The sequence below is a fragment of the Schistocerca piceifrons genome, chromosome 3 (genome assembly GCF_021461385.2).
Source record: "Schistocerca piceifrons isolate TAMUIC-IGC-003096 chromosome 3, iqSchPice1.1, whole genome shotgun sequence".
NCBI classification, from domain to species: domain Eukaryota; kingdom Metazoa; phylum Arthropoda; class Insecta; order Orthoptera; family Acrididae; genus Schistocerca; species Schistocerca piceifrons.
The window spans coordinates 570,350,280-570,422,368 of record NC_060140.1 but is presented as its reverse complement, the minus strand read 5'-3'; the positions used below and the strand labels follow the sequence as shown (position 1 = coordinate 570,422,368).

The following is a 72,089-nucleotide window of genomic DNA, read 5'->3' as shown; positions in this document are numbered from 1 at the left end:
TCACGGCATGCCTCATTCCACCAAGGAACTGGGGGGCACCGGAGCAATTCGGAGGTGTGTGGTATCGAACGTTCTGCAGCTGTAAGAATAATGACCTCATTGTCGACGCTAGGAAAGTGACTGTCATCAAATGTCGCTAGAGACGAAAAAAGTGTCCAATTGGCTTGTGCAAACTTCCAGCGTCGCTGGCGCATATAGGGCAGTTGAGGCTGCAGTCTAAGGACACATGGAAAGTGATCACTCGAGTGTGTATCATCAAGGGCGAACCATTCGAAGCGCCGAGCTAGCGGAACAGTACTGACCGAAAGGTCCAAATGAGAGAAATTTGTCGTAGAGGCAGACAAAAATGTAGGGACCCCAGTGTTGAGGCAAACTAGATCTGCTTGGTGGAAGACGTCTAGCAATAGCGAGCCACGTGGACAAGGATATGGAGATCCCCAAAGCAGGTGGTGGGCATTGAAGTCCCCAACCAGCAAATAGGGGGGGTTGGAAGCTGACCAAGAAGATGAAGGAGATCAGCTCGTGCCATTGGTGTGGATGATGGAATGTATACAGTACAAAGAGAAAAGGTATATCCAGAAAGGGAAAGACGGACAGCGACAGCTTGGAAGGAAGTGTTTAAGTGGATTGGGTGATAATGGAGAGTATCATGGAGAAGAATCATGAGTCCTCCATGGGCTGGAGTGCCTTCAACAGAGGGGAGATCAAATCGGATGGACTGAAAATGGGGGAGAACAAAGCGGTCATGGGGACGCAGCTTTGTTTGCTGAAGACAGAAGATGACCGGCGAGTAGGATCGTAAGAGGATCGACAATTCATCTCAATTGGCTCGAATGCCGTGGATATTCCAGTGGATAATGGACATAGGGTGAACAGAAAAATGGAGGAATGTGACCAAGGTTGCTGTCAACTCAACGACTGCTCAGAGCTTGTGACCGACAGCATGGAATGGCATTCAGCTGAAGGCAGAAGATCCTGATCCATAGGTTGTTCAGGAGCAGCCCCTGCCACCAGCGATCGGCCAGTTGATCGGCCGCCAGCAGTGCGCCTCGGCGACACAGAAGACTGCCGAGGGCGATTTCCGCCAGGTGGTGCTGTAGATGAGACACGCCTTGGCGGAGAAGGAGATGAACTGGGTTTCTTATTAGCCTTCTTGGAAATATGTTGTTTAGATGAAGGAGGAACCGATGGTTGTGAAGTTGGGGTACGTAAAAAATCTTCACGAGTATGCTCTTTTTTCGAAGTCTTGGTGTCTCACTTTTGGGCTCGAGATTTAGCAGAACTCTATGAAGGGTGAGCCGTAGAGTGGGCAGGCGAAAGTGGTGAGGTTGAACGGGTGATCTTTGCGCTGGCCGCTCTGACAACCGTGGCACTAAAGGTGAGGTCGCAAGTCTGCGTGGCCGCCTCCTTTGTTGGCCGAGGAGAAGCAAGGACAGTGCTGTATTTTCCTGTCTGAGGCACGGTGGGCTGTCGACTGGCGAATAATTTTCGAGCAGCAAAGGTAGACACCTTTTCCTTCACTCTGATTTCCTGTATGAGCTTTTAGTCTTTAAAAATGGGGCAATCTTGAGAGGAAGCAGCGTGGTCACCCATACAGTTGATGCAGCGAGGGGATGGAGGTGGACAAGCACCCTCATGGGCATCCTTGCTGCACGTAACACATTTGGCCGGATTGGAGCAGGACTGGCTGGTGTGATTGAACCGCTGACACCGATAGCAACGCTTAGGGTTTGGGACGTAAGGGCGAATGGAAATTATCTCATAGCCTGCTTTGATTTTGGATGGTAGTTGAACTTTGTCAAATGTCAAGAAGACAGTGCGGGTTGGAATGATGTTCGTGTCAACCCTTTTCATAACTATGAACAGCCGTTACGCCCTGGTCAGACAGGTAGTGCTGAATTTCGTCGTCAGACAATCCATCGAGGGAGCGTGTATAAATGACTCCACACGAGGAATTTAAAGCACGGTGCGGTTCTACCTGGACAGGGAAGGTGTGGAGAAGTGAAGTACACAGCAATTTTTGTGCCTGGAGGGCACTGACTGTTTCTAACAACAAGGTGCCATTCCGTAATCTGGAACAAGACTTTACAGGACTTGCAATTGCGTCGACACCTTTCTGAATAATGAAAGGGTTGACCGTGAAGAAGGCATGACCTTCATCATACCGAGAAACAACAAGGAACTGTGGCAACGATGGAAGAACTGTCTGTGGCTGAGACTCAGTGAACTTACGCTTGTGAGCAGACATAGTGGAAGGTGAGGAAACCTATCTCCGATGGCGCGCTCCTCCCTTGTGGGGGACCTCTCTGAGGGCACTCCTGCCTTAGGTGATTGTTCACACCTCCCGACAGACAGACAGAGGGACCAATCGGCACTTTCGGAAGGTATCAGCTCGGGTAATCACCCCTCCCTGGGCCTGGCTGTTACCAGGGGGTACGTACGTGTCCTACCTGTCTACCCGGAGCGGGGAATTACGCGTTACCCCGTCACTGGCTACGCACGAAAATGCGTGGGTCGGCCTTCAGACACGCACAGGGAGGAAGAAAGAGAAAGGGAAAAACAAAGAAGAGAGGTCTCAAACGCTGCAGCGAAGAAAAGGGTAAAGAGAAGAGGTAAGGAAAAGAGAAGGACAAAGGAAAGATGAAGACATACAAGCAGAGAAGCCGAAGAATGCGTTACATTTACGATCGTCCGTCTCCAGATGTAGGCACAAACCATACTCCCAGAGGGGGAGAAAGGGAAGGAAATAGCCAGAGGTGAGGGGAGGGGGGGGGGGGGGGGGGGCGAAGACGGGGGATAGGGAAGGATGCGGAAAAGGAAGGTGGGCCACATTAGCTTGGGGTCCCATGCTCGCTACGCACGTATCCACAAAAGAGGTGTGGACCCCCGGAGGGGGGGGGGGGGGGGGGGGTAATAAGGCTTACATTTACTACACTAGAACAGTGCATACATTGAAGATTGAAGTCTAAACAAATTCTGGCACTTTCTCATAATAGCATGTTCTTCAATAAGCAGCATTTATTGCTCAACTTGCAATTAACACAAGAGAAAATTGTATTTGATGCAATGAAGAAAAGATATCTACTCCCGATACAGTGGAGGCAAGACCAATGGACAGGCATACGAATGAATAATAAAATAGCTGTGTCGAATCAGAACATTCTCACGAGTTAAATGTGTGTTTCTTCATCTACTTAGGACGAAACATAACACCGACAGTCTTTAAAGGAATTTTGTTTACTTGTCTGGCATTTTATTTTTTATAGTGAAAACATTTAGCTTTCTTGATATGGTTTCATATGTGGTGTGTTTGGAGTTAAAGAGCATGGATTTATCCAAGATCTGTGTTAACAATGTGCAACTCTTAATACATATCTAAAAAAAATAGTAATGCACAAAATTAATCAGGTTTTTCATGTGTACTACATTAATGCCTTTTTTAAAAAAAGAAACAGACAAAGAAAAAGAAGAAAAACATGTCCATTGCGGTCAGAATTCAAAAATACAACCTGTGAATCAGGTTATGCTACTGAAAGCATGCCCCCACTCCTTCAATATTAGCAACACTTGGTTAAATAATAATCTGTTGGCAAGATAGATCTTTCATTTAGCAGTTTGCCATTACTAATTTTTGACCACTAGAAAGAACTTCAGCAGTGCTGGTTTTGGTACTGGAAGCATGCATTAGTCAAAGTATCATGAGAGATTTGTTCTCTGTGCAGATGATTGAGCAGCTTTAACCACTGGTCTACAAATTTGCAAATTTCATGTCATTGCTTCTGAAATTGTATATAGGGTTTTACAAAAAGGTATGGCCAAACTTTCAGGAAACATTCCTCACACACAAATAAAGAAAAGATGTTATGTGCACATGTGTCCGTAAACACTTAATTTCCATGTTAGAGCTCATTTTAGTTTCGTCCACCTGCGCTCAATGGAGCACGTTATCATGATTTCATACGGGATACTCTACCTGTGCTGCTAGAACATGTGCCTTTACAACTACGACACAACATGTGGTTCATGCGCGATGGAGCTCCTGCACATTTCAGTCTAAGTGTTCGTACGCTTCTCAACAACATATTCGGTGACCGATGGATTGGTAGAGGCGGACCAATTCCATGGCCTCCAAGCTCTCCTGACCTCAACCTTCTTGACTTTCATTTATGGGAGCATTTGAAAGTTCTTGTCTACGCAACCCCAGTACCAAATGTAGAGACTCTTCGTGCTCGTATTGTGGACAGCTGTGAGACAATACGCCATTCCCCAGGGCTGCATCAGGGATTCCCTGCGACGGAGGATGGATGCATGTATCCTCGCTAACGGAGGACATTTTGAACATTTCCTGTAACAAAGTGTTTGAAGTCACACAGGTACATTCTGTTGCTGTGTATTTCCATTCCATGATTAATGTGATTTGAAGAAAAGTAATAAAATGAGCTCTAACATGGAAAGTAAGCGTTTCCGGACACAAGTCCACATAACATATTTTCTTTCTTTGTGTGTGAGGAATGTTTCCTGAAAGTTTGGCCATACCTTTTTGTAACACCCTGTATAAAAACTTATATTGTTACAGTGGAGTACTGAAAAACCCAATTTTAATTTAATTCCGTATTTCACAAATGCATGTGAGGTCACTGACATTGACTTACCAGCCCATCACTTTGAATTAACATATTTTTAAAATTTTTATAATATGACAACAATCTTAATATAGTCTCACATTTTTCCTCTGGGCACAGTTTGGTTTCGTAAGTTTATTATAATGAATATAAATTTGAGGTCTGCAGTACGCATCAGAATCCATCCTCAGTTTCAGATGTGAAGGACAAATGCTATTTTAAAACACAAAGATGTAAAGTTCCAAACTTGCATTAGTTTCCTTTGACAGCAGTATCTTCACGATTTTATCTGGAAAAATGATACAACAGCCTAATTTTACCTGCTTGGAACCATCAGTGCCTTGCTATTTTCAATATTTGATTTTTTGTATTGCAGTAATTTAAAAAAATATATATTGGTGCTACTGATCAATGAAGGCGCATGCTTGTTCCAACTCTGCAGCAGTACCTTGAAGTCTATTCCATTGTGATACATATCATGAGCTGGTGCGGTATTTATTTACTAAAGATAGAAGCCGTACACAACTCTACACCACATGACTGTACAATATTAATGAAAACCAATAAAATAACAATTCACATGTTCTACCTAATGGACTAAACGATTTTCACCCAGACTTTAGCAACAGCAACTACTCTGCCTTCAGCCTTCATCAATGCACGACTCTAGGCAGTGTGGACAGTGGCACAGATTATCCATTGTTTGCCTCCTCCTCCTCCTCCTCCTCCACATTCATATTCTGACAGTCTTTTAGAACATCCTCATTTTACAAGGTTGTCCTTTGATTTATTACCACCTGAACTTAGCTTGTTCAGTGATCTCCAATTCGACCAATCTCAAGTACCTCCGGGTGGAAGACACACAGCGGGCTTCATCTACATTCCAATTTGGTCATATCTAGCTGTCCACAGCTGTTCTGTGGTAGCATGTGGAGACATAATTAGTGATGATGTTGAACTAAGGAAACTTCTGGCTTTCAACCAATATCTTGGTGGCTGATAACCGAAGAGAGCATGCAAATAATTTAGTTCAACCTCTTTCCTTCCACTGTCTGCAGCTACTTTACAATGTAAATCAGGTGTTACAATATCTGCTGTGCAGTAAACCTCATCTGTATATGTCAGTTTCAAAGTTGACAGTTGTGAAGTTTTATTCAGCGTGACATCCACTTGCTTCACATGGGCCTCAGCTGTATCATACAGGGCAGACATACTCTCTTGCAGAGAAACAGAGTGCCATGGCAGTGGTTCTGACAACTTGAGGTTGAGCTCCTCAGTTACTGCTAGTGAGTTTCGAAATATTTCAGGCTGACACTTTTAGCTAGGTGCTGAGACAGTGCTTGCAGCATGTTAATGACCTGTCAAAAGTGATGCAGAAGTATTCAGGTGTAAAGCAGTGGCCTAAATTAACATTTAGCTTCCTGTTTGCATGTCTGTTTCAGAGGTGAAAGGCACAGACCTCCATTTGCTGACCATTAGGTTTCAGGTGGTTCTTATTGTAATATCAGTGAAGTTCTCAGTGCTATTATAAGAATGTGTTCAATCTCCTCAAAACTTCTTTGCCTGTGTTGCTAAAGCAAGATTTTCTGTGTATGTTTTGCATGTGTTAGGCCTTGGTTGATCACTGATGTGTACATTACAGAACGCAAAGAACAAAGCCATTCTTTTGGTTCCTCCAATGACTTCCATCTTTCCTAAACTCCAACAAAGAAGCACTGATTGTTCAATAAAGTATCAATTATTTCCACAAAGCTGTAACCATGTCTCATGCTGTAGATTTTCTAGAGAACTATATTTCACATTGTGGTGTGTAGTCACTTCTGGAGGGTGAGCCACATGTTGAAAGCAGGAAACTGTGGCCAACTTGGCTGTAGAAGTACATTGTATACTTAACAGTTATTAATGAATTGACTGAAGTGCATCAGTGGATTAGGAACATATGTTGGGAGTTAGTTCTGTAACCAGGGCAGAAAAGAAAACCTCAATTTAACACTTTTGAAGAGAGGCTGATGGTAGTTTTTAATTTAACACTGTTAATTGTAGAAGGTGAACAGAGTTAAAGGTCAATAGCAATCAGCATCTGTTTGACAACATTTTTCAGTACAAGCGACTTATTCGTTGCACCCTAAAAGCACTAGGGTGGAGGACGCAGAGGGATCAAGAACATGCGCTGAAACTTAGATCAAGTGATAAAACCTACCCTCACGAATAAAATGTAAAACTAAATCAGCAAATGAGGCATTGTCAGATAAAATGATTGCCAACGAGTCCGGTAATCCAAGATTTCATCACTGGACACTCAAAGTGGGACAGTGCACCAGAATATGGGCCACTGTCAACCGGGCGCCACACCGACACTGAGGCGGGTCATCACAGCGCAGTAGGTAACCATGGGTCGCCCACGCGTGGCCAATGCGGAGCCAGCAGAGGACAACTGATTCCCTGTGAGAGGCCCACATGGAAGACTTCCACACATTCAGAGTCTCCTTAATGACACGCAGTTTGTTGTGTGTAGTTATGCCTTTCCGTCTCCCGAAGCCGAAAAACCATGCGGCGTAAGTCAGAATGCAGGTCAGGTTCAGAGATGACCATCTCCAGAAGTGGTTTCTGCATAGCCTGTTTGGCCAGCCTGCAGGCAACTTCATTGCCTGAGATGCCAAAATGTCCTGGGGTCCACACAAACACCACTGAATGACGGGGCTAGTCCAGGGCATAGAGGGACTCCTGGATGGATGCCACCAAAGGATGGCGAGGGTAGCAATGGTAGACAGCTTGTAGGCTGCTCAAGGAGTCAGTACACAGAAGAAATGATTCCTCGGGGCATGAAGGGATATACTGAAGTGCTCGAGATATGGCCACCAGCTCTGCAGTGAATATGCTGCAGCCATCCATCAAAGAATGCTGTTCAATATGGCCTCTGTGGACAAAGGCGAAGCAAACATACTACCAGCCATCAGTGTAAACCGCTTCAGAGCCCTGGAACACTTTCATGAATTGAGACAAAGTGACAGCAGAGAGCTGCAGGGTTAACGGAGTCCTAGGGCCACGCGAAAGGTCCAGGTGAAGCTTCGGCCTACAGCTACACCATGAAGGTGTACGTGAACGGTTCTCGAGGAGAGGTGGTAAAGGGAAGGACTCCAGTTCAGACAGAAGCAATCGCATGCGAACCACAATCGTTAGCCCTGACCTGGAACGCCTATGCGGGAGGTGAACTGCCATGGTTGGGAAAAGGTGACGGTAACTAGGATATTCAGGAGAGCTATGAATGTGTGCAACTTAACTGGTGAGCAGTTGTGCATGTCTGATCGTCAATGGAGGGATTCCAGCCCATAATGGTTGCGTCCACCAGTATGCTTGTCACCAGACTCGACCTAAAAGCTCCTGTTGCTAGTCAAACTCTGCAATGGTGCAATGGGTTGAGCAAACACAATGCTGAGGGTGCCGCCGAACTATAGATTACACTGCCATAGTCAAGGCAGGATTGAACAAGGGCTCTGTACAGCTGCACAGCAGTGTGGAGCGATCTGCACTCCAGTTGGTGTTGCTCAAGCAGCAGAGGATGTTGAGGTGCTGCCAATACTTCCATTTAAGCTGACGAAAATGAGGAAGTCAAATGAGCATAGAAAACCAGACCTAAGAATCAATGTCTCCACTACAGTGAGTGGATTGTCATTAAGGTAAAGTGCTGGTTCCCGATGAACAGTACGATGCCGACAGAAATACATGACACACTCCTTCATGGCGGAAAACTGGAAGCCATGGGCTAGAGCCCATGACTGCGCCTTGTGGATGGCTCCCTGGAGGTGACAATCAGCAACACCAGTACTGGTGGAGCAGTAGAAAATGCAGAAGTTGTCTGCATACAGAGAGGGTGAGACGGACAGCCCTACAGCTGCTGGTAGACCATTAATGGCCACAAAAAATAGAGAGACACTAAATACAGAGCCCTGCAGGACCCCATTCTTCTGGATATTGGGGAACTATGGGAGGCACCAACTTGGACACGGAAAGTATGGAGTGATAGGAAGTTTAGGATAAAAATGGGAGGTGGGCCCCGGAGACCCCACTCATACAATGTGGCAAGGATATGATGTTGCCAGGTCGTGCCGTATGCTTTACGTAAGTCAAAAATGGCAACCAGGTGTTGGCATCTGGGAAAGGCTGTTTGGGTGGCACACTCGAGGGACACAAGATTATCAGTGGTAGAGCGACCTTGACAGAAGCAGCCCTGGCATGGAGCCAGTAGGCCACATGACTCCAGGACCCAACCCAACTGCTGACACACCATACATTCCAGCAGCTTACAAAGAACCTTCGTGAGGCTGATAGCCATCCACATCAAGCAGGTTTTTACCGGGTTTAAGCACTGGAATGATGGTGCTCTCCCACCACAGTGATGGAAAGATGCCATTGCACCAGATCCAGTTGAAAATGACGAGGAAATGTCGCTTGTAGTCAGATGAGGGATATTTAATGATCTGGCTGTGGATCCAATCTGGCCCAGGAGCTGTGTCAGGGCAATGTGCAAGGGCACTGAGGAGCTCCCACTCTAAATGGAGAATTACAGAATTCACTGTGGTGTGTAGTGAATGAGAGGACTTTCACTTCCAGCCGCCAAATTAGTGTGTGGAAGGCTGGGGGCTAATTCTCCGATGCAGAGGCTTGAGCGAAGTGCTCAGCAATCCCATTTGAGTCGGTAGATAACACGCCATTTATGGTTGTTGGGGTCTGGTACTCCAAAACACATTTGATCTTTGCCCACACTTGGGAAGGTGACATATGGCACCCAATGGCCGAGACATATCTCTGCCAACATTCCTGTTTTTGTCTTTTGATAAGCTGGCTGACGCGGGCATGGATCTGTTTAAATGCTATGAGGTAATCCAGGGAAGAGTGCCACTTATGACGCTGTAAAGCTCACCGACACTCCATAATTGCTTCAGCGACTTCCGGTGACCACTAAGGCATTGCCCTACGCCTCTGGCACCCTAAAGAGCAAGGGATCACATTTTCTGCCGCAAAAACAATTGTTGTAGTCACCTGCTCAACCATCACATCGATGTTACCATGTGGGGGGGGGGGGGGGGGGGGGAGATTCAGCGGTGACAACAGAGGTGAAAGTTTCACAGTCCGCCTTGTTTAAAGCCCATCAGGGCAAGCGTCTGTGGGCCTGATGCCGGGGCAGTGACAGGAAGATGGGGAAGTGGTCACTACCATACAGGTCATCATGCGCTCTCCAGTGGATAGTTTGGAGAAGTCCTGCACTGCAAATTGATAAATCAATGGATGAGTAACTACCATGAGCCACACTGAAATGTGTGGCGGCCCCAGTTTTTTTAAGAGGCAGAGGTCGAATTACGACAGTAAAATTTCGACACCTCTGCCTCGGCCAGTAAGCATGGTGGCACCCCACAAGGGATTATGGGCGTTAAAATCTCCCAAAAGTAGGAAAGGTTTAGAGAGTTGATCAATCAGTGCAGCTAATACAATCAGGGGTACTGTACTGTCTGGACGAACATATACATTGCAGACAGTTATTTCCTGCATTCTTGTTCTGACAGCCACAGCTACAGCTTCAGCTTCAAGAGGGGTTTGAAGGGGCACAGTGACACTTCAGACTGAGTTTAGGACATAAACGAAAACTCCACCTGACACTCGATTATAGTCGCTACAGTTTCTGAAATATCACTTATAGCCGTGGAGGGTAGGGGTCTGCATTGCCAGGAACCAGGTTTCCTGAAGGCAATGCATATATAAGGTGTAAAGATTAAAAGCTGCAGTAGCTCAGCCAGGCGGTGGAAAAAACTGCTGCAATTCCACTGGGAGATTATGTGATCGTGAGACTGGGAAGGCATGTAACATTTGATGAGGCAGTTTACATCTCAGGGCCACCTGCTGCCACCGACTTATTGCGTCAGCAGTATATAGCCATTGTGTCTGAGGGTCTGGCGAGATCTAGGTCCTCGGTGGACACTAGAATTTTCACCTCATCCTCAGACGCAGACGCAGAGCTTGTTGGTAGCAGTGGTGTGGGTGCCACTGTAATTTCCTTGGTCTTAGGGATCTTCTTTTTGGATTTCTCTTGCTGCTCCTTGGGTTTCCTTGGCTGGGAGGACTTCACTGATTTAGTCTCCAGGACTGAGGATGAGCGTGAAGCCCTATGACCAGCTGCTTTTGAGCTCTTCAGCCACTGGCAGGTGTCATCTTTCCCACTAGCAGAAATCTGGGAAAGGAGTCACCCAAGGGAGCACTTCTAGCGAGAGAAGCCAAAGATGACTTATGCTTCTCCATCTTAGAAGTGGGGACAGACATCCCCGATCGTTGGGAAGGGGGGGGGGGGAGGGGGTGTTGCTCCCGAAGTAGGTGGTGCAGGAGCAATGGGGAGGAAATGCCCCCACCATCAAGGGGGCAGGTGTAGTCTTCCAGCTCAGGTTACTGGGGCTAGCGGAGCTAATGGGGCCAGAACTGCTGTAGCAGCAGCGTAAGACTATGTCATATGTACAACATGCAAGTGTTCAAATTTTCTCTTAGCCTCAGTGTAGGTCAGTCGGTCCAGGGTCTTTTACTAAATGATTTTCCTTTCTTTTTGGAGAATCCTGCAGTCTGGCGAGCAAGGCGAATGGCGCTCTCCGCAGCTGACACAGATGGGAGGCGGGGCACATGAAGTATTGGGATGTGATGGGCATCCGCAATCTGAACATGTGGGGCTTGAAGTGCAGCAAGGAGACATATGGCTGAAATTGCAGCACTTAAAGCACCACATCAGGTGAGGGATATAGGGCTTTACATCACAGCTGTAGACCATCACCTTGATCTTCTCGGGCAATGTATCACCATCGAAGGCCAAGATGAAGGCACTGGTGGCAACCTGATTATCCCTCAGACCCTGGTGGACATGCTGGACAAAATGTACACCTCACTGCTCTAAACTGGTGCGCAGCTCATCGTCAGACTGCAAAAGTAGGTCCCTGTGAAATACGATACCCTGGACCATATTTAAGCTCTAATGGGGAATGATGGTTACAGAAACATTCCCCAGCCGGGAAAGGGAACGATTTGGGGTTGTTCTGTGCATTGAGTTGAGCTTGTGAACGCTTAGAGCAGTGATAGATGATGGACTACATTTCATCGCACGTCATCCGCCCTGATACCACGCGCTCTGACCAGGGGGACTCCCCATGAGCGCCACCCAGCGGCAGCAAAGGCGACTTGTCAGGATGGCCATTGCCAAGAGTCCCGATATGCCCCAAGGGGATGGGCATCTGCCCCTTGGCATACGTGGGGAGTTAACGGCACTGCCATCATCAGAGCGATCCCTGTGTGGCCAGGGGGCTACAACCCACAGGGTTAATGGTGGCCCCACCACAACGGACTGGTTACCATGCTGGATATCAAATGCAAAGAGGTCCATGGTCATCGTTGATGCAGGAAGTGACACTGCATAGTGCATGGTGGAAAACTCACTCGGGAAGGTTTACTCGCCCAAGAGATTGAGAATCAACGGGACTGAAATGCGACAACAAGAAAGTGGACTAAAGATCTCAATGCGCAATGGACATGATGCACCATGTAAGGTGCCCTTCCCCAATTGGCTCGCTCTTTGGGAAAATTTTGAAGAATGGAGGTCAAACCCTACAGGGGACCATCACAAAAGCAGAAACGTTTGAGACTCCTTTTAGTCGCCTCTTATTACAGGCAGGAATATCTCTGGCCTATTCTAAGCCCCGGACCCACAGGCAAAGAGGGGGAGGGGGAGGAAGATGCACACATTCTCAAGGAGTTAGTGCTCCTAGCATTCCTTGAATTTAATGACAATATTATGAAAAGGATAGATTGCTACTCACCACATAGTGGAGATGTTGAGTTGCCAACAGTCCGAATAAAAGGACTCCTAAACAAGTGGACTTTTGGCCAAAGGACCTTCTAAAATAGACAATATATAAACACACCCAAGGTATCATAACTTACAGACACATGACCAAACAGTGCACTGCTATTACTTCCAATGTGGTGTGGAGGATGATGTATGCATGAACCTAAGTACAGACCCCTCCAGATGCCCTTTCAGATTCAGTATGATTCTGACAGAATGGTAACCTCACAGACTGTTGTATGGAGAGAAAAACAGATTACAGAACAACAGGAAATCAGATGCTGTAGTTGTAGCAAGTGACATATCCACAGCAATTACATTGGCTCATGGCGTTGAGGGTTCCTGGTTTGGTGTTAAGTGACCAGGCTGAATTGCCCTAGAACCACATTCTGTCACCAATGGGAGGTGAACAACATCAATAAACAACAGTTCAGAGACTAAAAGGTGTCGTGGAATCTGGCACTCAAGATTGCTCCTTTTTCTCTTTCATAACTTCTGGCACTCAATCCTATGAGGGCTTATTAACTGAGGGCACAGGAACCAAAGGGGAGAGGGCAGTCCTGAGACCGACAGTGTGCAATGACTGGTGTGTTGCTGATTTGTAGATTTCTGCCTTGTCATTGGTAAACACTGGAGGAGAACACAGATTCTCCATCTGGGCACAGGAAATAGTTCCAGAAGATTGTGTTGCACGGACCATGAGAAAGCAGGTTTTGGTTTTTATTGGGGGCAACCAATGCAATCACTGCGTAAGCAGATAGCTTCCTCTATAGAGGTACCTGACACTGCAGCAAACCCCCTCCCCCCCTCCCACCAAAACACACACAAAATAGCTACCTTCCCACAGAACCAGCACGTTCTGTAGAAGAAGCGCAGATGTGGGGACTGAACATAAGTTAATATAAACACAACCTTATATCTAAATCAACATACTTTAAGAGGAAGCCAAGTAAATTTAAAACATGGAAACATCCAGACTGGAGGAAGGGCGAGTGGCAGCTAGACCATGTCTGTATGGACAAAAATTTTCATAAGGAGATCCACAATGTTAAAGTACTGAGAGGAGTAAACACAGGCTCAGACCACTATATGGTTAAAATTAAAATCAAATTCACTCCATTAAAGAAAAGGACCAGAAAAACTAATAAAATAAAAAGGAGATTTGACCCACATCAGCTAATTGAAAATAATAAGCACCAACAAATAACACAAACCATCAAATTAACAGATGATCTAGAACAACTAGTGCCTAATCTTAAAAAAAAGAAGCAGAGAATCTAGCTTCCTTGAACCCACGAAGGAAACATGCATGGTGGACATCAGAATGTGACAAATTCCATGAAGATAGACACCAAGCATGGTTAAAGTTTCAAACACGTAAAACTGAAGAAAATACCATCAACCTAAAAAATGAAAGAAAAGAAAAATCACCCAAAATATTAGAAGAATCAAGAGAAGATTTCATAAAGATATTATGAACTCTATAGAAGGTAATTATCATAAAACCAACTCCAGGAACTACTATAAAATCTTTGGGAAACAACTACAACAATATGAGGCCCCTACACTAATACTGAAAGATGAAGATGGAAGAATGACACACAGTAACAAGGAAAATGCAGAAATCATGGCAAAAGCATTTAACAAACTTCTGAATTGCAAGGAACCCAAAGAACCCTTACAAATCAACATAAATACCCCAATAAAAACCAAACCTAACAAACTAGACCCTCCAACTTTCCAAGAAGTAGAAAAAATTCTTAAAGAACAAAAAAATTATAAGGCATGTGGAGAAGATCAAGTTTTTGTTGAAATGTGGAAATATGCAAGTGACACAGTCAAGACCTCCTAACACATGGCTCTAACAAAAATTTGGGTAACAGAGCGATTTCCCGAACATTGGACCACAGCTATCATCGACCCACTACACAAAAAGGGAGATAAGAGCAACCCAGACAACTACAGAGGAATCTCTCTCCTAGATTGCACATACAAAATTCTATCCAAGATCCTATATGACAGAATCAAGGAGCAATTAGAACAGGAGTCAGGGGAATATTAGGGAGGTTTCAGACCATGGAGAAGCTGTGCAGAGCAGATAATTAGTTTAAAATTGATTATGGCATACTACAAGAAACGGAACAAACCTCTGGCAATAAAATTTGTAGATTTTAAGAAGGCATAAGACTGTGTCCACAGACCTTCAGTATTAAAAATTTTAAGAAATCTAGGACTCCATCCAAAACTACCTAAAATAATACAACTCACTAACCAACACCATATCAAAAGTGAAGTTTAGAGGAGAAATTTCGGAACCATTCCTCATAAAAACAGGCTTAAGACAAGGTGACTGCCTATCACCATTACTGTTCAACTGTGCACTGGAACACAATGAGAGAATGGTACAAGGACAATCCAAAGAATTTGAAGTGCGAAAAATATATTAGCTTAAACTGCTTGGGATTCGCTGATGATCTTGCTCTCCTAGCCAACACCGTTCAAGAAACCAGGCAACAAGTGAAATCACTACAAGAAATAGCAGAGAAAGTAGGCCTTAGAATATCATTTGAAAAAACGGATCATTTGAAAAAACTGATCCACCACTTGCAAACAAAATTACAACAGGAGAACAGGAAATCAAAATTGTTGATAAATTTAAATATTTAGGCGAAATAATAACATACAAACTAAATGAGAAGCCATAATGGCAGAATAGAATAAAAAACTGAACCACGCAAATTACATTACCGAAACTACATACAACAAAAAAAAGCCTATCTATAGATGCAAAATTAAAACACTATAAAACAGTTACACAACCAGAAATAACGTATGCAGCTGAAACTATCTTCGAAACAACTAATACAGCAGAAACTTACAGAATACTAAAAATAGAAGAATAATTAGGACACGTATAAATAAACAGTATAAAATAAATGGACACTGGAGAATAGCATCAAATGAAACATTATATAAGAAAATAGAACCAGTCAGGAGCACAATCAGGAAGAAACGCATCCCATTCTTTGGACATCTGATGAGAACTCCAGAAAACAGAATTAGTAAAAAAATAATACAAAAATTATGGAATAGCAAGAGCGACATTAAATGGATCACAGAAATTTAGGAAGATACAAAAGAACTTTAAATTACAGTAGATGACCTAAAAAACAAGACAGAGAAAACCAGAATACTGCAAGACCCGCAAACCAGACTACAAATGAAAATCAATAACAGGAGTACAGGAAGTATGACAGATGAAGAAAGAAAAAAGAAAATATCCGAAAGAATGAAGAAATATTGGGCAAAACAACTTTCATATAAGAGTAGACTCTAATAATTATATTACCTAAATATCATATTAAGTTATTGTTGAACCAAATTGTATCCCTGTTTAACAACTTGTTTAGAACTTTGTATTTTTGACTCGAGTGGTCCAATGAAGGCCATAAAATAAATAATAATAATAAATATGTGGTGTAAAATAGGGAAACAAAGTGAGAGATGCTCGAATCAACATCCAATAAGTGAGCTACGTTATCAGCAGAGAATCTGTCCTAGTAAATAAGTCTAAGAAAATACATAGTCACCTAGTGAAACTGCAGCACAGGAAAGAAGTGCTGCAATGGCTTGGGGCCCCTTGCTTGTAGTCCCAACTGATCCAGAAAGTAACATGTGCAAACAAATTTTATACTGGTGACCAAAAGAAGCTTGGTAAGCCTGACTGCTTGACAGTTAATAATAAACGTGTGAAAAAACATTCACTGTTTGCTGAGCTTACTTTACTAAGGATAAATGTGAAATTGTGTGAGAACACTGAGATGATACCGGTAATCCAAATGACATGTAAAAAACGCCACATGCCAACATTCATATGTATATTTACTTACAAGAGTAATAAAGGCCAAAAAGCTGTCATAGCCACTACATTTCCTTAAACAATAAACCGATGTTCATTACCCCCTCTACGACATTATCCAAATAGTTAACAAAAAGCGTAAATGATGAAATGGACCCACACATGCCAATACAAAAGAAAAAAAAAATTGTTGGAAATAGCACAAATAGCTTTGGTATAAGGCAAGTTCAATTAACAAGTGGCACTATAGTAGTATGAGTAATCTATTTTATCCTGTCATATTCATTAGAAAATAGCTAGAGATAGAAAACTAGAAGCAAACGAATACCAACAGATTTAACTATGTGTGATATTGTTTGGAAACTCCATCCTCCTCCAAACTGATATAAATAGGAAAAGGAGGTGAAGTGAAACATAGAATGGTAACACTTCAATGGCAGGAAAATGGGCAATGAGATTCAAACTTATTAACAAAACTGCCTTTGGTACACACAGCGAAGTATTATATATTATTTGTTTCCTTGTCAGTAACTGTTCAGTGTACATAGATGTGCAACAACAGTAGAAATTTAATCACATTCACACACAGAGTAAAATGAGCACAGTTATTAGTTTCTCTTGCAGCATGAGACTGATGATTTGATCATCAACAGCATTACACATCCATCAGCATGTATGAAAGAGTTATTGGAGTAACATTGTGGCATCAAAGGAACCATCTTACACAACACAAGTTACAGTGTGTGGATATGAAATTTAGACTGGCAATGGCAAGAAAAGCATATCTTAAGAAGAGAAATTTGATAACATGGAAAATAGATTTAAGTATTAGCACCTCTTTCCTGAAGGTATCTGTCTTGAGTGTAGCAGTGTATGGAAGTGAAACATGGATGATAAATGGATTAGACAAGAAGAGAATAGAAGCTTTTGAAATGCGGAGCTACAGAAGAGTGCTGAAGATTACGTGGGTAGAGCATGTAACTAATGAGGAGGTATCACATAGAACTGGGGAGAAACTAAATTTGTGACACAACCTGTCTAGAAGAAGGGATTGGTTGATAGGACACATTCCAAGACATCAAATGATTACCAATTAGTATTGGAGGGAAGTGTGGTAAAAATTGTAGAGGGAAATCAAGAGATGAATACAGTAAGCAAATTCTGAAGGATGTACATTACCATTGTTATTTGGAGATGATCAGACTTGCACAGGACAGTACTTCATACTGAGGACAACAACACTACTACACCAAGTCCTCTCAGATGCTGTTAAAATATATTTATGTCTCCAATAAGAAAGCCACTTTGTTAAGTAATTACAAAACAGGCACTGTCTGACTTAAAGTATTTGCTACCTTAGATCTAATTTTAGGTTTTTCATGTCAGGTAGGCCACTCTAAACTGTCCATGCAATTGAATGGAGGGCAGTGAGAAAGGAGGTATTCAATTAAAATCAACTTAGGCTGTATGCCAGTAAAAATGGATGAAACAGAAAGAAAATTTTAAAATGCACAGATTTCAGCTACATTACAAAGAGCACAATGGGTATTGATTTATTATTTCTTAAAATGTGATTAATTGAAATACAAGTGTCATAAGCTCTACTAACATGTTGCCTGGATTTAAAGTGCAGACAAGAGACAACGCACAACATGGTCTTAGAATAAAGTAACTTTTCCCTTTCTTAGAGTATTGCATGTTTTCTTTAGGCCACTTTTTTTTTCCTCCATCAACTGCCAACTTCTGGCAACTATTCCTCCTCCCCTGCTTTATCTTCCGACAATAGGGTGTTTACATCATACAACCTGCATTACATTCTCTTCTTCATGGCTACTGCATCGGCTTAAGCTTATGTTCAAATAAAAACAACAATCCAGATCCTACACAGCGAAGGTATATTTAAAAATTTGACCATTACTGGAAATTAAGTTTCAACAGCACAGATCGACACACTATGCACATATGGAGAACAGTTTCCTTCTAAGCCGGTCTAATAACGTATGCCTGGCTGCATCAGCATTATGGTGGACCATGCTCACCTCTGCTTGAAACATAGGAAGCTGATTGTGCAACCTAAAGATCTGTTTATTAGCTGATGGGTGGGGAAGTGCTGTTAGTATATGAATGTCTATAACCACCTTTAGGGGGGGGAAAGGCACAGCAGCACATTACTAGCATTTTTGGGCCATACAATGCTACAGAAACACATTTAGACTCAAAAGTGGGGTCGACAGAAGCGTCCGATCCCACGCGTTGGCTTTTACCCGTGATGTAAGGGTGTTGTCATGTGTGACGTCATGACAGCGCGGAGTTGTCTCCAGTTCTGTTTTATCTTATTTTATTTACTTTTCTGATCTGTTCGTTCTATCCCGTGAGATTTTTTTTTTTAAAGACAAAAAACACTAATCAGCTACTGAAGCATCGATAACTTCTATGGGTTGCAGGGGTTATGACCCCTGGGGAGGTGGGTGGGTATTCGTGCATGGCTGTCTTCACTTACACGTTGTAGCTACGCAAGGCATCTAGATTTGTTTATATTCAGTTTGTCCCCCACCCAAAACACCCCATTTCCCGCACTTGTCCCGTTAGTGTCATTAGGCTTCTTGTGGAAAGTGTGTGTGTGTTTTTGTTTCCGCCATATTTGTGACGTCATGGGTCAAAGCAGACAGGCGGGATCGGACGCTTCCGTATTTCCCAAAAGTGAAGCACAGCATTTGAGAACAGTACCTATCACCGAAAATTATTGCCAAATATTCGAAGTGACAACTATAGAAGAGCTGCTGGTCCATCTATACCAACTAACCACATTATTTACAACAGTGATTCACTTGCTCATGGTTGTAACCTTACAAAATATAACTTAAGGTTTAACACATTTTGAGACTCTTTACAAAAAATGTAAAATTTAATGGCTTCAGAACAGAAATTCAGATATACTATGCATCAACTATATAATATTAAACATTCACAGTATTTGAACACCATAACCTGATTTCATGTCTAAGCCAAACAGAACTTGAATCTTTTTGCCTCCCTGCCATAGCCAGTCTATAGATATACAGGAACCACAACTTTAAGGGATCTGAATGTTGTGAAACACAATTACTACTGCATATTTTGATGACACCATCTACCCACATTCACACATACGTATACTAATAATGAACTGTTGCAGTTCAGGTTATTTTTCCATTTGATTGCTATAGTAAATATTAGCATCACCAGTTTACCAGCATAATACACAAAAAATGTAAAGTCACCCCTTAGGGATGTGGCATGCATTAGCTTGACAGACTGAACCATGGCAACAAAATACAATCTAAGGCATTTTCAAGTCACAATTCCAAGTTAACAATGCATGTACACACTAAAATATTTGAAAACAAATGGAGCCTATTCATTCAGCCAAATTACGAGTAGAGGAATGATATCTAAGGGCAAAAGAAACATGTCAAAGACAAGATAAAATTGATTTTTTAAAATTTATTAAAAACATTTCTGTAAGTAGTGATATATGCTTACATTTTATGAATACTGACATCTTCAATATCATACAAAGATATCTACTAGTTTATGTCCAAATTATGCTACAAATACATAGGAAGTAGCATCAAACCCATACATCTTTAAAATGTGAAACATGCAAATCATAAAAATAATCTCATGATCTGTTACCATAGGCTATGGAACAGAAAGAAACATAATGTAAGTAAGAGTATAAAATTAAGACCTTAATGCATCACGAGAGTCATCACCAGCAAGTTCCCTTTGCAACACCTCTAATGACTTTCCTCTGGTCTCAGGAACAACAAAAAACACAAACACACTACCAATTGCTGTGAGAACTGAGAACAGCCAAAATGTTGAGGCAATACCAACATTTTCTATCAGGTCAGAAAAGAATTTGGCAATAACAAAACCTAAAACAGTACTTAGGAAACACGTCACAGAGCTAGCAAAACCTTTAATATGCCTTGGAAACAAGACACTCATCATTATACAAGGTACAGGGCCAAAACCAAATGAATATACTGCAACATACAAACAAATACTCACAAGTGGCAACCATTCAATATCTATGATGTATGACATTCCATATTTCCCTTGGAGGTAAAAAAATAACCCCAGCAAATACATACATATAAACATGACAAAACTGGAAATAAGTAGCAAAATACGGCAACCCAGTACACCAACAAGTAACGATGTGCACAGAGACGCAATTACCTGTATCGCTCCAACAATTATTGTACATATACTTGGCTCAATACTGCTCCCAACAAAGTGAAATATGTCTGTTGTGTAGAATATCACAGCATTAATACCGCAGAGCTGCTGAAACGACATTAGGCCAAATGCAATAAAAAATGCTACCTTAGCAGTTCTGGAGCTCTGGGCATCTTTGGTTGCTCCATCGTTATCATCAGAATTTCTTCCTATCTGTAACAACTCTTCCTCCACATCACAATCAGGTCCTTGAAGCCAGAAAAGAGATGTTTTCGCTTCATTTTCCATTCCCTTATGCATATAATACACTGGCGTTTCTGGCATAAAAGCAAACATAATACCATAAATTATTGGTACAACACCACATACTACTGACGACCAGAATATATCCAATTCTCTGCCTAATACATACGCAAAAACAACTCCAACATTTATCATTAGCTGGAAGCAGGTTCCAAGCATTTCCCTTATTCCAGTCTCTGCTATTTCACAAATATATATCGGTGCTGATATTGCATATGCTCCACAAGCCATGCCCGTGATGAAACGGCCAGCACAAAACAGTGCCCATGTATTTGCCCAGGCAATTAAAGCCCAGCCCCCAACAAATGGGATTGTCAACGCCAGCATTACAGATTTCCGTCCAAATTTATCAACTAAGTACCCAGTAGGCATAACGGATGCTCCACTCCCAAGTACCATAAAGGAGCTGATCCAAGATACTTGAGACAATGTAAACTTAAATTTTAATTGGAGTTCTCTGCTTGCTGGTGCTGACCAGGCCACAACGTTCCCAACGGCAAATGCACCAACTGTGACGATAAACGCAGCTAAATACTGAGTACATTTTCGGGATCTACGACTTATTAAAAGTTCTCCGTTGCTCGATGTTATGCCTGTAGTCTCTTCTTCTGTTCTGTTGGTGGATTTTGATACAACATCCTGATCATAATTCACCTCCATTTTATGAGGTATTAACACAAATAATTTTACAGAAATAGTCAGTGTTTATAGGCTGTTTCGGTAACGTCCGAACTGGCAGTAACATACCACTTCACTTGATGCTAAACATTGGGATGAATTTCAATTTCCAACGTAGGAAGAGATATGCGTATCCCACAACGCTTACTGAAACTGCACGTACATGAACACGCACTCCACATACCATACTGTCTCACTGACAGTTACCACCTGTTACACGCCGCTATAAGCAATGCACAAGATATTAACAAGTTGAAGACACATAACACCACTGGAATCTATGACGTTAGCAACTGTGACACATTCACTATCGACTGATGTTGTCGACAGTAGAGATCAAAGCTATCGACGTTCACGAGAATTTATCCGGTACCTTTGATTCCCACTGGCTAAAGACTTGAACACGATCATATAACAAAATCAACGAGTTAAAATTTCATAGAGTGGCTGAGATGCTAGTTACAGCGCTCCTAGCGGCAACCAACGCTAACTCGGCCGCCATGTTCTCCTTAGTCAAAACATTAGGAAAGCGTTACTGTTGTTTGTGTTGGAAGTGTGTCAGATGTTGTGATATTACTGCAATATTTAACTTTTCTAGTTGACATTTTTGTTACAAAATATGAAGTCAACATGCCTGCAGTGTGTTCAGCGTTCAACTGCACAAATCGCAGCGATAAAACAACAAATATTTCATATTATAAGTAAGTATATTAGTACCGAAATACGACACACGTTTTTTAATGTTTATTAAAGAGTCATTTGCATTGGAACTGTAATTATGCTTAAGACAAATGCAGGAAGTAATTTATTTATCGTTGATTACAGATTTCCTTTAAAAGATAAGGAAATTACAAAAAGATGGGCTATAAATATGAAGCGAGAAAACTGGTTTCCTACTACAGCCAGTTACCTCTGTTCAGCTCATTTTGAAGAGAAATATATGTACCACACAAATGTCCAGAGGCTTCTTTTGTCAAAACCAGTACCTACTATCTTTAACTTTCCACCACATTTACAAAAGCAAGATAAAGTATTACGACCACAACCCAGAAAGCGATCTTTCGACAATTTGCAAGATAGTGCTATTACAGTGACATCATTAGCACAAAGTAAGTCAATAATTTAATTTTACTCCGTGTTCTTATTACTTTGAATTACATACTTTCTGTTATAATGTTATGGTGTAACTCTGTTATAAACTTATGATGTAACTACATTCTTTCAGTGCCTGTCGGACCGACATCTGATTCTGCTGACCACAATTACTGTCTACCAAGCCTTAAGAAGTTGAAAACACAATATAACAGAGTACAAGCAGAGAATGTGCGACTAAAGGAGCGGATAAAGCAAATGAAGCACAAAAGAAGACTAGTGCAGTTACAGACTTTAGTTGCCGGTTTGAGAAGAAGGCTATGTAGTTCAGTTTCTGATATGTTAAACAGTGAACATGTAGTTGGTTTGTTGAAGGAGCTATTGGAACTTCAGTGCAGTGCTAAAGTATGCCATTATTCTCAGCAAATAAGGAAATTTGCCCTGACCCTACACTTTTATTCTGCCAAGGCATACAGCTACTTACGAAAATTTGTGAAATTACCCCACCCAAGAACGCTTCGACTTTGTTATTGAATTACTATGCTTGTGTTAACTACTTGTAACACATATTTCAAATAAATTCTCGTTCACAGTGTACTGGTTTTTGAGGCTTTGACTGTTTACTTTGAAATAGCGACAAAAATATCGCATTTCTGCGCCCGTTACTGTTTCTAATAGTTAACCACAGCATGTTTAGAAGTTTCACCGTAATATTCTGGTGGTACCTGCTCTAATTGCATTAATTTATGGGCAACAAGTAACGTTATAGTGGATGGACAGACTTATTTGAGTTGTCTTGTAGTGTTATCTACATCGAAAAGTTTAGCCATATTTCGACAAAAACATCCCTTTTTGCTGTCAGTGTACACTGAAATCACTGCTGTCTATTGCTTGTTTTAGAAAAAATAAAGCTAGTATGGGCTATTTCAAGTAAGTCAAACGCAGTTACAAGGGGGCGGGACACAGCAGACGAATGCCTTGACTAAAGAAAACATGGCGGCCAGAACTTCAATTTGCTTCAAACTTGGCGGAACTATAGCCACTCTATGAAATTTTAACTCGTTGAACAAAATGCACTAACATACCTACCGCTCTACAGCTACATCTACGTTTGCCAAAGATTATCAGGAAGGAAGTTTTGAGGGTGCATCGTTTGCCGACTAGGGAAGTTACAGTATTCTCATTGCCACACTCATGTGTCTTTATATACAAATATGTTATGAGAGACACTATGGATGCAAGATACTCTTTGGATCCCATATACATATTGGATCCCATCAAGCTCCTTTTTGGAATGATTTATATTATAACCGCATTGTAACTTATGTCCACATTAAGGATCTCCTAGACAGATAAATTTAGTGATATAAAATGTCAGATAATGAGGTACGGGCATTTAGATGTTTCAAGAGTGTTATGCACAGGAGAAAGGTAGCAGTTGTACAATCTTATTGCGGTGTACTGGATAACATCTCTACTGGCTGAAGGGTTTGGGCTGCGAAAATAATGATTCTTGTTTGTGCACTGCCATTAGCGAAAATTTTATTATTCACCTTCACATTGCTGAGATTTGTCAATGTCAATAATCTACGGAAATGTGAATAAATGTTGAAAACACATTGATTATGTAGTGAAAACAAACTACAGTAGTACTCATTGTCAGAACAAAAAAGACAAAAAAGACTGACATATGAGAATGAATTAAAAGATGGCTTAATCTCACTGTCACTATTAAGTATAAAGAAACTTCACAAACTGTTATTTTAGGAGACTTGTTTTCGAAACAACAGCACCTTCAGATAAAGCACATATGCAGACGAAATCTGTTCTGGTACTCGTAAAGGCATAGTCCTGCTAGTGATTTTTCTCATCGTTTCAGTTACTTTCAAGAATAATGGAAGAAGTTTACTTTTCTGGCACTGAATTGTAATTTTTCAATCGAATTAGAATATACTTCACACCACTAGTACAATTATTCAGCGTACTTCTTAAGTACTTTCCGTTATATGTACCACTACACAACTAACGAGTATGAAGTGGGCAGTTTCTAACTTAAAAAAGCAATAGTTTTCATAACTGCAATGGATGAACTGGTAGGACATATAAAGAGCTTCTGCTTTAATTTTTTGCTACAATGACTACCGCAGTCACAACGATATGTTGACAACAGAGGCATCTATTGTTGTCTTCGAGAAATCCAAAGTATATCTTTGAAAGGAGTGCAGCCATAGTACTTCCAATGATGTATGTATAAATAAAGGCACATCAACCACTCAAGGCCTATTCACACTATGCTTCAGTGGAACAGAACGTTAGTTGACGTCAGTGATAAATAGTGGAGTATTCACTTGTGGTGGTCACATCACAGAACAACAATAAATGACAAGCGCAAGTCCTGTGCTGAAAGAGGGAAACATGGAGCGATAGCAGAGCCCCAAGTGATATGGAGATGAATTAAAGAAAAGGAAACATTGCGGATTGCGTCCCCTGTACCGTATATAGAAACTGTTTTTATACTTTTAATTTTACTAATACAAGTCTTCCGAATTTCTGAAGTTATGATTTTTACTAACATCAGATAAAAAGGACTTAAACACAGTTATGACATACTACAACACAGAAGTGATTTTAACTCATTTTTATCACAATAAAAACTGTATTTTTAAGTATATTCCATTCTGATTATACAAAGGTACAGAAAAAAACTCACTACAGTCAATTGGAGTATATTACAGCATTGGTGGAGGAATTAGAATAATTCATTAATTTACAAATAGAAAATTTTGATTTCTTTATGCTACCTTTAGATTTTTCTTGTCTTATGCAAGTTCAGCCATTGGGAAGTAAAAAACGTCCCTTCTTGCATGTGCAAGTTACATTATTACGTTTTCCTTGAGACACACATGTAAGTGAATTAATACAATTGAATCGTAAGAGATGAGCCTACCTGCAGATAAACAATTATGTTCCTATTCTTGACTCATTGTCTCTCCCACATACCTACTGTGATATTATCTTACTGAGCATTTGTCACCGAGCTCTACAATCGTAGATGTGGTATAAATATCTGATTTTTACAAGTGACCACCTGATAGTGCATTGTTTTATCAATTGACCTTCATAATAGTAGTAATTAAGAAACAAGTCAGGATGTACCCACAGCCATATTACCCTTCAAATAACTTTCATTTTAATGATTAGAATTAATACACTACCACGAAAAAAATTGTACCACCTATTGCATTCTTAGCTACCATGTCATCGGTACAAAGGGACAAAGCGTGTAGGCCTATTTGTTACCTAAAATTTGTCACAACTGTAGGTCTATTTCAGGAAAGTTGTATCACTAACCACTGACTTCATTCAAAAAGTTCGTAAATCTTAATAGAGGTATAAATGCTTCAACACAAAAGTAGTCAAAACAACAAGATTAAGAGAAAAGTTTCATGGATAGGAAATGGGGATAAAAGCAATTAACTGTAAACAAAAATTAACTACTATATTTTATTTTTGAAGCACATATTAAAATTTACCTCTGAACCAACAAACAGCTTTAAACGTTTTATTCAGTTTCTCCTTAACCAAATTCACCCTTTCATTACAGATGGTGTGTTTATAATCTCTGACGTTTTTGTGATCAGAACTGGTACACATTTTCTTAATATATACTGTTAAGAGAATTTGGATTTAGAAGATGATATCTCATAGTGCTCAGAGCCATTTAGAAGATGGTATCCTTTCTGGAAATCTAAAAGGTGAATGGAATTTATCCTCCAATCTTCCTGTTCCCAAATTTATCTGAAATGCATACAACTGACTGTGAAAATTTGTTACAAAGGACATTAGACTGTCATTTGCATATAATAATTGTGTGCTTAAGGTATCACATTCCCAGAAACTTTTAAATAAATAATACTTTGTAGGTGTTGGTGAAAACAGAGTCGTATTACAGTCATCATAGTTGGTTTCAGGTGTTTCACACTAATTGTCTATACATATCAGTGCTTGCCTATTATTCCCTACCACTGTCACCATCACAAGCTGTATAATTAGCAAGGACACTGTATAAAACATTTTCATTGACTATGTAGTCACCTTTTTTGGAGTCAAGAAAGCAGTCATTATGAGATCCCAGAAAGTGCTTGAAACTGCTTAATGGTGTACATCTGTCATCCTCACAACTTCCTAATGAATTTATGAAGTCACAACTGTTTTCAGTGCTGCTTTGAACTCAAAGTGGCTTGGGTTGGTGTCTGGAACATTATGTTGTCTCACACAATTAAAAAAAAATCTCCAGTTGCTCTTGATTGAAGACCCTCAAGCTTAAAAAATTGAAAGCAATTTTTTACACCTGTTCCAAATGAACGTCAGTGATCTTGCAGTAGTTTGCCACCCACTTACGAAACTGAACATTTTTGTCGTATCTCTCCCTTTTCTGAGCTCAAACACTTTCCTTTTTTCCTTTTCCTTTAATACGCTGTACCACATTTCAGTATGTGGTGACTCTGAAGAGATGGCATGTTTATATGATTTGCCATATTGTGGATAATAATGAGAGCAACTTAGTGAATCAAACAGGCAGCCAATCATTTCAATAAATTCTGCAGTGTACATTGCCTCTGCAAGTAAAATATTGCAGGTTGCATACATCTCAATAACTGCAGCAACAGTATGACTACGCTGGGCTGCAGGTACCTTAAGTTTCATTTTAGAAAAATAAGTCCTTAAAGTCAAAATAGCTCCTCTGCAATTTTGGCAAAGTCTTAAATATCTTCTGCTGATCTAGAAGAAAAGCCTTCAGAACAAATTTAAAACTGGCCTCTTTTTAAACCTAAATTGTATTTTAGTCCATAGTAGAACATTTATAGTGTTCTTCAATATGTGTAAGACACCATAAATCACTGCAAAAGGCTCATAACTAACTAAAAAGGAATTGGATTGATTTCACATTGCAGTGTTCCTCACTGCTCTCTGGTTTCTTATTTCTTATTACATCATAATTCATGATAAATTCAAGTTATAAGGGCATTTTTGGATGAGCCACTGCTTACTCGACTTTTTTTAACAGCCTCCCTCATCAATATCTTAACTTCATTTGGTAATAAATTATTAAAAACAGCTCCTTTGACATAGGAGCTTTTAGCTGTTAAAGTTACTTATGTTAGCCATATGAAAGCTTTTCTATGCCTTGTTTCATAGCTGTGAATATCCATGTTTTTTGTGATCTTAGTGTCTTCTTTCACTAACATTATGGTTTCCAGTACACACATAGCGTAAATTGTGAGAATATTGTGGATAATGAATAGAAGTTTGCAAGACTTTCCTGGTTTTATTTTTGCTATGATCCTTAAGGCTCACTTCTGCAGTATGAAATCTCTTTTCATGTTAGTGTGGCATGTCCCACCCACAGTACTATTCCATAAGACAAGAAATAGTACACTAATCCATAACATACAGTCTTCAGGGTTTCAGAATTAAAATATGGTGATAATCTTCTTAATACATATACGCCGGATGTATTTCTTTTACAGACATAATCAGCTTACTGCTTGCATGGAAGTCAATCATCTATGCCTAAACCGAAGAATTTGCAATCTGTACAGGTTTTTGGTAGAATTTCATGAATCATAGTATTTTGTCTGTTTGGACCACTTGTTTTAAAATGAATGATATTAATTTTTTCTATATTTGCTTTTGAATTGTATCTTTTAAAGTGAGCTCTTGCTTTTTCAATAAAGTTAGGTATCTCTTCAACTAGTCTGGGCATCACTGCATAGCAGACACCAGATCTACCGTTTGCATACATAGTGATCAACTGCTTATTGTCAAGAGAACTTGAGAAATCATTTATGTAGCATATGAATAGGACTGGACATAAAATGGAGCCCTGAGGAACACCAAAGTGTTGTTGTTGTGGTCTTCAGTCCAGAGACTGGTTTGATGCAGCTCTCCATGCTACTCTATACTGTGCAAGCTTCTTCATCTCCCAGTACCTACTGCAACCTACATCCTTCTGAATCTGTTTAGTGTATTCATCTCTTGGTCTCCCTCTACGATTTTTACCCTCCACACTGCACTCCAATACTAAATTGGTGATCCCTTGATGCCTCAGAATATGCCCTACCAACCGATCCCTTCTTCTAGTCACGTTGTGCCACAAATTTCTCTTCTCTCCAATTCTATTCAATACCTCCTCATTAGTTACGAGATCTACCCATCTGGTCCTCAGCATTCTTCTGTAGCTCTACGTTTCGAAAGCTTCTATTCTCTTCTTGTCTAAACTATTTATCATCCATGTTTCACTTCCATACCTGGCTACACTCCATACAAATACTTTCAGAAACGACTTCCTGACACTTAAACCTATACACAATGTTAACAAATTTCTCTCTTCAGAAATGCTTTCCTTGCCATTGTCAGTCTATATTTCATATCCTCTCTATTTCGACCATCATCAGTTATTTTGCTTCCCAAATAGCAAAACTCATTTACTACTTTAAGCATCTCGTTTCCTAATCTAATTCCCTCAGCATCACCTGATTTAATTCGACTACATTCCATTATTCTCGTTTTGCTTTTGTTGATGTGTATGTTCCTTATATTTGACATTTTCCTCTCCAGTATTTGTCCATTAGAGTATATAGTCTTTGTGCACTGCTGTATACTCCTTAAATATGTTTTTAGCACTTGCATGAGTTTTCCAGTGTCACCACTCTTCGCAATTTTTGATAAGAGAATGTCATGGTGTACTCTATCAGAAGCCCTTAAAATGTCCAGGAATACTCCTGATGCTTGGGATTTTTCATGTATTTTTTCAAGTTCATGATGGACAAATTGTACTGCTGCTGACGTGATACGTTGAGCTCTTCTGAAACCATGCTAGAAATTATCTAATATGTCAGCATTGTTGTAATATTCCAGGATTTTTTTAATGTTATTTTCTCTATCAGTCTGCTGAAAGCTGAGATTAGGGCAATGGGTCTGTAGATCTGTACATGCTTTATTTCCCCCTTTTGTGTATTGGTTTAAATACAGCCAGTTTCAACTAGCCCTAGAACACTTCATCTTTGAGAACACAGTTTATAGATGAACTAGAGGTTTCATTAGTTCATGTTTGAATTTCTTCAATAGATATGGAGAAACTTCATCTAATCCTGCTAATTTTGTGTTTCTGAGGCTGTCAATAAGCTGCAGATTGTCATACATGCTTACTGTGGGTAGTGTACTGCAGTTCTGTTTGTTACTGGACTCAAATGTACACTGTATATCCTGTTTCATAGAGGCATCGTTTTCCACTGTATCTATGAACTAATTATTAAAAATATTGGTGACTAGAAATGGATCAGAGGTATAATCATTATCACAGTTAATTGTACATTATTAATTTTAGTTTTTCTTTCATTGTTTCTGATTTTTTTTACAGTTGATGAGCAGGTCTTGGAAAAATTATCTGAACCTCGTATCTGTTGGCTGATTCTTTATGATTTTAATCTCCCAACTTCTTTGAGGTACTTTTATTTGTACTGTTGTCGAGCTCCTTATATAACTCTGGGCTAGTCAGTCCATATAAGCTATACATGTTTTCCATTTTTGCTTTCAGATCCTTTGTTTTGAAATCTAATGACAGAGGTTTTGATTTTGAACGTTGATTTTTCTGGATACTCACTTTTTTTAATGGCATGGCTCTATTTAACTGTTCAGCCAGAATTTCTGCGAACATGTTCAATTTATTGTTAACCCTAGTGGTAGTCATAACCGATTCCCATGTTTCCTGGCTTAAACTATGCCATTGTGTAGCACTGTTGTTTGCAGACAGTATTCAGCTGTGCATGTACATTTTTCTTGGTTTGAATTTGATATTACATTCTAGAACTAGTGTTTGACCGAAATTATCTGAGAGGTGCCTATTTATTATGTATGTTGAGATGATGTGGTCATAATTTGTGATAACATGCTCAATTCAGTTAAAACAGAACAGGAAATCAGCGATCATAAAGCAGTTACTGCATCGATGATTTCAGCCGTAAACAGAAATATTAAAAAAGGTAGGAAGATTTTTCTGTTTAGCAAAAGTGACAAAAACCAGATTTCAGAGTACTTGACAGCTCAACACAAACGTTTTATCTCAAGTACAGTTAGTGTTGAGGATCAGTGGACAAAGTTTGAAACCATCGTACAATGTGCATTAGATGAGTATTTGCCAAGCAAGATAGTAAGAGATGGAAAAGAGCCACTGTGGTACAACAACCGAGTTATAAAACTGCTACAGAAGCAAAGGGAACTTCACAGCAAACATAAGCATAGCCAAAGTCTTGCAGACAAACAAAAATTACACAAAGCGAAATATAGTGTGAGGAGGGCTATGCAAGAGGCGTTCAATTTGAAAGTAAAGTTCTATGTACTGACTTGGCAGAAAATCCTAAGAAATTTTGGTCTTATGTCAAAGCGGTAGGTGGATCAAAACAAAATGTCCAGACACTCTGTGACCAAAATGGTACTGAAACAGAGGATGACAGACTAAAGGCCAAAATACTAAATGTCTTTTTCCAAAGCTGTTTCACAGAGGAAGACTGCACTGTAGTTCCTTCTCTAGATCGTCGCACAGATGACAAAATGGTAGATATCGAAGTAGACGACAGAGGGATAGAGAAACAATTAAAATCGCTCAAAAGAAGAAAGGCCGCTGAACCTGATGGGATACCACTTCGATTTTACACAGAGTACGCGAAGGAACTTGCCCCCCTTCTTGCAGCGGTGTACCGTAGGTCTCTAGAAGAGCGTAGCGTTCCAAAAGATTGGAAAAGGGCACAGGTCATCCTCGTTTTCAAGAAGGGACGTCAAACAGATGTGCAAAACTATAGACCTATATCTCTAACGTCGATCAGTTGTAGAATTTCGGAACACGTATTATATTCGAGCATAATGACTTTTCTGGAGACTAGAAATCTACTCTGTAGGAATCAGCATGGTTTTCGAAAAAGAAGATCGTGTGAAGCCCAGCTCATGCTATTCGTCCACAAGACTCAGAGGGCCATAGACACGGGTTCCCAGGTAGATGCCGTTTTTCTTGACTTCCGCAAGGCGTTCGATACAGTTCTCCAGAGTCGTTTAATGAACAAAGTAAGAGCATATGGACTGTTAGACCAGTTGTGTGATTGGATTGAAGGGTTCCTGGATAACAGAATGCAGCATGTTATTCTCAATGGAGAGAAGTCTTCCGAAGTAAGAATGATTTCAGGTGTGCCGCAGGGGAGTGTTGTAGGACCGTTGCTATTCACAATATATATAAATGACCTTGTGGATAATATCGGAAGTTCACTGAGGCTTTTTGTGGATGATGCTGTAGTATATCGAGAGGTTGTAACAATGGAATGGCAATTGAATCTCAATATAGATAAGTGTAATGTGCTGTGAATACATAGAAAGAAAGACCCTTTGTCATTTAGCTACAATATAGCAGGTCAGCAACTGGAAGCAGTCAATTCCATAAATTATCTGGGAGTAGGCATTAGGAGTGATTTAAAACGGAATTTTTTTTCGTATGTAGCCCCCCTGAAGAGGGGAAGCAATCTTTTCAGTAGTTGCAGGGGCGACAGTCTGGATGATTGGCTGATCTGACCTTGGAACATCAACCAAAATGGCCTTGCTGTACTGGTACTGCGAACAGCTAAAAGCAGGGAAACTACAGCCACAGTTTTTCCTGAGAGTGTGCAGATCTACTGTATGGTCAAATGATGATAGCATCCTCTTGGGTAAAATATTTTGGAGGTAAAATAGCTCACCATTCAGATCTCCGGATGGGGACTACTAGGGTGGACGTTTTTATCAGGAGAAACAAAACTGGCGTTCTACAGATCGGAGCGTGGAATGTCAGATCCCTTAATCAGGCAGGTAGGTTAGAAAATTTAAATGGGGAAATGGGTAGGTTAAAGTTACATTGTAACCTCCCCACAAAATTTTAATAAATAATAATAATGAATATGATTCTAATTTTAGTGTAACCTCAGAACAAAATTGGTTCCCATTTATAACCTCCCTACAGAAATTCATTCACATTTAATCTCCACACAAAATTTGTTTCCCATTTAATGTACCCACAAAATTCTTTTCTCATTTAATGTAAGCTCGAAACAGAAAAATACCTAAACCTCGTAATAAAAAATAAATTCAGTAACCTGGTAAATTTTGAACGACAGCAGTGCTGCGTCACGGCCCTGTATGATCATTGTGAATAAAAAAAGGAAAAATTCTTACCTCAATAAAATTGCCGAATATATCTGCTCTTACAATAAATTTTTCCGGCACAGCTCTGTGCAATGCTGGCCGATAGATCTGTCATTTATGAAAGAAAGCAACTGTTTTTTCTTTTGCAACAATCGGAATGATCATGGATTGGAGAAATTAGTAAATTCTTTAAATTGAAATGAATGCTTATCAAAAATTACTTTATATGACAAAGATTATTATTAGGACATTTTTAAAACATTTACATGGGAGTTCAGATAACATTACTAGATATGCGCGAGGCTGCTTTTTACCTTATACAATAATACTCAGGCTCCAGCATCGCTGCACCGCGATCGGCCCAGCCAACACAATACACTATTCCAGACCAGAGCAGACTCCAGACTAGCGCAGACTGCAGACTAGCACAGACGAGCAACAACTTACTGCTACAGCTACACAGTTCCTACTCAGTCAACACTGCTCTCTGGTCAGCGATTCTCTTATACCTTGCATATTGCAGGCAGCGCATGAGCAATACATAGAAATTACATCTGCTCGGACCCCTTACATAACCCTCCACTGGGGGGGGGGGGGGGGGGCAAAAATTTGTCAGCGATGGTGAGTCAATTGGACTTGCCATGAGCAACAAAGTTTTCTTAATTAACTAAGTTTACAGTCACAGAGTATGTACATATATATATATAAGTCCAGAACATGAAATGAAATAGAGTGCACATGCACTGAGTACAGAACATATCAAAAAATCACAAAATGTATACACAATGAGTACAAAACATATTAATAAATGACATAAAGTGCACACACACTGTATATATTTCTACCATTTTACAAGAACTAGTATACGGAATAAGTACAAAACATATTAACAAATGACATAAAGTGCACACAAACTGTATATATTTTTACCATTTTACAAGAACTAGGATAGGAAAGGGAAGGATTGCATCATGGTTGTAGCACAGTAGGTTGCACGTAGCTGCTCTGAAAGTCCATATCTTTCTACAGAAGCACAACAGCAAGTGAGACAATCTGAAGTTCTCTTCCCTGAAGTATTAATCAGTGTAGCCAAGACACTGAAATGTCGTATTAATATTCAATGTTATAATTTTGGTAGTACATTAGGTACACCAACAGTGGGACCATAATAACATTTCCATTGTTCAAGGTGGTGGACAGCGTGATGTGTCAACACCACACCCTTGCAGAATCCATACTCTTTCACCAACGTAGAATTAGTGCAAAAACCAAGTATAGTGCTCCATGATCATGAGGATGGACAGGACAAACGGATATTGCAGTAATTTCTGGTAATTAGGTCAGAAGGTGAAGGACATTAAGTGTTATGCTAGTCATCATTGAGAATTACACTAGTCTATCAACCGATTTGAGTAATTGTTGGCACTCATTGCCTAGTTACTAAACATTTCTGTACTATGTATGAAGTATTACAGAGTATTATTCATAAGTCATCTGATTACAGTGAACATTGGCACTCATTGGCCAGTTACTAAACATTTTTATGCATTGTTCAGAAGTCATCATTCAAAACAAGAGTTAATTAATGGCATAGCATTAACATAATTCATCTAGTTATACTAATCAAAAGTGGTTCAAATGGCTCTGAGCACTATGCGACTTAACTTCTGAGGTCATCAGTCGCCTAGAACTCAGAACTAATTAAACCTAACTAACCTAAGGACATCACACACATCCATGCCTGAGGCAGGATTTGAACCTGCGACCAGAGTGGTCACGTGGTTCCAGACTGAAGGGCCTAGACCGCACGGCCACACCGGCTGGCGTTATAGTAATCATTGGCACTCATTGGCCAGTTACAAACCATCAGAAGTCATCATTCAAAACAGGAGCTAATGAGTGTAGCATCAAGCTACTGGTATTCATATATAATAGCATGTAAGTGAGATAAGACAAATTTAAAATATAAGAAACAGTGGCATTCATTGCCCAATTACAAAGTATTCATATAGTTTTATAAAACACTATTCAGTATTATTCAAAAGTCATCATTCAAAATGAGAGTTAATTATTGGCATAGCATTTATAGAGTATAACAAAAATATTATTTACAGAAATTATTGGCATAGCATTTATATATTGTTACAAAACATCATTCAGTATTACTCAGAACTCATCATTCAAGTGACATAGGACACATTTATAATGTAACACACTGTAACTATTACTCAAGGTCTGTGGTTAGAAAACATCATTCAGTATTACTCAGAACTCTCTTAAACTGGTAGCATTATTTGGGACTGGTAATACATTTTTTTTGTGCTAGCAATGCATTGCGTTGGGATCCATAATTAATTGCTGGGGCATAAAAATATTTGCTTTTGACTTATTGCTGCAAATAAGGATTAGTAACGTCATTCGTCATGAGTCAGCTGTAGCAAGGTTATGAAACAAGTGGAGTATATGTGATCACATTCATGAAGGACACACACAAATGGGTAAAAAAAATGCAAGTACTAGAACAGGTTTAATGACTAACTGCTTATGACACATTAATTTCATGAATAGCTTCTCCTAGAAAAAATACAAAATGGATTATTGAGCTGAAAGAAGAAATGCATATTATGCTGAAAAGTAGTGAACTTTGAATTAACAGGTAATGAAACGTGTAATCAATATGTATGTACTCTAGCTGTCCTTCCAAAACATTCAGTCATTATACCACACGACATAAGACATACTGTCAAAGCGAACTGCAACAAATATTTAAATAACTACATAACATTTGTTAACTAACAGTAAATATATAAACTTCATCATTATCCTCATCTGCAAAGAAAAACTTCATTATTCTTATTAGCATATTCTTCATATAACTATTCATCACCATTTATCATCATCCGCAAAAAAGACACTTCATTATTCATATTACCATTTACTTCATACAACTATTCATAGTATAGAGTTTCTTATTTCTAGCATATTTCATCACTAAAACTAAGATGTGTAGTTCTGTCTGACAGCCTGCATCAATCGCCTCGTATTCTGAAAGAAAAATAATGAGTTAAGACTGCTAGCATACGATGTGTATAGTATTATAGTATTCTTGTTAATGTTTGTTAATTCTGATCCATTTACTCTTCATGATGAGGTATTGCATCTTCTTTCGTTCATTCCGAAGGTGAAATTCCCATTTCATAGTAATCCACTGTGGTTTGTTTAATTTTTTTGTTTTACATGTTATTGCTTTCTGAAAATGATGAATAAGGATTAATATCTTGCATTTAAATCATATACCCATTAAATAAAAACTGGTTTCTAGTGATATAATTAAGCATACAGCATAGCATGACAGAAAACGTATTATGTCAAAAACATAGACAGTGTTCAGCCGCAAAAATGTACACAGAGTATCATAATGTAGTAGCAAAAAAATGTAAAATAGTCACGATGTTGAGATATCATAAGGCAAAAAGTCAAAGTCAACTGGTGTTTGTTATATCTGAAAGATTTCGTAGTGCGTACAAACAAAACAGGAAAACAATCATACATACACGAAAAACGGAAAATGTGCACAGTCTGATATATAATGACAAGAAATCACTTTCTTTGTGTTCAGCTTGTATTTTGTGTAGTTGACAGAGGCGAGAGTTGAAGACTTTAATGGAGAAAGAATTTGATAAAATTAATATGTCACTAGATAGAATTGCATAATTGGTCATAAAATATGTAAGTTTATCTGAAAAAATGTGCACGGTCTGATGTGTAACGACAAGAAAAGCGACCTGCTAACCTTACCTTGCCGGGCATTTGCCAAGAAAAAATATGATAATCATCAGTAAGTAGTCAGATAAATATAATTGCATCCTTGGTCATATAAAAATCAGAAAATGGTATTACAGTGTGATAAATCATAAAGTATGTTCGTTCAATAAAGGGTTTAATATTGGAGACATGGTGATTGCCTTTACTTTTTCTGGTTCTCAGAGTTTCGACGTGTACTGCATTGGGGTGGGGAATGCTGCGAATTCGATATGGACCTGCGTATAGAAGCTCAAATTTACTGCATATATTCTTTCCTCTGTTGGATAAATAGTGTGTACGTACTAATATCTTCTGTCCAATGTGAAAGTCACGGCGTGTACAAACCTGTTTTTGCTGTCTTCTCCAGCGCTCTGCAGCACGTTTGATGTTGTTCAGCGCAATGTCAATTATTTCATGGTGTCGTAGTCGACGAGATGTAGGAAAGGATACTAATTCTTTAATTTTGTTAGGTGGTTCAACATTTTTCATTACAACAGTCGGAGATAGCATAGTAGATTCATTTGGTATCGAGTTAATTACATCCTGGAATGATAGTATGTGTATGTCCCAATCAATATGTTTTTTATGACAGTATATTCTACATAGATTACCAATTTCTTTCATTAGTCGTTCACAAGGGTTCGAAGAAGCGTGATACTTGGATATATAGATCGGAGAAATGTTTCTTGTTCGCAACATACGTGTCCATATAGCAGATTGAAACTGTGGTCCATTGTCGGAAATTACTTTCAATACATGCCTTACATGGAATAAAAAATGTTTTACAAATGCATTCGAAACAGATTTAGCAGTAGCTTTGCGTAACGGAGTGAAGGTAACAAATTTTGGAGTGAGTTCAACAGCGACAAAGATGTAGCAAAAACCTCTATTAGTTCTGGGAATCGGACCAAAACGTCTACAGCGGCCATGTGTCTCAATTTAACAGGTACAATAGGATGTAATGGAGGAATATGTGAAGTCGTATCTGACTTAGCTTTCTGGCAGATTTTACATGACGCTAAAACTCGTCGAATACGTTTCTCCATATTGGCAAACTAACAGTTCTATCTCAGTATAAGAAAACATTTTCTGGCTCCATAATGTGTGTAACTTAAATGAGTATACCAAATTAATTTGTTAACAAGCTCGTCAGGAATACATAATAACCAATTGTTGCTGTCAGGGTGAGAGTGGCGAAACAAAATATTATTGCGTACAGTGTAATGCTTTCTAATGGTAACATTATTCCTATCTTGGCAAAGGTGTTTAATTTCTTTCCATACATTGTCTTTACTCTGCTCTTGTGCTATGTCTTGTAATGACGACGAAATGAAATTTTCAAATGCAACTTCTTGAATATACATGCCGCTAAAATTTGCTTGGCAGAAGTTGGTTGCGATGTCTTGCTGATTGTTGCTGAGAGAAAGGGATAGTGCGTCTGCTACAATATTTTGTATACCGGGAATGTGGACAATTGTAAAATTAAATTCCTGTAAATAAAGTTTCCATTTGCTTAACCTTTCGTGTGTAAATTTTGCGGAAAGTAAAAACTGTCTAGCTCCATGGTCTGTGTAAACGGTAGTGTGTCTTCCATAAAGAAAATGCCTAAATCTCGTAAATGTCCATGCAATACATAATGTTCCAAGTTCTGTGACACAATAATTGCGTTCAGCAGGTGACAGAATGCGACTCGCAAATGCGATGTTTTTAATTACTGTACAACCATCTTCTTCAATTTCCTGAAAAATGTGTACGCCTAAAGCAGTGTTAGAACTGTCGGTGGCAATGGATAAATTTCTAGTAAGATCTGGATGTGATAAAAGTGGTACATTCAACAAAGCTTGTTTCAGATTGACAAATTCAGAAAGTGCTTGCCTATCCCAGGACCAAATAGTGTTTTTACCCGTCAATTGACATAATCTAGGGGTGTCTAAAGCAGAGTAATGAATAAATTTATGGAAAAAGTTAATTAATTCCAGAAAGCTGCGTAGTTGTTTCTTCGTCGTAGGAACAGTAATGTCACGTAAAGCTTGAAGTTTTTCTGGGTCAGGCGCAATGCCTTCTGCTGAAATTACATGTCCAAGAAATTTTATAGAAGTTTTGCCAAAGTGCGATTTACTGAGATTAACTGTGAGTCCTTCTGCACTAAAAGTTCGTAACAGTTGTTCAAGAATCAGATTGTGTTCACACCAGTTAGCTTCTGCAATAAGAATGTCGTCTACATGCGTTGTGATTCTGCCTTTTAATTCTGTCGGAAGTATAGTGTTCAAACCGCGAATAAATGCTGCTGAAGAAATAGTTAAACCGAAGGGTAATTTACAAAATTGATAGCAGTCACCAAAACAGAGAAAAGCCGTGTACTTTCTGCAGTCCGGATGGAGCTGAATTTGCCAAAATCCAGATTTCAAATCTAATGTGGAATAAATAGCAGTACCATGAAATTTCTGTAGAAGTTCTTCTAGTGTTTGAGGGCGATCTGTTTCATTAAGTACGAGACGAAGTGAACCATCCTTTTCCTTAACAATATGGAGTGGGTTTATGTACGGACTAATTGCCGGTTCAATAATTCCTTGGTCAAGCATAGCTTGCAATTCTTTCTTAACTTGTTCTCTGTGAATATACGGAATGGGATAATGTTTGGCTTTAATTGTGTCGTGCTGTTTAACTTGAAATTCATACCTAAAACCGGACGTAGTACCAGGGACGTTGTCAAAAACTGGAGCGTGCTGTAAAAGAATTTTGCGTAGTTGCGTGCGTTCGTCGTCTGTATTTGCACTGCTCTGTTTAACTTTATCAGAAATCATCTGTATAACGTCATAGTCGGCTTCGTCTGGAGTATTATAGTTGTGTACGTACGTGTTTGTGAACAATGTGGAATGACAGTCTATGTTATGTGATGCGGAAATGACCTCTGTACGATTAATTGTTTGTTCTTCTGCTGATAAAGAGTGCTGAAATTCTAAAGCCAGTTGTACATTTTCATCCTTTAACATTAAATAGGAATTTTGAAAGTCAATAATTGCGTCGTGTTGTACCAGAAAATTCGTACCTAAAATAACGTCTGTTGTCAATAAGGGAACAATCCAAAAATTTGAGTGAAATGTATGACCTGCAATACAAAATGATAAATGTGTCTGTAATTTTACATCTACTCCTTTACCAGATACCGCTCCTTTTACTTTTGTTTTGCCTAATGGTAACGTAGGATAGGTATCCTCTTTGTTACATTCGTTGAAAGTTTCCTCATTTATAACTGACATAGGTGATCCAGAATCGATTACTGCTGAAAATTTGGATGATCCAATCTTTACTTCAATGACAGGGTGTGAAATGGTTTTTTGAATAACTGGTTGTTCCTGCAAAAGAGTGTCTCGGATGTCGTCAAATTCTATCTGACGTGCTATTATTTGCGGGAGGATGTTGTGGCATTTCAACAATTTGTACTGTTCTGTTATTTTTTCCGGACGTATTACGTTCGGGATGATATCTACTGTCTGTTGTACAAATGGAAACGATGTCTTAATTATTGAGGACGCCTTTGGCACAATTGTTTTATTAATCTCCATTGCATGATGTAATTTTAGTAAGTAACTAAAGATTTTATGCCTGTATTACTCTGGTAATTTCACTATTACTTAAGCTTTTGTGTTTCTCACTTACGATGCTAAGGCTTTTCTAATGAAGGTGTCTTCCTGTTCAGGATTTTATAGTTCTGATGAAGGCATATTTATATGTACCGAAACCTTGGTCAAGAATTTTAATAAATTTTTATCCTGCAACTGTTTTTGGCTGTCATCCTTTGTCATGAAGAATTTGAACAGTTGCTGTTGTAGCCATGTTTAAAATCTTGAAATATGCACCTGCCCAGGTTTCAAAGGCTGTTTCGAAATACATGGTCATCTCATTTTAAATCCTGAAAACAGGTATGGCTATTGACTTCACTAAACAGTGTGAAAGACGCCATTTGACACCGAATTACGTGAAGGCTTTTATCAATGTGAAACAGTGTAGCAAGGTTCCGTCTTCTAAAGCAAAACTGGCGAAACAAATTATGAGTGACAGAATCAGTTACCTTTATAATAAGAAAGATAAACTAAATGAAGAAGCTTACTCTTTGTATCTCTTTATTACTAGAACTTTTAAAGATTATTTTAACTTTCACGTAGACAGTGTTTGGCATGGTGTTAATGAGTGGTTACACAATCGTAGGGTTGAAATTCAGCGTAGGCACGATTTTAAACTTCAGAAGCTAGATAATGTTATCCCTAAATCTAATGTTGTTCATGCACAAAGAACTGTCAATTGCGAAAACAAATTTTTTGACGGAGTACTAAATAAAACTTCCATAAGCTTTACTCCTCAAGAAAGCGCCATGCTAGCGAGAGGTTTCAAATACAATTTCATGCTTAGTCTTAACGATCCTAAAGTGGTAGATAATTTTATTGTTGACCTTAAAGTTGGTCTTGACTCCGTAAGAATAGAAAAATCCCAACAAAATAGGATTGCTCATGAATATAGCGCACTTTTAGAAAGAGAGGTCAATTCGGTAAAAAACAATGACTTAAAACAGAGAGGGGGTAACATTATTACTAGTATTAACCGTAAATTAAAAAATAATGAGGCTCTTATCACTAAATCTGATAAAGGAAATTCGCTTGTTGTAGCCTATAAAAGTGAATGTATTGCTAAAACTTTGGCATTTTTCGAGGAAAATGGGATATTTGAAATCGAGCAGGATCCTACCCCTATATTACAAAAGCAAATTAGGGATATGTTAAGAAAAACTAAACATCTTATGAAAGAGTTTCAAAAGAAAACTTTAATTAATATGAACCCTAGAGCACCTATGCTTAGAAGTCAGTTAAAGGTACACAAAAGTCAACACCCAGTTCGTCCCATCGTTAACGGAATAAAGAGTCCACATCATAAGTTAGCGAGATTCTTACACACTAAAATTAAAGAAGCCTTTGTTTTTGGAAACAATTATTCTGTTAGTCAAAATATCCACGGGTGTGCTGCCGGTCTATAGTGTCCAACGGGCATCGATAGAGATCTCTTCTTCCTCTCGTTTGGTTTCTTTTGACGTCGTAAGTTTATACACTAATGTTCCAGTGGATATCACTCTTAAGATCATTGAAGATAACATTCGACAACATAGAACTCTAAGTGAGCTACAGTTGTCGGAACTTATGTCACTACTGCAGGTTGTACTAGATTACAATTACTTTCAGTTTAAATGAAACAACAAGTTTGCTGTTACCAGTCAACGTTTTATTTTTTCCACGACGCGTTTCGAAGGTTTAAACCTCAATCATCAGGTGGATTTACATTAGTTAGTATTACATATGCGTGTATGTTGTGTTATGGCTTTGGAGGAACTTGTGGCACTGCATAGTGGAGAAACAAGACAGTATTTCAGAATGTGGTTTTGGATAACTTTTGACAAAAAATTAAACTGATATCTAATGGTAAACTTTAATAAGTAAACTAGAGTACCTCCAGTGGTCACAGGTTCCTTTTTCTGTCGTAACACTTCACATGTATACTGCCACATTTGTAAACAAATATGGCGTCTGGAATCAGCTGGGTGCAAGGTTCATAAAGCAGAAGAGAAGACATAATCGCAAAGTGCAAGGAAAATACATCGTAACAACATTATTACAAAATAATCGTTTAAACCATTTGCAGGTGTTTGTTTTGAGGTGTCAAATATATGTGTGTGTACTTCAGGTGGTGTATAAATTCAGTTTTGAAAGGTTAAAACAGCTAAACATTTGTACTCGTTTATGCAATCAGGTGAAATGTTAAAGTAGCTTAAACTTCATACTTGCTAATAACAATTAGGTAAAATGTTACAGGCTTGAATTACAATGATCATATTGGCAACAGCAGTAAAATCATACATAGATGACACTCTTAGAAGAAAGAGAGAGAGAGAAAGAGAAAGAGAAAGAGAAAGAGAGAGAGAGAGAGGAAGGAGTGATTATATGAGAGCAAACATTTACATGGCAAGGAGTCTTAAGTGATTGGTAACAGTAAACTTGTTGTTTCATTTAACGTCAGTAACAGTCACGGTAAAGCCTAACCTAAAAATGTTCGCATTTAAAGTACTTTCAGTTCAATGGCAAAATGTATAAGCAACCATTCGGCTTAGCCATGGGTTGCCCGTTAGCTGGTATCTTAGCTGACATCTTTGTGAATGCGTTAGAAGAAAATTTCTTCAAAAACAATCCTGCGTTGGGTAATATGATTCCTTCCTATGCTCGTTATGTTGATGATATACTCATAATATTTCAAGGGAGTGACCAAGATCTACAACAACTGTTTCATGTTTTCAACAGTTTTCACGAGAAAATGAAATTCGCAAAAGAGACACAAAACAATGAGAGAGAACTCCATTTTCTCGACTTGAAACTTAAGTTATCGAGTAACACTATAAGCTTCGACATTTTTCGTAAAGAAACTTTTTCTGATAATATTATTCCAGTAGATTCTTGTCATCCTCAAACTCACAAAATCGCCTTCTTTCATTCTGCAGTTCATCGTGCTGTGAGCACACCTTTAGCACAGAATTGTTTAGAAAAAGAAATATCTTTATTAAAGCCATTGGCTACTAACAATGGATACGACCCTAAATTAATTGACCAAATTGTTAAGAAAAAAACAGCTGTAATATGTTCAACTTTAGGAGATAACAGGGCGAAAAAGAATGAGGGTAATAACTTTATTTCTATTCCATTTTTGGGGAACGTTTCATATAAGATAAGAAGACTTTTACAGAAACAATACGGTTACGGAGTTGCATTTTCCGTAAATAATAGCCTGAAACAAAGAGTAATTCATACCATTGGAGCATGGGAAGAACTCGGCACTAAGTCTGGTGTATACAAAATTACTTGTAACAACTGCCCGAACTATTACATTGGACAGACAGGTAGACCCATTAAAGTTAGGTATAAAGAACACATGTTAGGTAAAAATGGGGAAAACGTACATAATTCCACGTTTGCCGAACATCTATGGCTCTTACAGCATACGCCACGTGAACTGGACGACGTAGAGTTGCTTCATGAACCTAATAAAGGTTACAAACTAGACTTGCTCGAAGAATTAGAGATTTTCAAGTATCTGTCTCTAAAAGATGGATTTGTTCTTAATGAACAGGTGCAGCTTAGAAACAAAAAAAATTTTTAGACAGTTTCAAACCCCTCCTTGCCTTAATGTAATATAGTCTGGCTGACTAGAAGTTAGTTTTCTTGCTTGTTGATGCCGGTGAAATGCGCTTTTACTGTCTTGTTGGGATTTTACGTATCTATTTTTGATGTGTGTTGTTTTTGATTTTCGATGTGTATGTGTGGTTAATTGACTAGTATGTTTTTATTCACAACGACAGATGGTTTCGTTTTATTACAACATTTTGGTTGTTTTCGCTAGTATGTATTTCACCGCCTACTTTACGCGAGTTTCTCGCGCATTACACTAGTGCCCTCTCTCGTTAGATGTTCCATAGCGCAAGCTTTATCTGTTTGACACTAGGACACAGGTAAATTGTTTCTATATTTTCTATTTTACATAAATGTTTTTAAATGGTCTGATATGTTTTATTTATTAAGACAGAAAGTTTGAATTAACACAACTTTTAATAATTTTTGGTGCGCTTATGTATGTATTCATGGATTTTAATATGCGCGAGTGTCTGGCACATACAAGCGTCCTCTCTCGGCGAAACCATCTGCCCTAGTGCTTTCACACTCTTGTCTCGATAGTTCACAGGCGAAGTAATGGTGCTAAATTGTTCGCTTTGACCCTGTGCCCATAGTCATGTTGTACAAATGGAGAAGATGTCTTAATTATTGACGACGCCTTTGCCACAATTGTTTTATTAATCTCCATTGCATGATGTAATTTTAGTAAGTAACTAAAGATTTTATGCCTGTATTACTCTGGTAATTTCACTATTACTTAAGCTTTTGTGTTTCTCACTTACGATGCTAAGGCTTTTCTAATGAAAGTGTCTTCCTGTTCAGGATTTTTTACTTCTGATGAAGGTATATTTATATGTACCGAAACCTTGGTCAAGAATTTTAATAAATTTTTATCCTGCAACTGTTTTTGGCTGTCATCCTTTATCGTGAAGAATTCCAACAGTTGCTGTTGCAGCCATGTTTAAAATCTTTTTCTTTTTTATAAGTTAGTGGACTCACATGATCCTAAAATAGTATACATAATCAATTTACAACGCAAAATGAATCTTATGGGACAGAATTGGATTTTTATAAGTACGTAAGGAATGCAGCCAAACTGAGGATACTCAATGTGAGGGTGATGACCACTCCAAAAAAGCCAGAAAATAAAATCTGTCTGGTCCCACAGTGGGGCTTGAATATGCCTTCTCAGAATGCAGTCTTGTTCAATTGTCTATTTCGAGTTTCAAAGCAGTGTCCACTGGAATCAACTTCCCTTGTCTGGTATTACTCAGTTGCGGGGGGTATCCTTGAATATGCTGTTAAGTAATTATCAAAGATCTGAAGATACTTGGAATTGTACTGCTGTGGATCATTGTGTTCCTGTAAGAAAGTTCAGGAGTAAAGCACATCTTTGACATCATTTAAAAAAAGGAATTATGCAGGAAGTTCTTCGCATGTGTCATTAGTTGGGGAAAGTAGGTTCGAAACGTTTTGTTGACCATGAGATACTAGGTGGTGCGGATATCCCTCATAAAATATTTTTGGAGAATTGTTCACCACACTGCAGGCCACTGCACTCCTGGGTGGCACCGCATTGGCTATCTGTGCATGACACATGGCCAGACCGAAACTTCATGATATTGTTGTTCATCTGTCGCAACCTACAATCATGCAAATTATGTAATTACTGTACAGGAGAGAGGTGGGGACATTTTAATTGAAAGTCACTGTCTGGTATTGGTGGATAAACACGATATTGCTCTGTGTTGTTAGTAAGTACGTTGCAATCTTCCTTCAGACATGAATGCATCTCCGAAGAAACATTGCATCATACTTCTTAACAACATAAACTCTATTTATCCTCAGATACTAGGCATTGGCTTTCTGAATTTCAATTAAAATGTTCCGCTCTGTACTCCCTCCCCCCCCCCCCCTCCCCCCAACTATACGAGAATTACATAATGTATATGAGTGTAGCTTGTGATGGATGAACAAAATGTAGTGGTTATTAAGAGACAGGCGATGTAAGGGAGGTATGAATAACGTTGATTATTTTGGGGTGTGTGGCTGGTGAATATTTTCACCAGAAACAATTCACTTGCACCTCCACAGTCTCTCACTGCAATTATCACTGAAACAGTCTAACTGGTTAGTATAGGAATTCTCCTTTTTACATAATGATATTTACCTCTTGTTTCTTGAAGAAAAGGAAACCTTGTCCATCACCCTGATAAAGAGCTCAATAAAATACAATCACAATTGAGGTTGCTGCTGTTCTATAAAACTGACGTTTTTGTGCTTCCAGGTATAGTACGCAGGAGGAATATTTTAGAAATGAAAGAAACGGCCTCCCTTTCCAGAAGATGTATTATACAAAACTTTTACACAAATATATGTAGCTCACTCACGCAACACATCCATCCAGGACCAAGGATGAGAAAAGACAGATAGTTGAACAGTGACAAATTTGATATAGGCTTAAGGAAACATTATAAGATAGATAAATATTCATCTTTCCTTTTGCGCACACCTCTTTTTGGGCTGTTTATATTGCATTTTTGCCCCAGACAGTGTTCCAATACTTACTAAATGACATACACTTTATGGGTAAATCAAAATAAGAGCCATCACAAATGGCATAAGAAAGTTGATGTCTGGCCATGAGTTGTGCAAACATAGCCAAAGTGGTTAAGGCGACTGCTTGCATAATGTGGGAAATCCAGTTTCGAGTTCTGGTCTGGCACAAAATTTCATTGTTGTCATTCCATCATACAGCTGATGGTTGTCTGTATTCACAACTGTGAGGCGTTTCATGTATTTCATGATGGCTGTAGTCGACATAGTGTCTGTTCCTTTGGACATGCGTGCATGTCTGAAGGAACATTATATCATACTTCTCAACAACACAGGTACTGCAATAATGTAACTGTAATTTCCTTTTTCAATAGAGCTTACATTTTTACTGATGTCTTTGATTATTTGTAACAGACAATCATCAACTGAAATAAGCTCATTGGACAATTGTTCTTTTATTGGAAACCAAATGAGACATAGTAACCATGATGACAAGGAACCAACGACAAATGTTTATTATTATTATTATTGTTGTTTGTTGTTGGCATTTTTGCCATACAATCATATTCAATGTACGCTTTTACACCAAAAATAAGAATATCAGTGCTAATTAAGGTGTTGAACAAGTCATATAATAACAATGAATGTGTAGATTCTAGTTTTATAATAGTAGCAGAGTAATTATTGCTAACATATTATAAACACTGCACTCATGATTTTTCATTCCTTGATGTTGCTTTTTTGTATGAATATATATAGATACTTTTTCTGTTGTAAACATGTGAATTATATATATATATTACTTTTGTTTAGGTATTTTATCACTCTGTCATACATGGCAACTTCTCCTGATCCTCAGAAAGTTCTTCAGTAGTTCTTCTTGGTGAATCCTTGATGGAGGCAAGCAAATAGGAGGTAGTTCACATCAGCAGGTGATTCATTTCCTCACTCGGAAACAAGTTGTCTCACAAGGACTGGGCAGTACTAATGGTTTGGAAAATTAAACTGCAAAAGCTTCTTCTGCTGTAGTTGAAAGACAGCAGTGCCTTCTGGGCAGGCCACTGCCATGGTAATACCAATCAGGCACCCCTCCCCTTTCATTTTGTTTTGGTGATTATCATACAATATCATTCGCCTTTGGTGTATCCAAATTTTTCTTGATTGATATTAATCTGATGGACTATTAGGGTTAAGGTAAACCACTGATTGATCTCACAGTACTTGCATGACTTGAGTCGCAGTAGTAGAGTTAAACTAGGCTATAGAGACAGGTTTTTTGGCGCTGGAGGTGACCATTGCATTAGGGGCAGTTTTAGAACTTTCCCTGAGCAGCAAGCGAGTTCGAAGTTTTCTTTGTAATAACCACAGTATGCTGTGGGCGCGTCAGGGCAGTGGTTTATGGGCAACATTCTGGCGGTCGGCCTTTTTCTGCTGTCAGCCAAGCAAGAGGGTGGGAATGCTGTGGCTGAATGTGAAATGACACTTCTATAGAAACTGGCGGCGCTGGGCAACCTGGCGCCAACCTAACCGCTTTATTAGCGAGTGGACGTGGTTTTGGAGCCTGGTCTCCTTATCCCGTGTGCGGGTACAGGTAAAGCGGCGTCGGGCTGGCGTCCGGATAATGCGTTTATTACAAAAACAACGCAACCCTGTGAGATGGGACGACAAACTTCTTCAGATGTGGCGTTTCTTAGATGCCGCTGCGCCCCGCCCAAACGGTGCCCACTAAGTCGTTTTATGGACGAGACGGAGCTTGTTTTCACTAGGAAGCTTCCCTCATCTTGTGAAATGCGCTGGGGGTTTGGCTGCAGGACCTACAGGCATTGTGCACTGTTTTTTCAGAGAACAGAATGTGTACTGCACTGCAGTGATTGGTTGAGGAAGATCGGGTCTCCTTGGTAGAAAGCATGATTGGCACAGTAACAAATGCTGGGCGATGATTGGTTTATTCGAGAACACTGGGGGTGGGGGCAGATGTTTTTTGGAAGCTGTTTTTTGAGCAAAAGGGAGAGGCAGTGACTTGCTTGTCGACAGTCACAGAATACAGTTGCTAGAGCTCTCTCGTTTATACGGAGAGAACAGTTAGTTGTAAAGACTTCCGGACATCTGGGCAAAACTTTATATTTTCACAGAAGTGAGAAAATCACCAGCAGACGTGGGGTCATCTCCCGCAGTACGACACTTCAGCAGCGCGCGCATGCAGACGATAGCGTCTCGTCTTTCACTGGCTATATCGGTAACGAAGCGCAGCTTCGGCAAATTCAGAAGCCTGTCAGTCGCTTTCATGATCATCTTTTTTCATGCCAGCCTGTACTCGCAGTAGTCACTCCCAGTGTCCATTGTATGCTTAATTGTATCTTGACGCGAGAGACCAATCAGTGGAAAGATCCAGCAGAGTGTGCTTGCCTAGATTGGCATCCTTCCACTCACAGTAGCCAGTCTCATTAACACGTGAATTCCAGTCAGGTTCCTCAAGTCTATTGCCAACCAACCTAAGTCCTTGTTAATGAAATGTTACACAGTTGAAGTTTCTGTTTATATGTTTGTTCTCTCTTGACCTTGATATTAGTTAATAAATCTCTTTGTGATACCTTGTTATTAATTTTTCAATGACACCTACTCTCATTCCCTATGATGTCATTTATTTTGTTGTCGGTTTGAAATAATTAAATTAAATTTGTGTCTAGTTACCCATCTCAGGGATGTACACAGGGACCACTGTTTACTGTCACATTTCCTTGCGCTGTCGATAAATGTTGCCCCTCTAGGGTATAGCGATTACAAATTTTTAGTCGTTTGGCAGATGGAGAACTGCCGCCGCCATTGGCTAGCTTGCATAGTTTGTTTTGTGGAACCAAGGTTTCGATGGGACCTTGTCTCAAAAAGCTGCATAGTGACTGCCCTTTAACTGACTTGATGATTTCCAGTCTTCTTGCCAAAGGTAAGTGGACTTGACAACTGTATGAAATTCTGTATGTGATAATTTTATACTTAAATGTAACCCTCTCGTTACTGCTTACTTTTCATGTTCATCCGCTTTTTCATTGTTTCTGATACCACAGTGTACTTGCACCCAAGTCATCTCTATGAATTTTCCTTTTCTGTTACATTGAATACACTGTCCTATTGTACTGATGATATGTATAGTAGTTGAAACTTTCCTGGCAGATTAAAACTGTGTGCGGGACCGAGACTCGAACTCGGGACCTTTGCCTTTCGCAGGCAAGTGCTCTACCATCTGATCTGAGCTACCCAAGCATGACTCATGCTCCATCCTCACAGCTTTACATCCGCCAGTACCTCGTCTCCTAGTAGTTATTTAGGATGCTCTACAGTTTCTTATTGATACTGAATTTAAAACAGACATAATCAGTGACTACCAAAATTTTATTTTTAAATGTGTGCACAACATAATTTAGTGCTTCAGTGATAGCAATTGGTTCTGCAGTAAAAGTCGAGGTGTTTTCAGGTAACTGATATTTTATATACTCTCCTGACTGGGCAGTAAAAGGCACATCCTACATACTCATTTAAAGTTCACTAGGATCCACCAGTGCCGATAAAGAGAGAATCTGACAACGTATTGAGCATCTCCCCACACATTTTGGCTAAATGTTGACTGGATCCTTCTCCAAAGTAACAACAACACTTGTAGGTAAGTGGTACATTATAGTGGAGTTAACACATTTGTAGATTGGAGGTAGCTACACGACAATAATTTCCACTTTTATGTAATTCCATAATTTGAGAGTGTGGTATAAGGCTGGGGTGGTTGCTTTTCTACGATTGTCTTTGGTTATAATGGAGCATGAGTTTATGCTTGTGACTGCAGGATGTTCATCAATGAACAATCTGTATAAATAATATTTATCTGCCAGTAGCTGTCTTCATGGATAAAGTGAAGTTTTGCAGGTTTCTACTAAGAGAGTATTCGTTGGAATTGATGTTATTGCTCCTGAAGATATCCCGATGCTCTGCACTGCAATTAATCCAGATTGTTTAAACTGACCTGCAATTAATCCAACTTGTTTAAACAGACCTTCATTGTATTCTGATATACAATATTAAAGAGTCACAGTCGATTTTGGTTCTTATGAGTGTTCTATATATGTTGAGTAATATTCTAGGATGGGCTCAACTCTACTCATGACATATGCTGTAACTATATGTAAAGCTTCTTCTCAGGATTGCGTTTCATTGTCTATGTGAAAAGCCTATGTTAAGAAGGAGTCAAACATCAGACCAAGAAATTTTGTATGTAATTTTAGTGGGAAGAAATTGTGAATCTAAGATCATGTTCACTGCTCCATGATTGATGTTTGCCTAGTGATGATTATTACTGCTGATTATACAGTTGATGAATCTTATCCATTGTGAGAGAGTCATCCATTTGTGCATTTCATTGCCTTATCATAGTCCTCTATCTCATGATGCATCTTTTTTCTGCAGGATCACACACAAAATGTCGTCTGTGCATTGCACTATTTTCGTGGGTGGAGGGATAATAGTTTCGAGAGCTAGTGTATAAACGATACAGGGTAAGGGACTAAGAATGCCCCTTGTTGCAGTCCAGGATTTTCTAATCTTGGACCAATGATTTTATCTTTGAATCTAATATTCTTCTTTTATGTACCTATAGATTCTTATATGAAATATGTTGTTACGCCAAGCCATTCCAGTTTTTGAAATAACATATTTGTATGCAGTTCACCATATACTTCATGAATATCCAAAAATCCAATAATTAATGTTTCTCTTCGTTCAAAATCTTTACATATATTAGTAGACAACAGGGCTAAAGGATCTATAGTTGCTTTACCTTCCCTGGAACGAAACTGATACTTTGGCAGAATGTGTCTTCAATCCAATTATCACACTATACTTTCTTTTATTGTTATTTCCAAGATTTTCGCTACATAAGATGAAAGATCTATAAGATTTTGAAGGATCTTTATTGAGCTTCAGTATAGGATCATCATCATCATCATCATCATCATTTAAGACTGATTATGCCTTTCAGCGTTCAGTCTGGAGCATAGCCCCCTTATAAAATTCCTCCATGATCCCCTATTCAGTGCTAACATTGGTGCCTCTTCAGATGTTAAACCTATTACTTCAAAAATCATTCTTAACCGAATACAGATACCTTCTCCTTGGTCTGCCCCGACTCCTCCTACCCTCTACTGCTGAACCCATGAGTCTCTTGGGTAACCTTGCTTCTCCCATGCATGTAACATGACCCCACCACCTAAGCCTGTTCGCCCTGACTGCTACATCTATAGAGTTCATTCCCAGTTTTTCTTTGATTTCCTCATTGTGGACACCCTCCTGCCATTGTTCCCATCTACTAGTACCTGCAATCATCCTAGCTACTTTCATATCCGTAACCTCAACCTTGTTGATAAGGTAACCTGAATCCACCCAGCTTTCGCTCCCATACAACAAAGTTGGTCGAAAGATTGAACGATGCACAGATTACTTAGTCTTGGTACTGACTTCCTTCTTGCAGAAGAGAGTAGATCGTAGCTGAGCGCTCACTGCATTAGCTTTGCTACACCTCGCTTCCAGTTCTTTCACTATGTTGCCATCCTGTGAGAATAAGCATCATAAGTACTTGAAACCGTCCACCTGTTCTAACTTTGTTTCTCCTATTTGGCACTCAATCCGTTTATATTTCTTTCCCACTGACATTACTTTCGTTTTGGAGATGCTAATCTTCATACCATAGTGCTTACATTTCTGATCTAGCTCTGAAATATTACTTTGCAAACTTTCAATCAAATCTGCCATCACAACTAAGTCATCCGCATATGCAAGACTGCTTATTTTGTGTTCACATATCTTAATCTCACCCAGCCAGTCTATTGTTTTCAACATATGATCCATAAATAATATGAACAACAGTGGAGACAGGTTGCAGCCTTGTCTTGCCCCTGAAACTACTCTGAACCATGAACTCAATTTACCGTCAACTCTAACTGCTGCCTGACTATCCATGTAAAGACCTTTAATTGCTTGCAAAAGTTTGCCTCCTATTCCATAATCTCGTAGAACAGACAATAACTTCCTCCTAGGAACCCGGTCATACGCCTTTTCTAGATCTATAAAGCATAGATACAATTCCCTGTTCCACTCATAACACTTCACCATTATTTGCTGTAAGCTAAATATCTGGTCCTGACAACCTCTAAGAGGCCTAAACCCACACTGATTTTCATCCAGTTGGTCCTCAACTAATACTCGCACTTTCCTTTTAACAATACCTGAGAATATTTTACCCACAACACTGATTAAAGAGATACCTCTGTAGTTGTTACAATCTTTTCTGTTTCCATGTTTAAAGATTGGTGTGATTACTGCTTTTGTCCAGTCTGATGGAACCTGTCCCGACTCCCAGGCCATTTCAATTATCCTGTGTAGCCATTTAAGACCTGACATTCCACTGTATTTGATGAGTTCCGACTTAATTCATCCACCCCAGCTGCTTTATTGCACTGCACTCTATTGACCATTTTCTCCACTTCCTCAAATGTGATCCTATTTCCATCATCATTCCTATCCCATTCTACCTCGAAATCTGAAACATTACTGATCGTATTTTCACCTACATTAAGCAACTATTCAAAATATTCCCTCCATCTGCCCAAGGCATCCACAGAATTCACCAGCAGTTTTCCTGACCTGTCCAAAATGCTTATCATTTCCTTCTTACCTCCCTTTCGAAGACTGCTAATTACACTTCAGAATGGTTTTCCAGCAGCTTGACCCATAGTCTCCAACCTGTTTCCAAAGTCTTCCCATGATTTCTTCTTGGATGCTGCAACTATCTGTTTGGCTTTGTTTCTTTCTTCAACATAACTTTCTCTGTCTACCTGACTTCTAGTATGTGGAAATTTTTGATATGCCTTCTTTTTCCTTTTACAGGCTGCCTTGACTGTGTCATCCCACCAAGCTGTTTGCTTCATCCTACTTTTACACACTACTGTTCCAAGACATTCTTTAGCCACTTCTAGTACTGTGTCCCTGTACCTTGTCCATTCCTTTTCCAATGACTGTAATTGACTACATTCAACTAACTGGTACCTTTCTGAGATCGCTGTTATGTACTTGTGCCTGATTTCCTTATCCTGGAGTTTCTCCACTCTTATCCTCCTACATATGGACCTGACCTTCTGCACTTTCGGCCTCACAATCCCAATTTCACTATGGATTAAATAATGATCAGTGTCATCAAAGAATCCCCTGAATACACGTGCGTCCCTCACAGCCTTCCTGAATTCCTGATCTGTTATTATATAGTCAATAACAGATCTGGTTCCCATGCCTTCCCAAGTATACTGGTGAATGTTCTTATGTTTAGAAAAGGAGTTTGTGATTACTAAGCCCATACTGGCACAGAAATCCAAGAGTTATTTCCCGTTCCTGTTGGCCTCCATATCCTCTCCAAATTTACCCATAACCTTTTCATACCCTTCTGTTCGATTTCCAATCCTGGCATTAAAATCACCCATGAGCAGAACACTGTCCTTGTCCTTTACTCTAACAACTACATCACTGAGTGCCTCATAAAAACTGTCCCTTCACAATGCGAATATACTGACACAATCCTAATTTTCTTGCTAGACACTGTCAAATCTATCCACATCAGTCGTTCGTTTACATACCTTATTGCAACTACGCTGGGTTCCATTTCTTTCCTGATGTAAAGCCCTACACCCCATTGTGGTATTCCTGCTTTGACTCCTGACAGGTAGACCTTGTATTCTCCCACTTCCTCTTCTTTCTCACCCCTTACCCGAATGTCACTAACAGCTAAAACGTCCAGCCCCATCTTACTTGCAGCCTTTGCCAGCTCTACCTTCTTCCCAGAGTAGCCCCCATTGATATTAATAGCTCCCCATCTCGTTACCATTCGTTTGCCGAGTCGTATCTTAGGAGTCCCTGGTTTTTCAGTTAGAGGTGGGACTCCGTCACCTCCAAAGGTCCGAGGCATTTTGCTCTGATTGTTGCCAGCATCATATTTAAAGTACCAGGGAATCAGGTTGCTAGTCTTACTTGCCCCAAGTCCCATTGGGTTTTACCCCTAACGGCTGAGGGACTAACCGGTGGATTTGGTAGTCTTTGCCGTATGAGCACAAAGGTGACCACGACTCAGAATATGTCCAAGATGCACAGCCTTATTCCAAAGTAAATGCACTCTCAAAAAAGTTATCATACACAAGGTACCTAATCTTGACTGTTGTGGCCAACTGCTGTCAAAACTGATACCTAACAGACATTAAAGTACGATAAGAGGTGTTGGAATGACATTGACAAAACTATGTACATATGTTTAACTATAGGCAGCTATGACTTTCATGCAGCTGAAATATTTTTTTTTGTGGTTGAAGTGTATTTAGGCCACACACTTCTTTGATGTTTTGTTTGTATCTATTGTGGTGCTCTATGGAATTTTACCTGTAAATACCAAATTTAATTTCAGCCAGAAAGTAATCTGAGCCCAGCAAACCAGTTTTCAGTTTGCAGTGGTTGACAAACGAAACACTGTGGGAACATAGTGTAATATCGACAGCTGATCTTCCTCCCAGTGTCGAGTCAATTATTTTTGCTGCACCGTTATTCAGTATTATCAGATTGTTGTCGTCTATAGCTCCTAATAGTTCTGTTCCATGTGTATCGTTCATTTCACACCCCTACACATGCTAATGTGTGATGAAGTCTCCTTATAGCAATAATGGAAATGGCAACTACCTGAAGAGATTGTGGCGACGTAGCAAGTATACGTCGCCTCTGACAGACAAAAGAAACATCGTTGCCCTATGCAGTAGAGTGAACAATAATCTGTGACTGTGGAGTATGTGTCGAATCTCTGGTTGGTGTATACCACGGAACACCAATATAGTAGAAGTGCAAAGACCACGTTATTATACAGAAACACAGAACGACACCAGCGCTACTTGTGGCCTGGCTGTGAACTTCAAAACGAAAAAATATGGCGCGAAAATCTCTTATGTTTATTTCTAAATACACGAATTAGATGATAATTTTTTTCATTTAATCTTTGAATGTGGGCCGCATAGTGCAGTAATAAGGTTTTTGAGATCTTGCAAAGTAATATATAAAAGAAATCTCAATCAAAAAACAAACATTAACTACTCATAGCTGCAGTTTACATTGTGAAAATTTTCGTAAATTACGACGTCACCTTTTGACTGTGAAATTTTTTTATAAAACTCAATATTGCGATTTTGGCCGTGTGGCCATTATCAGGTGGAAAGAAACGAGCTTTAGCATATGTCAGACTAAAAAAAATCATCTGACATTGCATGCATATATAAATGATTTTTACGTTTCCACATATCCTAAAGCACATTATGTCCACTCATATGATCGAAAGTGGAATAGTAGGTTACAGAAATAAATAACTACACAGCTAATCGGTAACCAAGAGGTCATTTACAAAAAAAATCTGTGCTACAAACCAAGGATGTACTGTAAAGTCTACAAAATCCGATTTATTATTTTTTCTGTTGATTGTTATTTATAGATATTCAGTCATCTGAAATTGAACTTATGCACAGTTCAAATAAATGTATGAAAATCACAAAATACTACTTTACATCAACTGAAAAACAAATTGGGAGCAGAGCAGGTAGACACTCCATGAATGCAGCCAAAATGTTTTTGCCAATGAGACATACAAAGAAAATGAACTGCAACACATAACATTTTTTTTTTCTTTTTTCCTCAACTTGGCTGTTATTTTGGCAACACCACTCATGTTTAAGTAATGAAAGAAGATGCTGGTACAACATTTATTTTTAACATTTTTATTTATTTACTTCCTCTTTGAAAACTTTGTTTGGTTAACTACTGAAAAATAACACAAATTCCCATTGACAGCACTTTATTCATTATTCTTTTAGAATCCAATCATCACATCTAGAAAGTGTTAGGTTATGTTCCTGCTGAATTACCAGATTTTGTCATAACAAATCAAAGGTATGATTTTGATACAAGAACATGTAATTCTCTGCTTTTAACACAACATTTGTATATGTATAGCGAGCTTACTCTCATTGTACACATAATAAACAAAATACAAAGTCTTTTAACATGATTTGAACTTCTTTTTAAGTTGTTGCATACACAATTTCCTCTTGCTTGTAAATTTCTTTTCTTTCATATACTTGTATATTATAAATGGAATACTTGTCTTCAGAAGTCTCTCTTCAATGTCAAGTTTATTACAAATTGTTGTATGAGACAGAACAAATGTTTTTTTTAAATTATCATGTAGTCTTGTTGTGTGACCATGACTATTTAGATACTCATACAGCTGATCATGGAGTGCCCTTAGGAAAATCATGACTCTTTCACTTGCATATTTCAAATGAGAATGCTCCTCACTATTGTCTTTAAATGAGGTAAACAAATGATTTTCAGTCACAACAGAGGAGTAGAGACTGGTATTACATGTTTCACAATCATCTGGTACATCTATGGCTTTTAGTACATAGCTACATAGGCTAAGGATTGTTGATCTTCTGCAGACTCAATGATACCACCTGAGTAAGAATAAATTTGCTCAGGTGTATCAGTGTCATTCATCTCACATTCACTTAAATGTTCACTCCTACCACTAGCTGCCAAAAAGTGACACAAACTGCTCAAGGGAGTGTAATCATCATTTTCACAGTTACTTACACTCATGGTTTTGAAAGGCGAAGTCATATGATTGACAACACAAGTCTTCAGAGCTTATACAAACTGAAAACAAGTTGGGTTTGTATTAGCAATACCATGTTGACTTATACAACAAAAGAAATTTTCTAAAGCATCTTGATTGAAAGCCTTTAAATTTATGTACTTAAAGCCAATCACTTTCAAGGTCTTCCCCAAGAAAATAATAAACTGTAACGTAATCTGCCAACCTTTTATGAAGCTAAACATATTAGTCTTGCTTCTTCCCATTTTTAAATCTATTATTTGCCAGCTGCCTATTTCCCTCAATATGCTATACCACATTTCTAAATGTGACGAATTTTCTGATAAAGCACACCTAAATTGTTTTCCATCCCTGGGATATTGCTCATTACTGTTGAGTGACTCAAAGAGATTATCTACCTTTTCCACAAACACAGCTGTGTGTATAGCTTCAGATGGTAATGTGTGAGTAGAAACATATGTTTCAATTGCAGCTGCAACAGTATGGCTCATTTGTGCAGCAGCAACTTTTACCTTCATTTTGACATGGGAATCAGAAAAGTTAGTGTGTTGCACTTTTAATTTGAGTAGAGTTTTGAACCGTTTTTTTAATCCAAAAAGAACACTGTACTGATGTACTCATACTTTGCTGCTTTGTGAGGTTCAAATTGAATTTTATTATCTATCAAAGCATTTCTAGTGTTTTTGAGCAGATGTGGTACATCATAAATGGTAACAATTGGTTGATTATTGACAACAAAATGAAATATACTGGCTTTCAACAAATTTGATTCACACAGTTGCTTAAGGGCCTTTTGGTTTGTTGCATTCTGGTCACATACAGTACAAACCACTTTGAACCCAATATTCTGTAGTTAACTTATGATGTGAACAATGAGTGATTTCAAATGGGTGTAGTGGATAGTGGTTGCGGTAAAGTAATATGCTAGAACTTGTTTCCAAGTTCTGTGAATGCCTTTCAGCATAAAAACCAATGCTTGACTAGCAGCTACAGGTGAACGTCCTAAATGACCCAAGTCCTGATACCCATAGATTAGCTGTTTTGTGTGCATCATAGTACATACCATCATCCAGAGGCATTTCATCAAAAAGTAGAGCACAATACTTATCATTTTCATGCATATTACTTACTTCCCTTGCTAAATAGTTTAATAAAGCTGGATTAAGTCCTGCATCAATGGTATGTGGGAAAGCACTCCCTTGAGCAGCCTGACAGATGGAAGGGAGAAGTATGTGGCCAAATATCTGTACAACCGGGGACTATGCTTATAAATAGATAAAGCAAATTTCTTTATCTTGTATAGACCACCGTACTGCTGTGGGCTGCATATTGGCATTTCTTAACTGACTATTAATAAAAGTTTTAGTCACATCATTCAACTCTTCTTTAATTAACTGAAACTTCCTGTCATCATACAACTCTTTTAGAATTTTCAATTTATTTCTCTCATTCTGTAGCTGTTTTTTCAATTTACACACTCTGGAAACTGTAATTGTATGCAGTTTATACATTTTGTGTTTTCTTGGAGTTAAATCACGTTTAGAAACGCCAGATCCCATTACACCTGGACTACTTTCAACATCACAAACAGGTGAGGATAAAAAGCTGTACTCACCATCATCTGTGCTCTGTAAAGGGGGACTGCTTTGTTGTGTAGATTTTGCATTGTGACCTGTCTCGCGCGCACTTATATTTGCACCCGATGTGGTGAAACCGCCGCCACCACCACCACCACCACCACCACCACCAGCGTAACACAGATGGGTGGGGGGAGGGTGATACAACACCAATTCCATGTGCTTTGGTATAACACCAGGATTTAGCCTGTGTCTAGTAAAGTTCACAAAATCTGCTTCATAAAAATGATCCTCACACACATGATAATAACTACAGTTGACACCTTCATCTATATTACAGATCAATTTCCACTTCTTTAAAGTCTCACTTTTTGATGCAGCTGGAAATTTATAGAAATGTTTATTCTTGTGTTTGGAATTTGTTTTTACATAATAACTACTCCTGCATCCGAGAAACTTGCACGTGTATTTCAATTTCAATCTCAAACTGGATTCTTCTCTTCCTGTATGATCCATCCTCATGTGTCTGAAATGTTATTCAGACCAAAAATTAGGAACGAGAAAAAAGATCAGGTATGGTTTACATTGATTAATGTTAAAGAAAACTCAATGTGAAATTAATTTCACTATCAAAAATCATATTAGCTTGTGTCTAAATGCAGCTATCCTGTACTGAAGTATTGATAATTGTTATCATGGCTTGTAATCTGATGTGGTATTGCTACAAAATAGTGAAAAAACGAAACAAATTCTCATTTCTACTACGGATATGCACATCACTCTATATATAACCGCGTGAGCGTAGTTGCACTATATTCTATATTCAACACTACTTCGTTAAACAGTGCTATCAGGAAATAGAAACACTGCTTATTGTACCATTTCAGTATATTTCAGCATCTAGATACCATGGTAGATACCAAATTCAACTGTAAATCTGTATTACATTGTGTTGAGCATTAAAGTGCGAGAAGATTTCTACTGCATTGGATATTGCCACAATAATCAGTGTAAATGTCCAATTGATTGAAGGACCGGCTTTGTGTGACTTCCAAACAAATGTCTTATTATGTGAGAACACAACCTTTGTCGATACAACAGCAACAAACACTTTTTACCTGGATAGAGTGTTATGTACTGTACAGAATATTTACTGTCGAAAACGGGAAATAGAACACACTCGAGGCATTATGAATCAATTGTAACACGTCCAATATTTGGTATGTAGTAAATGGCACAATAAATGGTACTTATTATGTCACTAAGAGTACTTTGTGGCAAAAAGGAAGATGAATCAAAGCCAGAATTATATTCCATTACAGGATTCGGAAAGTTGAATACCAACTATGTCAAAAGCTGCTAGAATGGGATTCTCTATGAAATACAAGGAAATATGAACAGAAATAAGAAATATACTTACCCTTTAAGTAAACTGAGCAACGGAAATTGTATTTCTTTGCAGGAACAAATATACAAGAGTCCACAGAACGTAATGTGATGATACAACCTCGTGTTCTATATGAAACAAAAGTAAAAAAGTAAATACTGAATCATCACACCATCAAATATTACGAATGCATCCAAAAATTAAGCAGAATAATAGCAACATACTTACACTGCAATTTAAACGAAACATCGCGATCACATTGCTACGATACCAAAACAATTATGGAAGACTACGTCATCCAATAGGAACACGAGACTATAAATTGCTAAACTTGCAGCGCTCCGAGTGAACTGGGACCAAACCAACGTCGTGTTACCGGAAATTCCTATATGAGTTTCATCCCCCTGGTGTCTGGCACCGGTAGCTGAGTGGTCAGCGTGACAGAATGTCAATCCTAATGTCCCGGGTTCGATTCCCGACTGGGTCGGAGATTTTCTCCGCTCAGGGACTGGGTGTTCTGTTGTTCTAATCATCATCATTTCATCCCCATCGATGCGCAGGTCGCCGAAGTGGCGTCAAATCGAAAGACCTGCACCAGGCGAACGGTCTACCCGACGGGGGGGCCTTAGCCACACGACATTTCATTTCATCCCCCTGGTGTAGACCACGACGTGATTGTGTCCTGAAAATAAAGTAGGATTTGTCTACGATACTCTGTGTACCATTTATTATGTATGCACTCCTGCTGGTACCGCATTTCACACAAGATTATTCCAAAGAGATGTGCTTATTCTTGTACAAGGAACTATATATAACATCGCAGTGCAAAATCCTATTATTCCTTTTTCTCCTACCATGGCGACTACCTGCAACTCGGACACAGGGAACTGTAGGAAGACTTCATGAAATGAGAGATGTAAATCTATCACAAGGGTGACCCCTCCTCTTCCAGCTTCTCAATTCTTTCTTAAAATTTCATTTCCTCGAAAGCAGACATTTAACTAAGGTTTCATGCAAGTTTCGCTTAATGCTATTATTGATGATTTGCTGTGTATCAACTCTCTTACCAAAGTCACTTGTCTGGAAAGAATCTGCCTAGTATTCCACTGAATAACTCTAACAGCCACTGTTGAATTTCATTATATTTGCTATCATGTTCGATGTACTTGACCAGTCCAGAAGAATTTTCTCTTGTCTGTTCCACTGCCGTCACAATTGCTCGATGACTGTAGTTTTCTAGAAACTTGGAGGATTTGGGTGGTTCTGTGTTGATGCTTGAGAATGACAGAGCGATTTGTAAAAAAGGAGGTTACGGTACTGCGATCGGAGGGTGTTTTTATGAAAGTTAGACGTCTTTAAACTCTATTTTAACGCTTTTTCTTCGTCCGAGGTACAGGTTCCTCGTACCAGCATGTAGCGTCACAAATAAAGCACTGGAGAATGAAAGGGATTGATTCAGATGGTTTTCCTTACTGAGCCAGGCACGTCGGAGTTCTGCTGATATATAACAGAGTAAACTTCCCTTTTTTCAGATTTATTGGTTCTAACACTCCGTGGCTGCTACATACAAGGGTTTAATAAATGTATGCGTTTTACTTGCTTTGTTTCAGGTTGTACTGCCTCAATGCAATGATGAGTAGATACTCGAATGTTTGCGTTGTATTTGATATACTGTTTGGTTTCTGCATCATCGAAGTATCTAAATTTGAAATTTCGCAATATTTTGCTGAGGAGGAGGAGGGTGGGGGACTGTGTGTTGTTCCTAATGTTGAGAGATGTGGCTGAATCCCAACTATCACTGTGGAAATATTTTTGATCATAGTGATAAGCTTCCTGGGCATACGATTCATTACTTAGATTCACCTCTGCTTCTTTAAAAGACAAATTGTTTTGCATGGCAAGTTCTTGTATTTGCCACTGGCGAATACATTCAGGACAAGAGTGGTCTGTAGCTAATTGTGCTTGGTGGCAGTCCACTTTGCACTGAGTTAAGGAGTAATCTCCACCCTATTTTCTGCAATGTGGCTGTCCGTGGTACTGCTTGCTTATGTGTCTAAATCTTATGCAATTGTAGCACATTTTCACTGATGGATCGAAGGGCCTACTGTACGTCACATTTCTTTAATCTGTACGTACTGTGGACGAGATTGAATAGCAAAAGTCAGCACACAAGTCTGAAGATTGATAACAGTCCTTTCATTATTTTGAAACACATATTCGCTCATCCTTCTTGCATTTACGACTTTAATAGGTGACTGCGTTTCTACTAACAGTTTTCCCATTCGTTAGTTAAAACTACATGGCTGAGAGGCCGTGGTCGATCTATAAAGCTTCTTCTTCCTGGCGTTTCTTGCCAACTGCGGACCACATATTCCGACGTGAGTCAACGACTGGCTGCCAGGCTGTGGAGGTCCCGTTTATGCAGACTGCACCACCATACGTCACGTGGGGCCAACTGTAGGTCTGCGTCTTACTAACATCATTATTCTCGATTGAAGGCAATCGATAGTCACATCGTTGGTGCAAAGTTGATCGTCATATCTTGTCTAAATTTAAGCCTTACTCTTTTCTATTAAAATTATTGTGGTGTTTCTGAATCTACACTCCTGGAAATGGAAAAAAGAACACATTGACACCGGTGTGTCAGACCCACCATACTTGCTCCGGACACTGCGAGAGGGCTGTACAAGCAATGATCACACGCACGGCACAGCGGACACACCAGGAACCGCGGTGTTGGCCGTCGAATGGCGCTAGCTGCGCAGCATTTGTGCAACGCCGCCGTCAGTGTGAGCCAGTTTGCCGTGGCATACGGAGCTCCATCGCAGTCTTTAACACTGGTAGCATGCCGCGACAGCGTGGACGTGAACCGTATGTGCAGTTGACGGACATTGAGCAAGGGCGTATAGTGGGCATGCGGGAGGCCGGGTGGACGTACCGCCGAATTGCTCAACATGTGGGGCATGAGGTCTCCACAGTACATCGATGTTGTCGCCAGTGGTCGGCGGAAGGTGCACGTGCCCGTCGACCTGGGACCGGACCGCAGCGACGCACGGATGCACGCCAAGACCGTAGGATCCTACGCAGTGCCGTAGGGGACCGCACCGCCACTTCCCAGCAAATTAGGGACACTGTTGCTCCTGGGGTATCGGCGAGGACCATTCGCAACCGTCTCCATGAAGCTGGGCTACGGTCCCGCACACCGTTAGGCCGTCTTCCGCTCACGCCCCAACATCGTGCAGCCCGCCTCCAGTGGTGTCGCGACAGGCGTGAATGGAGGGACGAATGGAGACGTGTCGTTTCAGCGATGAGAGTCGCTTCTGCCTTGGTGCCAATGATGGTCGTATGCGTGTTTGGCGCCGTGCAGGTGAGCGCCACAATCAGGACTGCATACGACCGAGGCACACAGGGCCAACACCCGGCATCATGGTATGAGGAGCGATCTCCTACACTGGCCGTACACCACTGGTGATCGTCGACGGGACACTGAATAGTGCACGGTACATCCAAACCGTCATCGAACCCATCGTTCTACCATTCCTAGACCGGCAAGGGAACTTGCTGTTCCAACAGGACAATGCACGTCCGCATGTATCCCGTGCCACCCAACGTGCTCTAGAAGGTGTAAGTCAACTACCCTGGCCAGCAAGATCTCCGGATCTGTTCCCCATTGAGCATGTTTGGGACTGGATGAAGCGTCGTCTCACGCGGTCTGCACGTCCAGCACGAACGCTGGTCCAACTGAGGCGCCAGGTGGAAATGGCATGGCAAGCCGTTCCACAGGACTACATCCAGCATCTCTACGATCGTCTCCATGGGAGAATAGCAGCCTGCATTGCTGCGAAAGGTGGATATACACTGTACTAGTGCCGACATTGTGCATGCTCTGTTGCCTGTGTCTATGTGCCTGTGGTTCTGTCAGTGTGATCATGTGATGTATCTGACCCCAGGAATGTGTCAATAAAGTTTCCCCTTCCTGGGACAATGAATTCACGGTGTTCTTATTTCAATTTCCAGGAGTGTATATAGCTTTCCTGTACATAGGTGCATAATAATACGATGTCCTGGCTAGCACGCTCATCTCACTAAATTTTATTTCATGATCACCATCTTTAAAAACACGTTCCGCTACATCTGATTTGTCGGTATGTCCTAGTTGACAGTTCCTTTTGTGTTCAGTTAAGCGGGTATTGACACTTCTTTTCGTTGTTCCAATATAAACCTTCCCACAGCTGCAAGGAATTTTATACGCCCAGGAGTTGCTAAAAAGTGTCGTGCGTCTTTCGGTGGTATCGGTATGTTGATGACACTTTATCGTATGGAATCACGGTGAAAAGGTATTGTATGGTTTGTTGGTGCACCTAAATAGTTATTAATCCAAAGATACAATTTACTATGGAGAATGAAAGCAACGGACAACAAAATATTTTGGATGTATCAGTAATTAAACGAACATATGGGAGTCTAGGGCATAAAGTGTACAGAAAAGATACACAAACCGATCGTTACCTATATAAGGAATTGAACCATCATACCAGGCAGAAGGGAGGTGTCACTAAAACATTAGTGGACAGAGCTAATAAGATCTGTGAGCCAGTTTATTTGCAAGATGAACTAAATCATTTGCAAACGGCTTTTAAGAAAAATGGATGTGCTGGCAACGAGATAGATCGAGCTTTTCTTCCATTTATTCGCAATATTACAGAGCGTACTGGGAAAGTTCTGGCGGTGTATAAAATTCCTTGTAGCTGTGGGAAGCTTTATATTGGAACAATAAAAGAAGTGGCAACACCCGCTTAATCGAACACTAAAGGAACTGTCGACTAGGATTGGATTGCTTGGGGGAGGAGACCAAACAGCGAGGTCATCCGTCTCATCGGATTAGGGAAGGACGGGGAAGGGAATCGGTCATGCCCTTTCGAAGGAACCATCCCGGCACTTGCCTGGAGTGATTTAGGGAAATCACGGAAAACCCATATCAGGATAGCCGGACGCGGGATTGAACCGTCATCCTCCAGAATGTGAGTCCAGTGTGCTAACCACTGCGCCACCTCGCTCGGTGTCGACTAGGACATACCGACAAATCAGCTGTAGCGAACGTGTTTTTAAAGACGGTGATCACGAAATAAAATTTACTGAGATGAGCGTGTTAGCCAGGACATAGCAGTATTATGCATGTATGTACATGAAAGTTGTAGAGATTCAGAAACACCACTATAATTTTAATAGAAAAGAGTAAGGCTTAATCGATTACCTTCTATCGAGAATAATGACTTTAGTCAGAGATACTCTTACAGTCGGTCCCACGTGACGTATGGTCGAGCCCTCTATGCGCTCTATATAAACAGGACCTCCACGGCCTGGCAGCCAGTCGTTGACTCACCTCGGAAGATACCGACCACAGCTGACAACGAAACGTCAGGAAGAAGAAATTTTATAGATCGACCACATCCTCTCAGCCCGGAAGTTTAAACTAATGAGGACGCCGGCCATGAAAGCCTACACGTTATGATTATTTCTCCCATTGTTAGTTTCTGATTTACACCTCTTATGATATTTCGTTTAGATAACAAATAATAGGGAATGTATACATTAGTATCTTCACTTGTCAGTACTAGCCGCTTCACAATATTATTATCAACATCTACATTCTTTACCTCAATTTTAACCCTGTTTTTACCTGTATTGGAAATGTTTAGTATGTTACCTGCAGCTTCTAGAAAACACAGCAATTTCCCAACTGTCACTTAGTGTAGTATGCCTACGTTCTTATTGTTTGCCTCTGCAAACAAAACATATGGGCCAATGTCAGCACATCTTTAAAGTCTTGGTAGGTTGGAGGCACTACTAATAGTTCGTGCAGTGTTCTCATTATTGTTTACGACATTGCCAGATAGAGAACACACTTTTCCTAAATTAAGTATATTTTGAGAGCCATTTGCTCTTTCGGAAACTAAGCTAAGGATGTTACAACAAAGATTTTTTTCTTGTTCTTAACGTCGGCACTTACATCCAATGGGTGTTTATGGTTATTTACTACATCCACTACATTTATATCCCTCTGCGTCCGGTTATCTACAGTTGATTCTGTTATTGTATTCATCATACATACGGCTGCTGCCACAGTTTCACTCACTGCTGCCATTCCTGTAGGCGCATCTTCGCTTGCAGTGATTGTAAGTCGGTTGCCACCTTCACCGCGCTGCCTTACGTGCATGTCGTACGGTAAGCACCCGCTGGACACAACTACCACTGCCCACCTTCGGCAGAGGCCGGAAATGTAATGCACAAAATGTTACTGCTTAATTATTAGCGAGCAAGTTCAAATTCATAAATATAATGTGCAGCGATATGAGTTATCAACATTGATAGGCTAAGACGGAGATATACACTGAAGCGCCAAATAAACTGGTGTAGGCATACGTATTCAAATACAAAGATATGTAAACAGGCAGAATACGGCTCTGCGGCCGGCAACGCCTATGTGAAACAAGTGTCTGGCGCAGTTGTTAGATCGGTTACTGCTGCTACAATGGCAAGTTATCAAGATTTAAGTGAGTTTGAACGAGGTGCTATAGTCGGCGATGGGACACAGCATCTCCGAGGTAGCGACGAAGTGGGGATCTTCCCGTACGACTATTTCACGAGTGCACCGTGAATATCAAAAATCCTGTAAAACATCAAATCTCCTACGTCGCTGGGGTCGAAAAAAGATCCTGCAAGATCCAACGACGACTGAAGAGAATCATTCAACGTGACGGAAGTGCAATCCTTCCGTAAATTGCTGGGCCATGAACAGGTGTCAGTATGCGGACCAGTCAAAGAAACATCATCGGTGTGGGCTTTAGGAAACATGTTGCATGGTCGGAAAGTCTCGTTTCAAATTGTATCGAGCGGTTGGAGGTGTATGGGTATGGCGACAACCTCATGAATCCATGAAACTGCGTGTCAGTAGGGGACTGTTTAACCTGGTGGAGGCTCTGTAATGGTGTGGGGAGTGTGCAGTTGGAGTGATCTGGGACCCATGATACGTCTAGATACGACTCGGACGTGTGACACATACATAAGCATCCTGTATGATCACCTGCATCCATCCATGTCCATTGTGCATTCCAACGGACTTGGGCAATTCCAGCAGAACAGTACGACACCCCACTCGTCCAGAATTGCGTCAGAGTGACTCTAGGAACACTCTTATGAGTTTAAACACTTCCACTGGCCACCATGTTCTCAGATATGAAGATTACTGAGCGTATCTGGGATGCCTTCCAACGTGCTGTTCAGAATGGATTTTTCACCTCCTCGTACTCTTACGGATTTATGGATAGCCCTGCACGATTCATGGTGTCAGTTTCTTCCAGCACTGCTTCAGACGTTAGTCGAGTCCATGCCACGTCGTATTATGGCGCTTCTACATGCTCGATGGGACCCTACACGATGTTAGACAGGTGCACCAGTTTCTTTGGCTCTTCAGTGTATGTTTTGTAATGTCACAGAACGAACATACGTAAGTGCTCTCTGGCGTAGTTACATTACGGATATTAAAAACAAGGCCATCAACAACAACACCTCAGTATAGCAATCTCATATGCGTCAATGATCCCCTCTTGCTTCATTTAGTTCGTTTTTGAGATAACTGCGAGAGCTTTTTTATTTGATATGAATTTGCCTCTAGTTAAAGGTTTTGCAAACATATCTGCCAACTTTTTATTAGAAGAAACATAACAAACTTCACTTGCATTGTTTGCAACATGTGTATGTTTATAAAGGTATTTAATATCAATGTGTCTCGTAAGTTTGTGATGTTCTGTATTTTCAATCAAGCGAATAGTATTTTGATTATCGACACTGAGTGTGGTTTTTCTGACTGGCGCAACCAAACAACTCCACTGGCAGCACCTGACTCTGATTTGTATTCAGCTTCGATTGTTGATCTCTTACACATTCTGCTGACGTGAACACAACACTAACGAGTGTCACAGATACCAGCTAAACGGTCAGAATGGACCATCAGTCCAGTGGAATCCACTTTGGACTTATGGTCAGGTCCTTCGCCCCCCCTCCCCCCCCCCTGTAAACTATTCATAATCCTTTTAACAGCGTTATAATGATAAAGACCTGGATTATGCAGAACCCCACCCACCATGCTGAGGGTAAAAATAATACCTGGCTGTGAGACAGTTGTTGCAAACATTAAGCTGCTGACTGCCTGTCAATAGGGCTTGTCCATCTGCTTTACCTCATGTTGGTTTGCTGGAGATTTTCCACTGCTGAGAACGGTTGCAGGATCAAAATGAGTGGAATTCGGTTTTGACTCATCCACACTGAAATTCTAAAGTAAATGGTTGATGTACCATTGCTGACCTATGCCGATCGTTTTGCAGAATGGTTTTATTCAGTTTCATATCATCAGAAGTATTTTTCATTGACCACAGTAATTCCAAAGTTGATCGCAGTAATGCCAAAATGCTTTCCAGTATTTTTGAAGGCTTGCAGGTGAGCAAGCCGTCAACCACATAAAGTGCGAGGTAGATACCAATATCTATGTCACTGCCAATGTTTACACATAGAAAACGCATTTGTCTGTGTTCATTTCCTCAAACCCTCTGTTAGAAACAGCACAAACTTTTGATTCCAACAGTACCATGACTGAGTCCATAGAGACACTTCTTCAATTTAAAATGTTCAAATTGGAAACAATTCAATTGTTAAAGAAAGAAGTGCAAAATGGTGTAGCAGGAATGGTCAGAGAAGAAAGGCAAAGCTGCAGAAGCACACATGACTGGTGTAAAGAGAAATGTAACATGCTGGAGAGTAGGATGGCAATGAGGATTCTGGAACACTTTTGGAAAGCAAGGAATATAATAACATGACCACTTGGCAATGCAAGGAATCATGATATTATCAAGCACCTCCCTTCCTAATCAAAGATGCCATCAAGCCACGTGTCCTTCCCTCTCCCATCACCTTCTGCTCCCCACCACCTCCTGTCCCCTAACTCCAGTCAGTCAAAATCAAAGATAGCAGAACTAGCTCAGTTGTATTAGTGGGAAAATTAAAAAATACGAAATGGTGGAATTATCCCATTTGTGCTGTGGAAAGCATTAGGTCACAGGTTACATAATTTATAACAGATCTAGATATTGACTATAACATAGTCATCATTGGTGCACTACCAGAAAAGCCATATAGGTGTAACCATGCCAGAGCATAAACACATGCCAATTGACACTACCATTTACATGACAGAAAAAAACAGAAGACATTGCTTACAACCAGCACAGACAGCGTGAATATATGTCACAAAAGACATGTAGTGCCCTCTATTACAGTGTGTGCTAATAGAGGGCACTACAGGTCCTCAGTGACATATATTTATTGAGGACCCTCCAATAGAAGGCACTACATGTCTTTTGCTACACATATTCATGCTGTCTGAGCTGGTGGGCAGCAACAGCTTCAGTTTTGTCTCTGCCATATAAACACTAGCACTAACTGTCACATGTTTGTGCTCTGATATGATTATTCTTATATAGCTTTTCTGGTAATGCACCAATGATGACCACACTATAGTCGAAATCTAGATCTGCAATAAATCACAGACTCTGTGACTGACTGCTGTCTGGCTTTATGTAGCTTAATTGTGGTTTATTTCTAACCCTCCATCTCCAGCTAATTACAGTGAAGTACTAAAATGATACACACACACACACACACACACACACACAGCATAAGGTTCCATATATGCAAGTACTGTACTGCCTCATCATTAAATTTTATCTCAAATGTGTGTGTGTGTGTGTAAGTACATGTAATATTTCCATACATCTCATCATCATACCTCTCTCTTTCTCTCTTTTACACACACACACACACAGACACACACTTGTATTTATGTAGGGTAACTACAATTTTTTACATGCTGGCCACCATTCCCCCTGAGGACATTGCTGGTCACTTTATAGGGTGACCACCTTTCCTGTTTGGGTAGCCACCATTCCCCCTGGTTGAGCATGATTCCATTTTGGGTGACCACCATTTCATCATCATTTAAATTTAGTATTTCCTATTTCTCTGTCTTTTCATTAGACTTGACTCTCATATATGTGTGTGAATGCAATACTTTAATATCTGTCTCATCATATACACATGTCTCATACACACTTACCAGCACCTACTCATACCCACCCACCCACAGAACCCCCCTCCCCACCCATACACTCACACGTTGAACAGTAAATGGTAAACGCCAGACAGTGAATGGGTAATACTTGTAGTAAACAGCAAATGGCAAACAGTAAATGGCAAATAGTAAATGGCAAATGCCAAATGGTAAACAGTTAAATGGTAAATGGTGATGGTCAACTGACTGAATGCTAGTGAACGCTGAAAGGGACATTTATGACCAATTTACAGGATGACCACCATTACCCTGCATACAGTTGGGAGGGAAACAGATTTTCAGGTGACTGTCCACGAAGATGGTGGTATCTCTGGCCATGACTCAGCTGCTGCAGCACATCTTCCTGCTTTTATAAAACGCCACCATGATGAATCAGCAGGCAAAAATGTGATTGCCAAGCATTAGCTAGCAAATTTGCTATCTTGTTATTTGCCAACTTTATACGGAATACCTGCCGAAGGCTAAAATATCCTGCAAACTTAATCTCGCAGATGTGGATGTTGAGTCTCTTCTAACAGGGAAGAGGTAAGTGGACATTCCACCTCTGGAGGCACAAATTTTGTGGCGAAAATTTTTTTCCACTACTATTGGCGCACATAATAACTCAGTACGGCTGCACATCTTAAGACACACAGCGCGACTAGTCGGCATCTACCTGCAGCCTTCTGCAATAAGTTAGCATGTCCACCTGGACTCTGCTCACTACTCCCTGTTAGTGTGCTACTGGCTCAGGCTACATTTTCAGTTCTCCTGCAGAAAAGAAACTAATCACTTGCCCACAACCCAAAGTATGTGTGAACTGTCTCGAAATTCGCGAAATACAACTTTCTGTGGGACACTCTCGGCGGATGAAATGTTCTGCAATTGAGCCATCATAAATTTTAAGCAATAATCAAACCCAACTCCGCTAAACATTGAGTTGGAGTGAATGAGTTGACAGTTCACCACCAGTCGTTTGTACAAATGAGGGAACAGAACAGAACATGATAATAGCTTACGAACGCTGCATTTTTATGTTTTTTGACATGAATATGGCACACTGTGTAGTTAGAGTTGTGTTACAGAGCTATGATCAAGTGCTTTGAATGGCACCGTTCTTTTTTCATGAAAACGGATAAGAACTTAGGTGTCTGAATTTGTAGGTAGCCATGAAAGGTGCAGATGAAGTGTATCTAACACTGATTTGCAGCTCCATATTTTCTTAGCGTCAGTCGTGAACTTCGACCGTATATTGGCTGAAGGTTGCCATACAATATGAAATCAGGACACTAGCATTTAACTCTGAATGGATACATTTATGCTATTTCAATAACTGCAGATTTAATGTACACTCCTGGAAATTGAAATAAGAACACCGTGAATTCATTGTCCCAGGAAGGGGAAACTTTATTGACACATTCCTGGGGTCAGATACATCACATGATCACACTGACAGAACCACAGGTACATAGACACAGGCAACAGAGCATGCACAATGTCGGCACTAGTACAGTGTATATCCACCTTTCGCAGCAATGCAGGCTGCTATTCTCCCATGGAGACGATCGTAGAGATGCTGGATGTAGTCCTGTGGAACGGCTTGCCATGCCATTTCCACCTGGCGCCTCAGTTGGACCAGCGTTCGTGCTGGACGTGCAGACCGCGTGAGACGATGCTTCATCCAGTCCCAAACATGCTCAATGGGGGACAGATCCGGAGATCTTGCTGGCCAGGGTAGTTGACTTACACCTTCTAGGGCACGTTGGGTGGCACGGGATACATGCGGACGTG

The 72,089-nt window shown here is 39.9% G+C and overlaps 2 protein-coding genes across 2 annotated transcripts; one reads left to right on the top strand and one right to left on the bottom strand.

Annotated features, from left to right (window-relative positions):
• Positions 1 to 19,822: 19,822 nt before the first annotated feature.
• On the bottom strand, positions 19,823 to 21,943 carry LOC124788037 (facilitated trehalose transporter Tret1-like). The gene has a single exon (XM_047255095.1). The coding sequence runs from the start codon at positions 21,542 to 21,544 to the stop codon at positions 20,078 to 20,080; it is 1,467 nt and encodes a 488-aa protein (XP_047111051.1). The 5' UTR covers positions 21,545 to 21,943; the 3' UTR covers positions 19,823 to 20,077.
• A 490-nt stretch (positions 21,944 to 22,433) lies between these two features.
• Positions 22,434 to 57,695, top strand: LOC124788850 (THAP domain-containing protein 1-like). The gene is made up of 3 exons (XM_047256134.1): positions 22,434 to 22,671; positions 22,788 to 23,059; positions 57,645 to 57,695. Exons 1-3 carry the CDS (start codon positions 22,434 to 22,436, stop codon positions 57,693 to 57,695), a joined length of 561 nt encoding a protein of 186 aa, XP_047112090.1.
• Positions 57,696 to 72,089: the final 14,394 nt, after the last annotated feature.

What these genes read in the sequence shown, in the direction of transcription:
- LOC124788850 (XM_047256134.1), top strand. Translation starts at nt 22,434, where the DNA reads ATGAAGCGAGAAAACTGGTTTCCTACTACAGCCAGTTACCTCTGTTCA. An exon ending in AGTGACATCATTAGCACAAA is followed by an intron (nt 22,672 to 22,787) that starts GTAAGTCAATAA and finishes ACATTCTTTCAG; the next exon opens with TGCCTGTCGGACCGACATCT. An exon ending in AACTTCAGTGCAGTGCTAAA is followed by an intron (nt 23,060 to 57,644) that starts GTATGCCATTAT and finishes TTTCAATTGCAG; the next exon opens with CTGCAACAGTATGGCTCATT.
- LOC124788037 (XM_047255095.1), bottom strand. Translation starts at nt 21,544, where the DNA reads ATGGAGGTGAATTATGATCAGGATGTTGTATCAAAATCCACCAACAGA.